The sequence below is a fragment of the Dermacentor silvarum genome, chromosome 11 (assembly GCF_013339745.2).
Source record: "Dermacentor silvarum isolate Dsil-2018 chromosome 11, BIME_Dsil_1.4, whole genome shotgun sequence".
Classification (NCBI taxonomy): domain Eukaryota; kingdom Metazoa; phylum Arthropoda; class Arachnida; order Ixodida; family Ixodidae; genus Dermacentor; species Dermacentor silvarum.
The window spans coordinates 113,477,737-113,534,470 of NC_051164.1; the positions used below are offsets into that span (position 1 = coordinate 113,477,737).

Consider the following 56,734-nt stretch of genomic DNA (forward strand, 5'->3'; position numbering starts at 1 on the left):
AAAAAAAACTCCAGGCAGTAGGCTTTGCAGCGACCATGAACTACACATGGCTATGACATAAATAAACGCACTGTTCTGTTGTGTCATTGTTGTCCGGTTTCATACGAATGTGTAGTGATTCTTCGGTGGTTTAACACGTGCCACCTCATTATCAGCAGAAACTATTATACAGCACTGAAGGGGCTTGTACTGAGCTATATATAGGCAAACATAGTGCTCATGTTCCAACTTAGCCGTTGTTGTACATCACCAATTCAACAGCTTGCGGTGCCGATTCCGGTTTGGTCAAGGCTGTTGTGATAAGTGGATATGTCATAATCGATCGCCATAAAATAGACCTCAATGTCGTTGTGTTTCCTAAATGACTTTCTTTACCATGTATTCTTCTCGGTAAGCCCACTATAGCTTAATGTGGTACGCTCCATTTTTTTAACGCATAGTGACTAGAGCACTGCACGGGCTCGGGCTTTCGGGTAAAGCCCGAGCCCGGCCCAGCCCGTGGGCCGGACCGGGCCGGGTAGAACAGTTTTTTCACGGGCTCGGGCTGGGCTCGGGCACGGCGTGTGCTTTTTGACCCGCGCTCGGGCCGGGCTCGGGTTTTTTGACGCGGGCCCGGGCCGGGCTCGGGCTTTCTAGTGGTGTGCATGTAACGTGCAGCGAATTATTCTCGGGCGTCTCAACTCTGAAAAACATTATTTTTCGGTCTCGGGTCGGGTTCGGGCCGGTTTCGACTCTTGCTCGGGCCGGGCTCGGGCCTAAGGTAAAGGGTGGCGGGCCGGGCCGGGCGGGTAACGTAGATTATTTCCGGGCCCGGGCCGGGCCCGGGTCTTGCCATAAAGGTTTGATCGGGCTCGGGCGGCCCGCCCAACGTAAAAACGGGCCCGGGACGTGCTCTAATCTAATGAAAAAATCGGCCCGTGCAGTGCTCTAATAGTGACAGTGCCATTTATCTCAACTGAGATCAGTGAGCAATGTGCACTGATCGTTCGTTCGTTTAAGAGTATCTCTTTACATTGTTCGCTTTAAATAAATGGAGTGTTTGCAGTTTGCTCCATTGCGTTAAAGATTGCTGCTTATTAAATATTCAATGCGTTGTAATTCTAAAAGGCCCCGACAATGCAGACGTTTTTACTCTGCAAGACTGCGCGACGACTTTCCGATGTTTGCCTTAGATTTCCATGTGCATTTTAGTATAGAGAGGGCGGCGTTTCTGAAACCTTTCAATGGTACGCAAATATGAAACGGCATACACTGTTGCGCGAGTGTACGTCATCGTAAACATGGCATGACTACCCATTTTGTAAAGAAAAAAATATCGCATTGCAAAACCATGTTAACAAGCGTGAAAGTCGCTGGCAGAAAAGCACAATTCGAAAATATGTCACTCTCTAGTTTGGGAATCTTTTTGTCTTAAAACGCGCATTCAGCCAAACTTTCTTTGTGTTTGCGGCTGCTGCATGCTATGTTGTCCTACTCTAAGGTCAGTGAGCATGTGATATCTAAAAAAAATGTCGCAATTTCGCCCAAAAGGCGAAGCATCAATTGCGATAGCAAATTAGTAGAGAGTTATTCAGAGTAGGGATAGTAGTTTTATCGGCTGCATAAACTTGGACACATTCGCTTACTAACTGAATTAACAAGCGTGGTGTCAGCGCGCACAAGCAAACATGAATAGATCACACTGAATAACCGCAGACAACGACTGTAATAACGCTGGCAGCAAGCGCAGCCATCGCAGCGAGCGAATGCACAGCGCATACAAAGGTCAGAGCCGTGTGGAAATAAGAGACGGTGCGGGCGACCGCCACAAGCGGGCAAAGTACAAGCCCAGTTGTTGGCAGAGTAGAAGCTGCCCCTCCCTCCCTCCCTCCCTCCCTTTCGCGCTGCCTTCCCGCTTTCTTGCTTTCACGTTGGAAATTGAGTGGCCAGTTCCCCTTGCGCCCGGTTGCAAGATACGCACTTGGTGCCTGAGCACAGCGTCGGCCCCACCTCCCACCCATACCCCCATGGACTTTCATTCACGTCGTAAAGACGTCATAACCGAGCTTTAGTGCTGCAGTCTCCTGAATTACCTTAAATTTGCAGGCGTAGAAGTCTATAAAGAGCAGTGCGGCTTACGTACACAAGCTAACTTTTGGATTTACTGTTGAGGCATTTGTATCGCTTGTTTAGCTAGCGAGCAACACACAGACACACGCGCCGCCCATTTCGGCCCAAATCAGGCCTTACTATTTGTTCGACACCGTTACGACCAAACAAAAGTTGTTAACTTAGCTTTTGCTATTGCATTGACGTTGTCATGCTATGTCATTTCATTGACGTTGTCATTGGGATCTGCCGTCTCTTTTGACGCTACCAGTCCTAAATAAAATGTTTGCCAATCTGAGCAACTGATACATAAAAGACAGTGAAGCTGTGTAGGCGAGTTCTCACAGCAACGGTGACCACTAAAGGGCGAGTATTTCGATGGATCCGAAGCTACTTGACACGAACTTACTTGTTTGTACGTATTGAAGATGGTCCGACAACCGATCTACACGGGCCTTGGAATCCTACAAAACGCTCTTTTAAGCGCTATTCTTTTCAACCTCGCGCTTCTTGCGCTGGCCGATTCCCTACTGAAAACAGCGAGTGTCCCAATCTACGCAGACATCTGCATATGGGCATCAGCAGTGACTCGCCTTGAGGTTCCTGCGAGGCTACAGTAGGCAGCAACAGGCATCTGGCATTGTTTGCACACAAGGCCTAACCATGGTAAATGGTAGAACGATGTGCATTATTCGCTTTTACGCGAAGAGCGATAACTGGTTATCCAGTATGCATCAATGGCCAGCCTATCTTCTACAAGAGAAATCATCTGTTTTTGGGTGTCATTGTTAACCGGGACGTCTCCTGGAGCGCTCAGGTTGCCCATTTAATGAATACGCTAATATCTGTTGTCCGCGTCTTCAAGTTCATCGCTGGCAAAACATGGGGTTCATCAGTGGGGTTTATGCCAGGGTTGTACCGAGCACTTTTTATCGGATGCCTGTACTATAGCTCTTCCGTGCTTTCTAAACCTTGTAAGTCAAATCTTCGAGCACTTCCGAGCGTGCAAACACAGGCACTACGCGTTTGCCTCGGTCTCCGCCGAGTGTCTCAACAGCAGGAACAGTTATAATGGCTCGAGACCATCCAATCACGACATACGTTACCACCGACACGCTTACAACTCAGATCACGGTTGTCACGGATCACGATTTCACGGTTGCCATCAAGCTATCTTGCTTGTCTGCCAGAATGACGACCACAGGCGTCATTTTCCAACGTACTTAGCACTCACCGTCGGCTTTCACCAACACCGCCTAGATAGCACAAGCCTACGCACTCCTATATATGACGCCATGCTCACTGGCCCGAAATTTCCATTGCCAGGGCTGGCGGTGACGTCAAAATCACTGTTGCTTACGCGGGAGCATCCCCATTAGATTCTATCGCAGTCGGGTCAGGTAGCATGACGTCATGATCGGAGTGCGTAGGCCTTGTGCCTGCGCACAAGGTGGTGGTGCTGGTGGTGTTGCCTTCACACCCTCGGCACGTTCACCGTCAGCCTTGTGGTGTTTACATGAACCAGATGTGCGTATTTCCGTTCCAGGAATAAGAAATAAGTTTGACTTGTCTACCTTCACTTTGAAGCAAGCAACTCTGCATTGTTTGCATACTTTCTACTTTGACCGAGTAGACATGTATACGGATGGCTCTTCCAGTCAGACCAGCTCCACCGGCGCAGTGATTATCCCATCACGATCAATAGGCACCAGATACAAGATTTCTCCGTCACAACATCGACCGGTTCGAAGCCTGTTGCCCTCCGAGGCGCCATTTATTAGTAACAACCAACCGGCTAATCAGTCAGTAATATTCTGCGGCTGAAAAGCGGCCCTACAATTTCTTCTGTCAGCCCTTCGTCGCGGGTCCTGTGAACTCATGTCGGAGATGGGAGAAACGCACCGTCATTCGATCGCGAAAGTACACGACGTCGTGTTTCAGTGGCTGCCGGGTCATTGCGGCATGTCTGGTTACGACCTCGCCGACGAAGCTGCTAGCACACGAATGAAGAAATTCTGTTTCTGTACCTATATCGAAGACTCACGCAGCCTATAACTTAAGCAAGCTAGTGCACCGTATTATATTGGAGAAGTGGCATGCACCTGAATTTACCCAGCATGCTTGGCATTCTCTCGGCATTACCTAGGCTTCGGCGGCGTGAGGAAGCAATATTGGGCCCTACGCTTGGGCATTGCATTCTCCAATGCATATACATGTTTGAATGGAATGACCGATAGCAACCAGTGCAATGTCTGCGGTGTAGAGGAGAACATATAACGCCTCCTTTGCTACTGCCCATCTTATAAAATTGAAAGACATGACCTGTGCACAGCTCTATATAAGCTGGATAGAAAACCATTCCCCTTGAACAAGATCTTGGGACCATGACCTCGCATATCGCAGCTACAAAAAGGCCATAAAAGCGCTGCTGCGATTTTACAAAGCTACCGGATTGAGTGACCGTCTGTGATATAGAGCAGAAAAATTATTAAGTTGGCGATATCCACATCGGACTTTTTCTTCTCCTCTTAATCTTTCCCTCCCCTTATTCCTTCCCCCAGTGCAAGGTCCTGGTTAACCTCCCTGCCTTTCATTTATCATTTGCTCTCTCTCTCTCTCTCTTATCTGCTGGCTGATCTGAGTGGTGATAACGGTTTAAGACAGTATTACAGCAAAGCTGTTAATGCGACTGGTAGCGTTCGAAAACGCTATATGACAGTTTTTGGCCATTAAATCCTTTAAAAAAACTAAATCACTCAAAAGTGTATATAAGGAAGTGAGAATTGTTAGGGGCGAGTTCTTAATAGTCTGTGTTATTTAGGAGTAAAACTGAAATTGTCTAGCACTCGTTTTGGGTTCTTTATATCGAACGCCTAAAAAGTGTTCCTCTTCAGTGGGAGATTCATAAAAGACAGAAAGTTCATATTTAAATGAAATGGCGGTCACTCCATGGGTGGCGAACTTGAAGTGCTTAGGCTATGTATGGGCTTCGAAAATAATTACTGCATAATCATTTATTTTCTGATCTTTTCTGAGATAACCGCTAGGCCAATTTTATACTCTAAATACCCTCTGGGCTTATGGGCCTAAATAGTTTTTCGGATATTTGCCAGACATTGGTAAGTCTCAAAACAATAAAAGCACCCAGTTTACAAATCCTTAACTCTGCACCAAGAATAGATATCACATTTCTGTAAACTACATCCATTAGAACGTCCAGAGCGAATAAATTCCATGCATTCATTTATATTTTACGTGAATTTGATAGAATGTTTTACACGAGTTTTGCAAAAGTTCTTTTAACATTCGACAGCCTGATGTATTCAACAGATTAGTACAATAATCAGTTTTGTCCGCTTTGGATGTACTATTAGATGCAATTTACAAATTTGTGATACCTGCTTTCATTGCTGAGTTAGAGTTCTTAGCTTAAGTTACGTTTTCTGAAAATTTGCAATTATTTGTGAATACATCCATGTCCTGAATAAAAATCCGCTTGCAACAGTCAATAAATTATACCCTTTTCTTTAATACAGAACAAAACTCATTAAAGGTGATGCGCTGGTTGCCGAGGGAGACGATTTCTCCTTTGCCATGTATTTAGATAGGAACCCCCGAACTCAAGCTTCCTCTTGAGTGTGAAGTGTTATACGACGTTCTGGTGCCCTCGCTGTACTAAACGAGGCACCTTGCTTCGGTGAAACTAAGGGCCAGGTAATGGGTGATTTGTAGGTAATGTTGAGAGGGGTCTGGTTAATTGACGGTTTTGTAATAAATTACGTAGACATAAATTCTGGAACGTTCAGAGTGTTTCATATGTACACAGAATGGACCCGTTTTTCTGGAAAAAAAAAAATGTTACCCAGAACATGTGGGGAATATGGGTGGAAGCCTATGGCAGATATGTGCGTGAGGGCAATGGAAGAAATACGTGGGCATGTGCAATAAATACTGCGCCTGCAATAAAAATTAAGCTAGTTTTCGAAAGTGCCATAATGCCGTTAGCAGCTAGGCTACCCAATAATCCGAGATAACCCTATGTGACACCAACTTCATGATTGTTTGCATATGCCTATCTATCGGGGGGGGGGGGGGGGCAAGGTATGCCATGTGCCCCCCCCCCCCCTCCCTCCATCTTCGGAAAGCGAGTACTTTCGGCTGCACGCCGGAAAGTCTAACAGAACTACAGCTGAAGCTAAATTTTCTGAATCGAGTTGCCACGTAAGTAAGGCTTTTCTTTGCCACGTAAGTAATGCCACGTAAGTAATGCTTTCAGGGGATACTGCCCAAGCAGTATCCCCTGCTTGGGCAGCAAGGATTGTCTTTTGTGCCGCCTCGTGACGCGCTGTAGCGGGCGACGCGCGGGATTCGCCATACAAGTTCTCACATTGCGGAGAAAGCCTTGCACTGGACAGTTCCCACCCTATCAAATCGCTACTTGCACCATGCCCAGCTTTTCCGGACCGCATATCGGTCCGGAATAGCATATTTGAAAACGCATATTTGAAAACGCAATCGGCTTGCTATATTTAAACTGTAGGCGAGGAAATGCATAGGCCCGGATAGAATGTTATAATCAGCCTCCCCCAACGATTGGTGCGCCTTTTACGGCATGAAATCATTGGATTATGAAATGATGGAACTGTTGAATCTCCGCCCAGAGATAGTCTACATAGCGTTGCAGTCTCAGTATCTTATCACCATCAGAAATCTAATTAAACCACTTAGAAGTCTGACGAATTCAATTTTGTAATCACGACTTATCGTAGATAGTTTCCTTAAAAGGGACCTTGGTTGAATGTGTAGAGCCCTTTCAATTCCACAAGAACACTCAACTGAAGCTTTTCTAAATGCATTTGTCACTTATGATCTTTCGATTTCGTGCTCAGGCCGTTTCTAAATAAGAGCTACACTATTACTCGTTTCCCGACAGGAGCAAGAGCAGCGGATATTTTACATTTTGAAGAAATGAAAGCCAATTTTAGGTGACATGTACCGAAAATTTGAACTGTGTAAGTTGCTTAATTGTTCGAAAAAACCCTTGCTAAATACTCGCTTTCTCCAAATTGTTATGCTTTATACACAGAATTTAGTTGTTTCCCCCTGGTATCCTCGGTAAACTATGTAAGCCACGGTGTTTATACTTATTCGAAGTATGAAGCAATGGTCCGAGTGACGAGCGATCTATGTTTATTCTGTGTATAGGTCATTACAACCTTTGTAGAAAGTTACTCACTGAAGTGTTCCAGGGTGTCATACTGCAGCTAGTCGAAATGTTTCCCAGACTCCTAAACGCTTCAAGTCCGCATCTCGTGCGGACTTGAAATTCCGTGACAATAGGGAGAACTTTAAGCGCAATGTGTTGCGAAACTTTCACTTTCCTGTTTAAACTCAAGTGTTCAGATTCAAGTTGTCATATTCAGATTCAAGTTTATTGCTTCATTAGTAGTACACATATGCAGTAAGAAATATACTGAAAGAAGACCCACAGTTAGAAACTGCAGCGGGACCTCTTGTTCTTAGTTAAATAATATTATATAAATAAAAAGGTGTCGATTGCGGTTATGAACAAAGAACGAATTACACAATTTCTACAGTGTTAAAGCAATACAAGCTATGGCAACACATCACAACTTTAAAAAAATGTACATAATAAGCAGCATAAAAATACATCAAAGAAGAGATGCAGCTTACAAGGTACTAATATAAGCTCTGAGTGAACGTTGGTATGACGATAATGTAAGTGAGAATTTCACGTGAGCAGGTAAGTTATTCCACATTTTCACACTAGCAAAACCAACATTTAGTTGGCCATAGTTGCTGCGTGATTTTGGAAGTAAAAGGTTATTTTGTAAAGAGAACCAGGTAGTGTTAGGATTAGCAAGACTATTCCTGCCAAGGATATAATGTAATTGTGGTTTTTAAGTAGGCGGTAAATAACGATGCTGTGGTTGTACCAGATAATTTTATTTATTGTGAGGAGATCTAACTCAGTGAAAATGGGGGTTACATGAGCATTACATGGAGCCGAAGCAATGATGCGGACAGCGTTATTTTGGATGTGCTGCAAGGGAGCCATATGACAGCGATATGCGAGGCCCCAAGAACTGATACAGTAATTTAAATGGCTATGAATAAAGGCATAATGCAATGTCAGGAGAGTGTGCTTTTTAAAGTAGTGTCTGGCCTTTAAAAGCCCCCTGATACCATAAGCGGCTTTCTTTTTTTATGAAGCTGACATGCAAATTAAACTTTAGAAAGTAGTCTAATTGAACACCTAAAAATGAGCACTCATTAGATGGTAATATTGGGTGAGAAGCTATGTACGGTGGTGGAAGGTTAGGGCGAGGTTTATTGTGTGAACTAAAAACCATAAACTTCGTTTTCTGAGGGTTAATTAGCAATTTATTTTTTTGCACCAACTACTGATATTTTTTGGTTCAACACTTAAATGCTCAGTTAGCGTACAGATGTCGTTATGGGAAACGTTACTGTCCGCGTACAAAAGACGTTCTGTAGAAGTTAGGCAGTTTGGGAAATCATTAATGAAGATTAGAAATAAGAGGGGGCCGAGTATGGACCCCTGTGGAACGCCAGTGTTAATTATGTTTGTGTCAGACAGTACTCCTGAAATGCAAACCTGTTGCTGTCTGTCTTGTAAATAACTGCGCAGTAGCTCTAAAGATGGACCTGTTATGCCATATGCGCTGAGTTTACTAAAGAGAATGTTGTGATGAATGGAATCGAATGCTTTCGAGTAATCGATAAAGACAGATCCTACGAATCTGCTCCCAGCAATTTCCGCTTTGATCTTGTCAGTGAGGGTGATTAAAGCTAGGTTAGTAGAATATCCAGCGCGAAACCAAACTGTCTTGGTGTTAATAGTTGAAACTTGTCCAAGTACTTAGATAGGCGCTGTGCTATTAGTTTTTCTACTGCTACTGAAACACGGCAAGATAGATATAGGCCTGTAATTTGTAATTACAGGCCTACAATACAATTCTTTGTTTAATTAGCAACGTCATTAGTAGCAAATGTGCATTTTCTGACGCGCGCTGCGCTGCTGCTACTGGGCGGGATCAGGAACCTCTAGGCACTCATTGCCTGTTGTCCCTGTATCATATGTAGATTTTATACAGTGTCAAGAAATAAATGCAAATTCAAATAATTTTTGGGCCCCAATGGTTCACCTTTGGTGATTGATAAATAGGTTTATGTCTTTTAAATATAAAAGTTACTGACAGATGCATTGCCCTGCTGCTTTGTGACTTATTGTAAAAGTAATTCTATATATATATATATATATATATATATATATATATATATATATAGAGAGAGAGAGAGAGAGAGAGAGAGAGAGACGGAGAGAGAGAGAACGAGATAGATTGTTTGCGGTTCCCCCCTTACCGAGAAGTAGTTGCTACGCCACTGTTTGTTTGAAAAGAGGGTCATGTTCCGTGCAATGTATAACGAAACTGTGACGTAAAATGCCCAATTAGAAGCGCTGTAAGCAAATAATAAACCATGTTTTTCCCAATGTTGCGTTATACGAGGTTCGTAGTTCATTTACCCGGTGTTCTTGATCAACCAAAAAAGGCATCTTGCTTATATTTTCTATACTTAGAGGATTGTTTTAAATAGCGTGTAAACGAAATTCAAAGTGTGTGGACAAAAAATCGGCTTAGGAGAAAATTACGTGTACAGGAAATCCGTATATTTGTAACTGCGTTTAAGGACCAGCGCAAAATTTATATCCTGCTGCCCCGGGGGAAATCTGAACGCCAACAAGATCAGATCATGTATGGGGAAAATGGAGCAACATTATGGTTAATGTTCTCGCAAAGTAAAGCGGGTTTGGATGAAATACCTCATTTGTAACCTTCATTTACCAAGTTCCCTAAAACTATATATGCTGTCAAGATTAGAGATGATCTGTCATATAGGGGCAAGGTTCTAAATTTTGTGATTTTATAACAGGCAACTGAATTTTTTATAGCAACTGCTTGAAAGAAACAGCTTGGCTGGTAAATGAGTTGTGGTTCTACAAGGCCACCCAAGTCTGCAGCATTTTTTTTTTCAAAGGGGAATGCATGTAGCAAGTGCCGACTTACTTGCTTCGCAGCCAGGTCGCTTTCGGAGGTTCACACCCGCTTTCTGATGCCCGTTGCGAAATTTGTGCTTGGACGTCGTGTAGCAGGCGCGGCTCGCCGGAAGGTTCTCGTCTGTGCGAAGACGGGACAGATGTTGAACCATGGAAGATCGTCTACACGGCGTTATGCAAATGCTCTTTCATTGTGATCACGTGCCCCGAATGACGCTGTACCCAAGCATTATTGTCTAGCTAAAGAGTCATATCATACGCGCAGATCAACTGCATGCGGTAAGCAGTTTGTCGACAATGCTGATTGACTTGTGTCCATCCTTCAAAACAAAAGCCGCTTAATTACTGTTACGTCAAGAATGATAATTGACTAGCGTCCTGATAAAATTTGTACACATTTGTTTACAAAGTCTATAGGCTAGCAAACGTCTATGAATTTATGACCTTATACTTCTTATCAATTCTATATACTACCAATTAGTATATGGAACGTTCACAGAAAATGCCTATTGTCTATAGACACACCATAGAGTGGGAATACACATGAAAATATACTTTGTAACAAATTTTGTTTATAGATAATCTATGGGTTGCTATTAAACAATATAGACACCCTACCAATTTTCCCTATATACAGTCTACTGATTTTTTATAAAGGACAATAAATTTATAAAGAGACAAAGCAATCTATATAAATTCTATAGACTGTCTAAATCATTTTGAGTTGGCAGCTTCCCGACATAGTAAGAGTGGCTCTACAGAAGCCAATAGCCAACCTCAAGTTCCCGCACGTGACATCAGTGCCAATTGCTCGCCTAGCGGAAAAATTAAAAGTCACCGGTCGCTTCCATTCCCGTCGTAGCAACCATGCGCCCGTTTACGTTGCAGTCCGTCTTACCGGTGTTTGTGTTTACACTTTGGCAAGTGCGGTCTCGTCATCCCGTAAGCTTGGTAAACAGTATTTCTGTGTCGCTCAGTGCCCCAACAGCTTCGCAAACACGGAACAGTGCGCATTTCACGGAGCCCGTGCAATTGCTTATTTCAGAGAAGTTCACCGATGAAACAAGCACCGCGCTGTACACAGAGTCAAATCATGCATTTTTCTGTCCGCGTGTCTTCACTTTATACACGCCTTGTAATAAACCCTGTGTCCCTTACGGAAAAAGCGACAAAGCTTAGTAAGCTACGTACATGCGGGCGCGTTTACTCAATGCTCTCGCCTTTCGGGAGGAACCGTGGTGTGGGACCGGCTGATGAGAAACATCGTCGCGATTAAATGTACACTGAGGAAATGCAGTAAATGGAATAGCACGTATTGGCAGCAATTTAAAGGGCAAAAATCATGGGATGATATGGGAATTCGACTAGTGGTCTGCGAACCTGTGAGGCGACTACGTGACAAAACAACTGTAGTAGTTTACACAATTGGCAATCGCGCGCTGTTTGTCATAAAGCGCTTAGTTTAACCCTTACAAGCCTTTGCGAGCCATTGGACTAGAAATTTCGCGTATTCCTCGCCAAAACGAAGATCATTTATAATTTTTTTTTAATATGCCGTTCGCCTCCTAAGTTACGAGAGAGAGAGAGCACGCGACAGACAGTGGCGCGTTGACGTGATCGCAGAGACACTTCTACAGCGAAGCTGTTATAGGCTAGGTTCCAGGAGATCGTGTCCGGCAACGCAAGTAGATAGATAGACCGGAAGTTAATGAACAATTTTCGGCTCTATGCGCGTGGTGGTTTGGCTCCATGTGCGTGGCGGTTTCACGCCAGCTGTGCCTTAGCACAGGTGTCAAAACGGGATATGGATGGCCCATTTGTATACCCCTTCGCCACCGCCGACGCCTTTTTCACAAGTGTCGCGATACTCAGCGGCGGCACGTCCCACCAATCGTGCCCCTTTGCCTCGTGACGTAGAGATCGCGCCAGCGCTGTAATCAGCAGTTGCCCTTTGGACTCGCTATGGGACGGACGCTCATTTAATCACGTCTTCCAGGATCCTGACGTCAGGATTCTGACGATGCCGTGCAGTGTGCCGCGGCTATGAACACTGTGGCTCATACGCTAGTCTGTGACGACGGGGCGGACTTGGCGCAGCAAACGCACCACTTGGCCATTGCGCTGGGCGAAAAGAAGACGTCTGTCTCCTTGCTTTTTGACAAACATGCCGAATACGCTCAATAACGTCAATAAAAATATATAAATTCACTATGGCAATATTCACTGTAGCAGATCCACCATAGTCACAGCTTCTCTGGTTCCATCTTTACAGTAGTGGAAGGGCCCTAAATTTTTAAAATTCGGGGCGCTTCTCAAGGGGCGCAGCAGCGCAGCCTAGCCGAAGTTCTGAGGTGCATACCTGCTTAGCTTAATTTAATTTTAGTGTCTCTTTAAAATTCTTTGTGGGGCACGCGAAAGTGTTTTGGTGAAATCGGGCACCTGGCGTCTGGATAGCGGCAGCGCTCGCGATGTTCGTTAAACATGCCTGTCCCTTCATATCAGTATCACGTGGCACCCGGGAAGCGACGTGCCTAAAAGAAACGCCAAATGGGGAAGTTTCTTCGAAACAGGCTCAGACGAATATCCGAGAGCGTTGATGCACAGCCCTGCATGTTATATCATAATGCGCATAAACGTATATTATAATTGCGAAATAAAGAAAATGCAATAAATGTTTTGAAGCGAAGCTTTATATCCGTCGCCTGTCCACGGATAACTATCATCGTCAGCATTGGCTCGAGCGTCGTCTTCTTCCACAGCTGCCTGCGTTGCCGCTCATCATTCTGGCGTAGAATTTCATTTCTCTTCTGCCGTGTTTACAGGGGTATATGCCATTCATTGTCTTAAGTGACGGACAGGTTTAATTTTAAGCAATTTAATTTCGAAGAATCGCAAGCGGCAATGGTGGGCGAATTCTGCTAACCACGCCACCGAGCAAACTCGAGGCATCGAACGCAAGCGATAATGGCCGATTTCGGGCATACCATCAGTGACGTCGTTTTCTCCGTCGCAGCCGAACGTGTGCGTAACTTCATAATTAAGAGTACTTTAATGCACCGTAGGGATTCACCCAGTGATAAACACCGGGACCACATGTTTCACCTTCGCTGGTTAATCATCTGTACGGAGATTTCCTTTTGTTAGTTATCCTTTTGCTCAGTCTACTTGACCACCCAAATTATGACCACCAGGAAATGCAGAAAACACCCGTGTACTTATATTTAAGTGCTGACCACCAGGAAATGCAGAAAACACCCGTGAACTTATATTTAGGTGCACGTTCAGAACCCCACGTGGTACAAATTAATCCGGAGCCACCCACTACGGCGTGCCTCATAATCAGATGGTGGTTTTGCCACGCAAAACCCCATAATTTTTTTAATTATGACTACCAGAGAGCATAAACCACCTGTGCAAGCAATATCTGCATATCTAGCATATCCTCACCGTAAAATACTGATAGTTTAACTTCAGACGGCTGAAAATATGTAGAAGACAAATTGAGAGCTGTCACCGACAAATAAGTTTATCAAGCGGGAGCACGAAAACGCCTTTCTTCTGCATCTATCACAGCGTCATCTTTTGCTTCTGGTACTAGCGGTGAAAGGCGATCCGGCGTTTCTGGTCTCGTTTCCAGCCGCTGTGAAACGGTGCTTCCTATATATTTGCGCGATAAAAGCAGGCGATTACGATCGTAAGCTGCAAAGCACACTTCTGGCGCCAGATAAACTGCAGCAGCTTTATCCGCCAATATCATCGTGAAGAAACACCGCATCTATAATCTGACGTCTCCGTTAGCGACGGACGGTATTACCAGTATTGCGCACTGGCTTTGCATTGTCGAGCATAACTAGATGCTTAATCAAAGCACAAAATCGCGTCCTGGAGTGTCATGTGTGGTTTTTAATTATTCTTGTACTGAGTGGATGGTTCCGTGGGATAAATCTGCCTTTAGCTACAATACACCACCAGAACGTGGCCCCGTGGCATTACGTTTAGTCGTTTTAGATTTATTAGACAGTTGTGACTTCTGCTGAATCTGTAAGACAGGGTTGAGATTAATGCTACCCGCGAACAACAACAAAGCACATTACAGATGTATGCAGAAGAAATCGGGCTTTTCGCATCTACTGTTACCAGTACTGCACCGAAAGCGAAGCATTTCTTGGCGAACATTTTGCCACTGTGATAGTATCTATCTAGACGCCTACATCTTGGTGCTCTCATGGTCGTTTCGTTAACTTGGTAGGTACCAAAACTGGTATAGTATGACATAGTATAGTATAGTATGACATGGTATGGTATAGTATGACATGACGAACATAAATGTCATGACATGCGTGTCATTTATGTCATGATGAAGTCGCCTAAAATGACAATGACTCAGCGAAATAGGATTAACACTCAAAAACCACTGAAATGGGTTCGGACGTGGGCACTAAGGGAAGGAAAAGGCTAAACGTTGATGGTCATAGTCATGAGTACGACTAAGGCTTTCACCTGAAGGTCTCTTAGGTCTAGCTAAAGGGACTCCTGAGGAACTCGTGACATGAATGTCATGGCATGCGTGTCATGTAGGTCAGCTGCCTACGTCTTGGTGCTCTCATGGTCATTTCGTTAACTTATGCTCTCATTATCATTTGGGTAGGCTCCTCGCCCAACATCGATTCCCAGAGGGCGTGAATCTGCCGGCTTTTTTTTTTTTAACATTGGGGTAGCGCTCGAGGTGTTCGTTCCATGCTTGTCCCTTCATACCAGTGTCACGTGGCGCCCGTGTAGTGACGTGCCTAAAAGAAACGCCCAATGGTGAAACTGCTTCAAACAGGCTCAGACGAATAACCGAGCACACATATGCACAGCCCCACATGTTATACCACTGTGCGCATAAACGTATATTATTATCGCAAAATAATGAAAACGCAATTATTTTTTTCTCATTTGTCGGCTTGCTTACTCTACTTGACCGCGCAAATTATGACCACCAGAAGGCATAAACAACCTGTGCAAGCAACATTTGCATATCTAGCATATCCTCTCCATAAAACATTACTGATAGTTTAACTTTAGGAGGCAGAAAATTTGTAGAAGACAAGTAAGACAACACGTGTCCGTTCGAGTGCCTTCAGCAAATTATGATAAACAGTTCCACACAAGCTGACAAGCCGCGGCCCGTTCATTTTGCTCATGGCTATCTTTTCCCGCTGTGCGCGGTTGCAAGACATAAGATTAACAGCTATCACCGACAAAAAAGTTTATCAAGCGGGAGCACGAAAAGACCCTTCTGCGGCATCTATCACTGCTTCATTCTGGGCTTCTGGTACTAGCGGTCCAAGGCGATCCGGCGTTTCTGGTGTCGCGTTCAGCCGCTTTCAAACGGTCCTTCTTAAATATTTGCGCGATAAAAGCAGGCCATTACGAGCATAATCTACAAAGCACACTTCTGGTGGCAGATAAACTGCAGCAGCTTTATCCGTCAATATCACCGTGAAGCAACACCGCGTCTATAATCTGACGTCTCCGTTAGCGACGGACGGTATTAACAGTATTACGCACTGGCTTTGCATTGTCGAGCATGACGATGTTTAATCAATGCACACAATCGCGTCCTGAAGTGTCATGTGCGGTTTTCAATTATTCCTGTCCTGAGCGGATGGTTCCGTGGGCTAAATATGCTTTTGGCTACAACACCAGAACATTGCCCCGTGCCATAACTTTTAGTCGTTTTAGATTTATTAGACACTTGTTCTGGTGAATCTAGTGCAGGGTTGAGATTAACGCTACCCGAGAACAACAGCAAAGCATGCAACAAATGAATGCAGAAGCAATCAGACTTTTCGCATCTACTGTTACCAGTACCGAACCGAAAGCGTTGCTGATACGCTTACGAAAGTGTTCCATAGTAGGTGAAGCATCCATCTTTTCTGCACGCATCGACAGGCAGGTTGATAGGTTCGGAAAAGGCTTCCCTAATTAACGTCACTGTAAAAACCATCCTGCCCACCATACCACAGTCGCCACCAACCACATATAACCAGTTTTGAACTAATTTGCAATCTTGACTGTTTGAACAATCACAGCAGTCATCATTTACGGTGGATCGGATGGTTCGGACGCGTGGCACATATGTGCGTGTAAACAATCCAGTCTATCGTACGACAATCTTACTAACATGGCAATCAGCCAATTACCAATGTACAGGTTCCTAGTCCGACCTTGACGAGGTGTCGTCGGAAATATCGGATGGTTTTGACGCACATGTAACTCGTAAAATGCGATAGATCATTTCAAGATCTACCGCATTCCTGTTGATTCCAACGGCGTCGCGCCATCTCGGGCTGTAAGTGCATAATATCGCGGTACAGAAGCAGTTTCCGTTACTATATTCACAAGAATAGTCAACGTAACTAACCTGGATAGTCGGGAAAGTCATGAACATTGCGCGAAGACTGCGGCGACGCGCTCCGAGAACCTGCTGCACGGCGGCGAGGGAAGAGACTGAGTTATCAGATCACGTGAATGATGGCGTCATCGACTGATGTTGCCAGACGAAAGGTTAAATTCAAGCTGAAACTCAACTCGAACTCAACGGGCTGGATTTTTAAGGCCACGGAGCGGGAACACTGTGTCGTATGGTCCAGCAAGGGAACGAGATGGCTTGAAGCCAGCACGAAGGCTGAATTGATTGCGCAAGTCTCCCTACAATTCAGATTGATTCTTTTTTCTTTTTTTTTTTTTTTGGGGGGGGGGGGGGGGGCATTTCAGTGTTTTCTTCAATTCATTGTTTTCGCTTCCTGAACACTTATGTTCACGTCGTACAAAATGTCGTATCACTACATCGAGCACGCGCGCTGAAGCAAAGCACTCATCGTTGTGTGCGTGTGTTGTTATTTGCTCATCTCTTCGCGTCATTTATTTATACTCATTATACAATACAATTTTGCTAAAAATGTGGCCACCAATGTTGCTGGCGTTTACGATATCATCAAATAAATGAAATCAAATCATTTTACTGCTTTCAAGTTTCGCAGAACTCGATCGCTTTAGCCTGGGTCAGTATTTTGTGTTGACCTCGTACCCCATCTTTGTTTCTCGCTGCCTGTCACGGAAAGAGGCCGACAGCGGCAATAAGTAGGCGTTCGAAGCAAATGACGAAGTACATAAGCAAGAAAATGACAAGAGTGAATGGCAGCTGCAAGCACGGTGCTTCACTCAACATGGGAATGGTGGTTTGCAGATGGATTTGCCTAAAATTCGCCCTTGTGCCTTCAAACAGCTTGGTGACTTTGCAAATTCATCACTTTCAACAAATCGCTGTGTTATTCAGTCAAGAATTTGGATTCAATGTTTAGAAATGTCGGATTGCTTCATAATTGAGGCAGAGAAAGCGTATCCGACTTTTAGTATCTACACATTCTACGCTTCTGAAGACCCCGGAATCTCCCTGCTTCACAATGTTCTAATATATTTAAAGACAGCTGCATTTAGTTTCAAGAATTATTCGAAGTAGCAAGACCATGCTTCATCTACGAACCAGGGCTGCAGTCCAAAAACTACGTCGCAAACGGTAGCACCTCGTGCCAGTCCACGAGGATTTGCAACGAGTGTCATATTTTTCCGCACACTGTAGAATATTTCCATAACGCGCTATAACAGGTGAGGAGAGGTAGGCGTTGGAAAAAAAAGATGGCGCCCGTAATTATGCTTGTAAAGGTGAAACCAAAAGTTTGTCCTGCTGGGTATATAAATGCGCTTCATTTTTTAGGGCGAAGCAATCTTTGCCTCACTATTGGCACTTTGCAGTAGGTAGGCGGATAACAAGGTAGGTAGGCTCCTGCTTCACCTCGCTTGCCTCGCTTTAATAAAATATTGTGTGACCGATGGTAGAATTGAACCTCTGTCGTCGAGCACAGCAGCCTGCTGCTCCAACCATTAGGCCACGATCTCTTTTTCTTCTTTATAACCATTAAACCGCGTTTAAAAAAATAAGTTAGCCCCAATCGCTCGCATAATTATCTCGTTTCAAAGCCAGCGAGCTTTGGTCTGGCTTCGTGCCTATACTCGAATGTAGGGTACAACCCACTACGGGGGATCACCCATGAATCGGGCGGCAGTTTGTATAAGAGGGAAGGATGCTTAAAGGAACTGACAACAGATTTTTAAGGACCTTGTGTTTTAAGGCGCAACGAAAACCTCACCCTCGGCAATGTTTTCACCTGCAGCGGTTACTTCGAAAAGCACGTTTTATAAGCAGAATTTTCAATCTCAGCAGCCAAGAGTCCCTCCTCCAGCAACGCTGAGAAGTGAGAGCGCAGCCGATAGCCCGCCTCGCAATTTGTGAAAGCCGCCCATCGTTCCGCTTTCACAGGAGCGAGTTCAACTTCAGTTAACAACTTGCATTTCGTCCTTTTCACACCACTTTTGAAAATAAAAAGCTGGAGAATAAGTTTGCGTTTCTTTTGTACCGCTTTTTCTGCAATTACACGGCTAGGCCATGACTGGCTGGCACCCGTCGTGGCTATTCTGTCGATGACCTGGCGCCGGGTCTAGCTGGAGTCCACTCTTGCGGGGCGTTCTTGAAGAGACATGTCGAAGCCAAGAAGGTGTTGTTGCGGTAACCTTGGCGACTTCCCGTAGAGCAGCTGAAACGGCGTAGCGCGAGTGACTTCATGTTGTGACGTTTTTAGAGCGAAAACTGCAGCAGCGACGTAGTCATCCCAGTCGTCGTGTGTGGGACAAACGTAGGAAGAAATGGTGTCTTATGGTGCGATTGGTGCGCTCGATCTGTTCAGCTGTTTGTGAATGTTGAATGGACGCTGCAGCGTGTCATATTCCATGTTTAGACAAGAAAGTTTTGGAGGCACGCGACATAAATGCTGTGACACGGTCGGAAATCAGCACCTTCGGATTACCATGCCGGAATACGAGGCACATGAGTGGTTGCAGAATCAGGGACGGCTCGAACTTCTGACCATTTAGTCAGGTTGTCCGTGACCACAATGAGAAATTTGTTTCCGTGCTTACTGCGAGGAAACGGGCCCATGCGGTCTATGCCCGAGATATCAAACGGTTAGTTAGGAGGGGCGATTGGTTGCAAGAGCATAGGTTGTGGGTTTGTGACAAGCTTACGAGCTTGACGACTGGTGCAGGATGGCACTTCCAGGTAGACATCGGCGTGCATGCCAGACCACCAAAATCTTTTCTTAACACGAGCCAGATTACTCTGCTGACCCAGGTGGCCAGCTGAGGGCGCGTCGGGACAGATGATAAGTACGGATGGTCGCATGGCCACAGGCCCCACAGTTAGGTACGATTCACTTTCTGTACGTTGATGATAAAGGATGCCATCTGCGGCTGTAAAAGCCGATGAAAGTCCCTCGAGGCGGTGAATAATTATACTGATATCCCCAGAGAGGCGGCGGACGATGTCGAATATTTCGGTACCCGTCAGTTGTGCAGCTCGGAAATCGAGTACTGCAAATGCCGGCGCCGAGTTCTATACCTCGGGTTGGCGATTTTAGCGTGAAAAGCCTAACGCAAAACTAAAGTAACGTTTTTTTTTGTTTTTTGTTTTTTTGACATGCTGGGGAGTAAAGCCTAAGTTATTGGATAGCTCAGCAATAAAATTACTAAAAAAATGCTTCTACATTGCTTCTCTTTTTACCTCAAATGGCATGTACTTATTCTTAGTAGGAATGCACTCACCACTGCTAAAATTAAAGGTGATCAAGTTGTTCTAATTTTTCTTGGTGTGGAATGGTGACTAGGCCTTCTTTGATTAAGAAAGCTTTCCAGCACACCAAGCGTCCCAAATACGAGAAATTCCTTTATATTCTATTCAGTTATGGTGTCATTATGGTACTACATTTTCCGCGCGGAGTTCAACAAAATGAACCCAGCAGTCAAATTAAGGAAACCAGTCATGACAAAATAACACAGTGTAAACAGATGATGCACTCTTTAGTGGTCGCTGTGAATATTCCATAATGTCTTTGCGTTTTGTCATCCGAAAAGAGCTATTCGACGCAGGTTTTATAGCCACGGAAATAAATCCCACGGCTGTAATGTAGACAACGCGCTACGATGGCAATGAGGCCATGAAATCAAGAGCTTCGCGCTACGGTGAGAAAGCCTGCAGATAGCAGAGGAGAATGTCAGCCATCTGTTCAATAAGCCCATAACGTGTGATCAGCGTAAGATTACAGCGCTTGGACAAGCTTGCTGAATCTGGTCGGCCCTATCTGTAATCTGTGCCCAATCTGCGCCCCTTATCACGTCAGTGCGTCGTTATCGCCGATGTTTTTGTCTACAGTGTTTATCGCCCACTAGGAGAGATTAACCAAGTGTTTTATCCACGCGAGAATACTTTCACACTGACTACGTAGAGATGAAACAAAAACGGATGAAACAAAAAAGTTCGCCCATCATATTGTAAATCAAAGTCTTACCTGTGCAGCAATGTGCTATTGGTGTTTCGGGAAAGTTAATTAAACACCAAGATATGTTGTGCAGAATTTGTTCTCTGCATATCTTCCTTGCATTTGTTTGTTGCACCACCTCGCAGTGGCGATATCTTTGCGTGCATTTAGTGAAGCACATCAAGCAATACCGTAAAGAAAGATGTGCGCATCCAAAAGTAGTGCAACCTGAACACATGGCGGCGTATGTTACGTTTGAAATATTCTACATCCGCAAACGTTGCTAACAGTTGCGACAGCCTGCTGTTGTCACGGTAAATATGTACAGAACGGGGAGGACCGCTGAAGTGCGCCGATAACAAAGTTAGCCGGCAGGATGAAACTTTATTGTAGAAGGTGTTATACAAGAACGAAGCATAGAATGCTGTCATGCAGGTGGTGAAAACTTCATCGCACAAACACACACACACAAGAAGCACGAACACTGTCAGCGTATTGTCGCCATTGTCCACTTCTCAGAGCAACCAAAAACAACTTGACAAGATGTCAATTGACATGCAACGTCTCCATCACCACCCTTTCGACGCATGCGTTCTTGTAGTCGTCGCCATTGGAGGGCTCATTCCGCTGGAGTATCCGGACGCAGTGTTGATAGACAGTTTGCCCAGGTCCTTCCCCTGCGAAGGCAGCCGTCAAGGTGTTTGTGGAGCAATTCACACAGATCCCATGATATAGTTCTGGTTATTGCTGATTTCAAACATGATGAGTATACCTCCTGCATTTGTGAACCAACTTTTACAATGCTAGAATGAATGGAAACTGATCGAAAACGTACACCATACAAGGTGATAATTTTTACGTTCTATTGAGTTTAAAAATCGCCTGTGGAAGAGAGCATAATTGTTATCCTTGAGCTGGATTACTCGAAGAGGCGCATTACTAGCGCGAGAAATCGAAGCATAAATTCAACTAATTAGTAAAAATTCACTATATAACCAATTGATTAAATAATCAGTGACAAATAAATTAATAAATAATATAATCATCATTGTATCACGGTAAATTAATCAACATGGTAATTTATTTTTCGTTTCAATATTTCAATTAATAAGCACCGGTAATTTCCACTATGTTGTCCTTGGTGACTGGTTATTGGCTTCTAATGATATGTTTAATAAAAATCGGGCCCCTCGGCTCCCTTTCTTCTCGTTCATTACATAACGAGGGTCTCGAATCCGACAATTAACATCGATGCTTTCAGGTAGCATGTGTGGGTTTATTGACCAGTTGCCTTCACCCAATAAGATCATGTACTCGTGACGCCTGCGGCGGTAAGGATGTTCCACATCCGCCGCCAGGGATCGCGCGTGGTGGCGCTGGTTGACTTTAGCCAGGGTTAGTTCTAGTAGTACAACAAATACCCCAGAAAGTGGATGGGAATACGGCGCCGCGGTAGCTCAATGGAAAGAGCATTGCACGCGTAATGCGAAGACGTGGGACCGTTCCCCACCGGCGGCACTTTTTTTTTCATAAATTTTCATTTTCAATTAATTTATCATTTCTTTAATTCAATTAGTAAGTACAAGTAATTCCCCTATGTTGTCCTTGGTATCTTTGTTGGCTTCTTAAGGTATGATCCTATGGTATATGGACCTTATGGTACAGCCTATCGCACGCGGCTGTGCGCACGTGTGTTAGAAATCCTCAAACGAAAAGCCGGCAGACGCCAGTGACCCTTCGATTTTATCAACTCAATTGCTGCGAACAGCAGTTGTGCGAAGGCAAACGCCTCCGGCTCTCCAACGGTGGCATACAGCAGTGATAGCGCGAGCTGACGTTAAGCTTCTCTCTCGCTCTCTTTCTTTATGCTCACCTCAAGTCTTATAGTCACCGTGCCTAAGCCCTTCCTTTCGTTCTGCGCATCTTTCTGCGCAACCCGGTAAATCTGCCCATCCGAGAATGACGTTGAGTTTATCTCGCGACTTGCAACGGCTGATTAGGGGCGCGATCTTGTACGCGTTCCAAAATAGAACGGAGGCGTTCCGTTCCATCGAGCCGCACACGATTGGCCAATTTCAACCACGACGTTCAAATTGACCAATCGTGTGCGGCTCGATGGAAGGGAACGCCTCCGTTCCATTTTGGAACGCGTACAAGATCGCGCCCTAGATGTGCGTGTATTAGGGGTTATGATGCTTGGCTTCGAGTCACGTGAGCGCTGATTTAATTCCTCATGCCAGCGCACATTCTTCAGTAATTTGTTATTGAATAAAAATCTTTCAAAATATCTGCACACGGGCGTACACATTCAGCGCATTCAAAAGCTCATGAAACTGTTGCTCGCCGTAAAACTTGTAGGTTCTTAGTGCGAACGACTGTCACGTGCTCGAAATTGGGCTGGTCTTGTTTGCCTGTTTCTTATAGTCATGATTTGAGCCTAGCGTGGCACAACCGTTACCTGAAAAAAAAAGTAGGTACGCGTAGTAACATCAAATATGCACCCATATCTACGAGATATACGTGACGGGTGCCTTCACTTTATCAGCTAGATTGATCAACGTTGGTCGAAAACACGCGGCTACTGCCAGAACAATTCCTTCGGCCCACCAACAGCCACCATGCGTCTGGTCTAGTGACCACGTTCTTTTATTGCGATAGCAATTATATGGACACTCAAAAGCAGATTTCTGCCGTCGCCGTCGCCGTCGCCGTGAGCTTCCGTATGACGTCATTTGGAGATGAAATCGTCGCCGCGCGCCGAACGCTGCATGTGCGAGTGAAAGGGCGCGAGGGGCGCGTCTTTCACGGGGAGTGAACGCACGGCGAATAAAAACGCGCGTTCTGCGCCGTGCTCCCTTAAGGGCTGCAGAAGTAGGCGTCTCTTTCCTCCTTTACAATCACCATACATGTAGAACAAACGCGCCTTCTTCCGACGCGCGAAAGGCCGTGGCGGGGAGGGGGGGGGGGGGGAGGGAAGGGAGGCGACGTTTAGCTGCGGCACCAAGTGCCTATTTATATCAGAGGCTCCGGCAACAGTCACCAACGCCGCACGCATTTTGAGCTAACGCGGGCAAAACGCCGATGGCGTCGACAACAGTTCTGCGTGTTGCCGATGCTGCTGCATGTCCAAGTTTATACAGCTGATAAAGCTAATATCATTACTCCGTATAGCTCTCTACAAGTTTGCTATCGCAATTGATGCTTCGCCTTTCAGGTGAAACTGCGACAACTTTTTATACCTTGTAGACTTAAGCTTATTGTCATGTTTTGTTTTTTGCCATTTTATTATATTTATCGGTTGAAGAGCCCCACCTCAACGTCTGTAATCTGTCTTTTTTAAAATTTTTCTTTTATTTTACTTATCCGCAGTTGTTACTGTGTGACATGTTTTTGTATCTCCTCGTAATTAACTCCTATTTCTGTATTCGCTGTATTATTGTATTGACAGATCTTCAAATGTATTTTTTGTATATGGTCTCCGTACTACCTTTTGGCTATGGCACCACATAGATCGTGCGTACATTCTGAAATAAAATGATGGGCAATAAAGAACTCAGAAATTAATTGTGGATTGACTCAGGAGTCCCTTAGTCCCTGAAATTCGCAAAATTCCTATAACATTTCTATCGACAAGTAGTTGGTTCAATAGTCGGCTTTATAACATTTATTTTTTAATACTGCCGGCAAAACTCTTTGCCCGAAAGGCCTCTAAATATTGCTTCAAAATGCGTTTAAAAATGTCCGCCGACGGCGGGACTTCGTCTAGTGTCGATATCATTTCTTCCGCAATAAAAGGAAAAAAATTAAAAAAAAAGAAAAGCAGAAAAATTCAGAGCCCTTGCACTTCTGTGAATATGGAAGACAGCGAAGCTGTGACTATGGTGGATTTATATATTATCATTATTGATTGTACTGAGCGTCTTCGGCATGTTCGTCAAAGAACAAGAACATCGGCGTCTTGTTTTCGCCTGGCGCGATGACCAAGTAGTGCGTTTGCGGCGCCAAGTCCGCCCCATCGTCATATAGACTAGCGTATGAGCCACAACGTTCATAGCAGGCCTCGGAAACTCCGCTGGTTTTTTGTCCACGCGAATTGCAGCGCCATCCATGAGATGGATGCGAAACCAAAATCGCTTTTCCTTTTTTGTTTCTTGTCAACCCTCTCTCAACTTTGTCGTTTCTCTCTCGCCTTCAACTATCGGCGGCGCGGCTGGCGCGGCCCACGCTCGTCGTCGGCCGTGCTGATAACGGCCAAAACGGCAGCAATTTTTTTCTGGCATTATGCGGTCAGTTAGGCGGTTTTCGCCTTCCGCGCTAGCAGTGTGGGCCATGTGGTACCGTACCGTTGCACTTTTGTCATCTTTTCCCCGCAATGTCTCGCAGCTGTCAGTGCTCGCGTGTGTTTCAATGGTGTGCGAACACATCAAGACGAATTGAGCCATGCGACGTGAAATTCTACCGCATCCCTAAAGACAACAGGTGAGCACTGTGCTTCCCGGTTTTTATTTGTGATAGCAATTTTGCGCAGTCGTACAAGGCTGTCAGGTGGTGAGGCAGCAGCTAGCTGATTTGAAAAGACCACAACGATGCAGTAAATCGTTATGTCAACAAGCAGCGAACATAAAGCTCCTTATATATACATAGTACCAACTGTGCATATCGCAAGGAACAGGTGTGTAGGTGTGCCCTTTGCACTTATTTCTAGCTAATTGGTCGCTATCGTTTAAAAAAGCGTTTGAGAATTAAGGTTGACATATCACAACTAGTACTCTGCCGCGACGCGAAACGAGCTCAGTTTTGTATGTTCCAACTGCGATGTTATAATCTATGATCTTCACTGTTCTTCAGGATGGAAGTGTTTTTAACCTACGCTGGAAGGATGGACCTAATGGGTTTGCACAGACACAAGGTCATCAACCACAGAATATTCTCGGCGCACTTCACGGAGGTGGATTTTATGGACCGAGCGAGAAGCAGGCCATGAGAATCGATTCTGCGCATTGGCCATTAGAGCAATTACAATAAATGTTTTTTTACATGTGCGTACATGAAACACTATCCGCGTTTTGTTGCATTCTATAGTGTGTTGCACTGTCTGCTCTAATTCTGGTTTTCGCAAACGCACACAATAAAGTGAGTCCAAAGAACTGTTGGGTTGTAAGTGGAATTATTTTTTAAATAGAATTTGGGCACATGCTTGCTTGATTGTTATAATGAACGCGACTGCGTGCATGAAAACGCAAAAAGAATCCACTGCGCACAAGCACGCAGCACGAATGGCACGGCCGGACCGGAGAGGAGCGCGCGCTTCGGTCTGGCGGTGCGTCTGATAACGCCCGCGACAAAAAAGAAAAAAGAGCGCGTCGCGGACAGCTAAAGAAATAAACAAAAGAGCATTGCGCGAGGCATGAGGGGAGGGTGAGGCGAGGCATGGGAGAGGGATAGTAAAGTCAAGAGGGAAAGGAGAAACGAGCGGAACAACGTTATCATAAAAAAGGACGAAAAAAATTGCTATTCCAAAAGGGAGAGGGTAAAAAAATCGCGCCGCTTTTACTTTTTTTTTCTTTTTTTCGCCACCGTAGTACCGTCATCCATCCGCTAGGGCCTAACTGAAGTGCGTCTTGGCGCTAGCGTCGACTGAGAGTCTGCTATAGGAGAACCAATAGCCGTGGCACACTGCGCGGCTACGTCAGAATCCTGACGTCAGGATCCTGGAAGATGTTAAATGAGCGTCCATCCCATAGCGAGTCTGGGCAACTGCTGATAACAGCGCTAGCGCGATCTCTACGTCACGAGACAAAGGGGCACAACGATTGGTGGGACGTGCCCCCACCGAGTATTGCGGCACTTGTGAAAGAGGCATCGGTGGTGGCGAGGGGTATAACAGTGAGCCATCCATCATCCGTTTTGACACCTGTGCTAAGGCACAGCTGGCGACAAACCACCACGCACATGGAGCCAGAACACCACGCAAAAGAGGCCGAAGTTATTGTTCTACGCGTAGTTTTGTTGTGCTACGTTGGTACGAGCCAGCTGCGGAAGAAGACGACGACGCTCCAGCTAATGCTGATGATGATAGTTCTTTCTACACACGGACACGATTCCGGGGAACCTAGCCCCTTAATAGCTTAGCTCTAAAAAGTTGTCGCAGTTTCACCTGAAAGGCGAAGCATCAATTGCGATAGCAAATTTGTAGAGAGCTATACGGAGTAATGATATTAGCTTTATCAGCTGTATAAACTTGGACATGCAGCAGCACCGGCAACACGTAGAGCTGTTGTCGACGCCGTCGGCCTTTTGCCCGCGTTCGCTCAAAATGCGTGCGGCGTTGGTGACTGTTGCCGGAGCCTCTGATATAAATAGGCACTTGGTGTCGCAGCTAAACGTCGCCTCCCTTCCCTCCCCCCCCTCCCCCACGGCCTCTCGCGCGTCGGAAGAAGGCGCGTTTGCTCTACATATATGGTGAATGTAAAGGAGGAAAGAGACGCCTACTTCTGCAGACCTTAAGCGAGCACGGCGCAGAACGCGCGTTAATTTGTTCTCCGCCGTGCGGTCACTCCCCATGAAAGCGCGCGCCCCTCGCGCGCGGTGACGATTTCATCTCCATTGACGTCATACGGAACCTCACGGCGATGGCGACGCCGACGACAGAAATCTGCTTTTGAGTGTCCATATAATTGCTATAGCAAAAAAAGGAAAGGCAATTATTCGGTATGCGTGACAGCACATGCCTGAGAAGCACCAAGGCGACGAGCAGAGTACTGCTGCCCATCGGGGCCACCGCAGTACTCTACGTGAACTAACAGTGCCGGTTACAAACTCTCTTGAGGAAGCCACTCAACAAGCGAATTACAGATAAACTGTTACTTATCGCTCTGTTGTACGTATGTATATGTAAATAATTGCCTTAATTATCTTACTATATACCCCGTCTGCTATGCTCTCTCTACTCATCTTTTTCCTCCCCTCCCCCCTTCGCCCACTATGGTGACCGAACCTACGGTAGATAGTTACATCGCGGTCAGCAGTAATTTTCCTCCCTTTTATTATTCTTATTTTAATAAACTACAGAAGTACGTACTTTACATACTACCCGTTGGCTTAACTGCAAGACAAGAGACTGCAAGTAGCCGGCTTCACCATAAGACAGACTGCAGGAAAAAAAATTGCCCGCCAATCCACCCTGTGAAGGTGGTTGGAAAGCGAAGCTTTTTACGCCACCATCACGGTGATTGCGGCGCACTTGATATTTCACACACTACAACGTAACTTTAATCACGGCATTTATTATTATTTATTTCACAACAATGTTCACTACTGCTTTATGATCGGTGTGATATACACTCAAATTTTCAGTTTTCACTGTAGTTACATTCTTTGCCATGATTAAATCAATGCACGTTCCGCGAATGCACGTTCTGCCGTCTTTACTTTCCGTGGTCTACCCATAGTGGGGTAGTCTAGAAAATGAACCGAAGCAGTTACTAGGCTGGAAGGGTTTCGAATGACGTCAACCCTCTTTCAAGCAGCTGCATAAGCTTTGCAACAGCTGCAATCTAATCTTACGGACAGCGCCGAGCCTGTTTCCGTTGTTTGCCCGCAGCCCTTATCATCCATCATGTTGGCTCATCACATTGAAGCTTGTTTTGTGGTTTTTCTTGCGAAAACGAGTGCTTAGTTGTACGCTGAATGCCTGAATTCAAGTAAGCTATACTGCTATACCTGCAATTGTTAGCGGTTCGTCGGGATCGTTTTTTGATTACAACGACGGACACGACAGAACCCTTGGCTGGTAGAGGTACAAAGCTTCGCTTTAAAATTTGGCTGGTTTGGTCGAAATCTAAGCCTCGCAAGGAAAAAATTAAAGCCCCTTCCTTAAATCAAGATGGTTTGACGCGAACCTTTCTCCCATGCAAACTGAATCAAAGTCAAAATCCAAAGCCAGCGTCCACGCAACAAACCCAAGAAATGCTGAGCTATCCGATGCGATGCATATGTGATTTGACTGCTTGTTTGGTATTCTATATTTTGAACGATGAAATTGAATGAAGGTAGATTTTGTTAAGTTTCATAGTCTATTTTAGATCACGTAGCCGTTCATTACACGCACACACGGACGACTCTACACTTGGGCAGGATTGCCTTGTTATCGCTGTGGTAGATGGTCAGAGGCTCTGCCATTGCCGATACACGGCAACGGCATTGTTTTTCGCAGCCTTCGTGATATATATATATATATATATATATATATATATATATATATATATATATATATATATATATAGCGGTGAAGCTAACGCATCCTCTCACATGTCGCTAGCATTTCTGTGACAATTCATTTTTACCTTCCCTTCAATCTTCGATTCTATGCCCCTGCCTGGTGCTCTGTGTATGTACCTTTTCGCTGCGCTTGTATTAACATCTGCCACCTTGCGTTCTACAGGGTCCATTTTGTTGAATACAGCAATGACAGTTAGGGCAATGACAGATGGTTTATTATGAAGACAATAGTATTCTGCACGTATTACCCGTCTGCGTGTGCTTACACGCGCACAGGCAAATATATTGTTTTAAAGGTGAAACCGATCCGAATGTTTAAGCACACACACGCGGGCTAATATAACACGAAGTAGACGATGGTTTACAAAACAATAACGTCATCGGAACAGATTAAAATGTAAAGAGTGCAGCGTTACGTACAGGTATTGATGATTAATGATGATGATTATTGGGGTTTATTGGCGCAAGGGCCAGATGTGGCCAAAGAGCGCCAATACAGTATAATTGGAACATGGGAGCTGTAGCCGAAATGCATCCCAATTCCATCCAGCAGCCTCGAGGCTACGAAAGGGCATTGTGAATGAACTGCTATGAACGCCGGCGTACGTATTAACATGTTTTGCTTCTCCGAAGAGCATTGGAATGCATCGCGGTCACAGCTTCCGTATTGCAATTAGCGTTTTCCGAGCGTGTACGTTACCTCTGAGTACGATGTTCACATTCGGTGTCGCAGTGTCGGTGGGGCTGCCGCGCACGATTGCCTGCGCTTGAGCTTGCGTGAGCTTGCGGCTGAAACGTGTGCGAGCAGCCTTCCTCGGCTCTTCGCTGTGGCGGTATACGCGCATTCACATTAACGTCACCCGCTCCCCCATTTCTGGTTGTCAACAAGCTGCAATAAATTGCTATCAAGCACTTACCTTCAAGTTAAGAAAATCATGCCTTGCCTGCATGCGCGCTCAGCAGCACTGACGTCACGAAGGTGAAGTAATTCGCAGGCTCTTGATGCTGACGTGAGAACGTAAACGGGTGCGAAGATAAGGCCAATACGGTGGCGTACGCGAAAGCGCATGCGCGAGGACATCCGCCGCGACTAACAGAGCAGTGCTGCTCAACGGAAACAGTCATCGGCTTCACTGCAAAACAAGACGCTCCAAGGCGTTGACTTCACCGCAGCACAGACCATTGAAAAAATATATGTATTCAGGCTTTCGTTAACTAAGCCGGGTAACAAAATCCTAAACGAAGCAGGCATATCATCCATACAACCGCCGCTCGACAGATACCCCCTGTCCAAAGAAGCCAAGGAAGCTATAACGGTCGATCCCGTACCGAGAAACATTCATCCGATATATAACGAGGGCCGAAGAATCGCACGGGCTAAAGCCATCCTTCAAAGAGTTAATCCGTACGGGGCAGATGCACTCTTCGTTGACGCGGCCAAATACGGCAGCGAAAATAAGTTTGCAATCTCGGTCGTAGACGCGCGCGGAACGCTGATTAGCGCTGCATCCGTTTGCACTAAGCACGCAAACGAGGCGGAGGAAACCGCGATAGCCTTGGCGCTTAACGCTGCCAAAGGCCCAACAACTGTTTTCTCCGACTCACGCACTGCCGTCAGGGCCTTCTCGTCAGCCCTAGTGTCTAAGCACACGGCTAGCCTAGTCAACAAATCTCTTGAAAACACTGCGGATAACGAGACAGGAGGTCACCACATCGTCTGGTTCCCGGCCCACGTTAAAGGCGTAGTTAATCAAGCGGGATGCAATCCCAACGAGCAGGCCCACTGCCTAGCGCGTGAATTCACGAACCGCGCCCGGGCTAGCGGTCCAGCTCTCTCACAGGATTGCTCCCCTAAAGACCCTCTTATCACCTTTAACGAGATCACATCCCACTACAGACTGAGCAGAAGGAAATTCCCTCCCCCTCACCCAAAATTAAACAGGGCTCAGTGTGTCACGTTCAGGCTCTTACAGACGAGATCGTACCTCACCCCCAGAGCCCTCAATCGGATAGATTCTAACTTCCCGCAATCGTGTTCCAAATGTGGGCACGACTTCTGCTCTTTCGATCATATGCTCTGGCTGTGCCCGTCCAACGCGGGCTCTGATCTTCACGACAAGTCCAAGTGGGACGCCCTACTGCAAAGCGCGGACTTTACGCATCAACGACAGGCCGTCCAGAGGGCCCGCGACGTCGCCGAGAGTCACCAGCTCCCGGTTCCGTCATGGGCGGAGCCACCAACTTGATTGGGGTGCCTTCGGCTCCCCCAATCTTTTTCCTCAGGACCTTTTAATAAAGTTCTTGTCAACTGTCAACTGTCAGGCTGCGTTGACTGAATGTTAAGCCTCGGAATGAATAAGTAACGCCTACGTTTCAAGATTGGCGCCATTACACTTGCTCCTCACCTTTCCCCCTTTCCTATGCTTCGCGCTCTCTTCCTATTGGACTACGCTTCACACGTGACGCCCCTCCTCTTTCGTATTTCATCTCTCATCTACATCATGTGCGGGCGCTGCGCTAATGGATGAACATGGTTCATTGGGCCACTTTTTCTCTTACAAATCGGCGTAAAAGAACGCGTGAAATGTTGCTACGTCACGTGATGGCTGCAGTCCATTGGGAAGAAGCAGAATAGCCGCAACAAAGGGACCATTTGTAATGGCGCCTTTGTTCTAAGAAGGAAACTGCGTATGCACTGATGGTCTTCAGAAGTGCCTGTAATGGCGTAAAAAATTTTCTCTCCCCGACCTGTGCAGTGGTGAAACCACCTTCTCGCCGCGTTTTGTATTGAGGTGCAGCCGACACTCCGTCCCGGGAAATCGGTAAATACTTAAATATAATAAAGAACGGAAAATGAAAGGATGGAATTTTCTGATGACCGTACTGTAACCCTATGCCGACACCTGAACAATGGTCAGCAATGGGGAGGTTTGGGTAGGGGAGCAAAAGGACAGAACGAGAGAGTATAGTATAGAGGAGAGAGTAAAAATAAAAGCTTATTTTCCCGTGCTTTTACTATTGCCAATTTTATATTTTGTTGGCTTCCGGAGTGAATTCCCAAAGAGAGTATGTCAGCCGGCCCCGCATACCCACACTGTTCACATAAAGCTGCCGGCTGTCGAGGTCCGACTGCTCGAGGAAGTTGGAGTGTTTTGGCAGCTGCCTCCCGCGCGCGAGTGTGACTGCGTGGTCACGTGAGCGCCTCGACGTGGTCGTGCCGCCATCCATGCGCGCGATAGCAGCACCAGAATTCCTCCCGCGGTGGCAAAGCATTCGTGACGCAATCCACTCTGTCAAGGTGGATGACCAGCGATGCTGTTTAGCGCACGACACAGATGTGACACAGAATTTTGAACAAAAGTACGAACATATTTATTGTCCTGATCGGTAGTCATCGTAACGATAGGTACGCACACACTATTCGCGTATCTCCTCTGTTGTTAAATCTGCCCTTCACGTAAGGCAATAAATGGCTCATACCCACTTATAAGCAATGGCTCATACCCCTGTAAACACGGCCTCCCCATTACGACGACAGAAGTGAAATAATACGCTGGAATGATAAGCGGCAACGGAGCCAGCTGTGGAATAAGACGACCACGCTCGAGCAATTGCTGGTGATGATAATTCTCCAGCGCGGACGCCACAAAACCCAATCTTCTATCCATAGACAGCGAAGCTATAAAAAATGCACTGCACCACAGGACGATGGTCTCCATTTCACTACAGTTGTGCAACTTGTCCATAACGGCGAGACCGAGGAGTTGCCTGCGTACTTACATCCACACGCACCCTAGACGCAACGGTAGCAACCCCGCCCGTTGTCTCCGCGAATTATTAATGCGAAAGCATTATATGGCTCAGGAGGCGGGAAATCCGGCGTTGGTGTGGCTACACGATGGTACAAAAAAGGCTACGAACCTTCGACCTTTGGTGGGAGTCAAACCCTCGGCCTTTGGAGTTATTTTGATTTGAAAACATATACATTTTGCAGGAAAGGGAAAGCGAGAAATTATTAGGGCACAGTTAATTAAGATATAGTTATTTAGGCACTCGAACCCGCGACCTTTGGTGGGAGTCGAACCCAGGAGTTTGCGTTGTTCGCAGCTTGTGACGAACACCGTCGGTCAGATGACGTCGCGGCGCTTAAACGGACCTGGCCACAATGCTTTTGGCCACGCAGTTTTTTTAATAGTGCGCAGTCCATTCGAGTACGGTCCCCATCCCCCCCTGCTTAGATTTCTCGCAAAATACATCGCGCTTGCTCCGCTCTAGGTGCCTGCAGATTTCTAATGATGCACACCGCGCTCCACACCCAGTTCCTTCTCAGTATAGCCTAGTGGGTATATATATATATATATATATATATATATATATATATATATAAAGGTTTCTTTTGATGGTTTATAGTGCTTGAACATTCATTTAAAGCACAAAAAACCATTCTAGAACTTCATCCTTCTAGCTTGAAAAGGGTTTGCAACCTTGCAAATTATTTATTGTTAACAAAGTGATCTGTTCGAAATGTATCAATTCGCAATAAATAATTATCTTGCTGTGATTAGCAAAGTATTGGGTGTTCGGAAATTTAGAACAATAAAGTGCAAAAAACAAAGCCACAAGAACGTTTAAGCCACACGGACGAAGATAAGACGAATTCATGTACCACCCATAATTTCTGTGGCAGCAACAATCGCAGCACAGGAGCTTTTTATATTAATTTTTGAAGACAATATCTTCTTAGCTGACTTCCCACGGGCTTGGCGTTCTAGGTATCTTGTAACCACTTCCAGGAAAAAAAAAAAGCTTTCCGCGCCTCCAGACCGTTGTATCAAGAGTCGCAAGGGTTATCAAAATGTAGGTCTAAATGAGTCAAGAGACGAGAATTAGTTGAATAGTCGGTAAAATTAACGATATGTGCGTAATAAGCGCCAATACAGACCAAAATTAGCCACATTTCACTATACCCCTGGAAAGGGGTGCACTGCCGTGAATACAAACATCTCGAGGAAACGTCGTCGTACAGCACACGTTTGGGAAATGGAGCGAGTTCGCTTATACTAAGCAGGGCTCGCGTGAGGCAATCGTGTATGGAAGGTGGCTTCGTTGGTTCCCACAAGAAGTCATAATTAGTCGCAGAGTATGTAATGTTAACCATACGTGCACTATTAGTGCCAATATAGTCGAACATTAACCACATTGCCCTATATCCCTGTAAAGGGTGCACTGCCGTGAATACAGACATGCTGAGGCAAAGCCGACATACGGCACACTTTTGGGAAATCAAAACTAAGCAGGGCTGGCGAGAGGCAACCGTGACTGGGAGGCGGCTTCAGCGGTGCCTACAAGAATTCAGAACTATTCGCAAAGTAGGTAAAGTAAAAGTAATGTCTGCGTAATTAGCGCCAATAATGTCAAAAATTTAGCATAGACCATAGGCGCACAATATCCGGGATCGGGCTACCTGGCTTCTTGGTGAAGCAAAGATAGGGTTAACCAGGTGTCGACGCTAAAGAAGACCAAGTTTGTCGTAATTGTGTGCGAAATACGTTATCATATCGCTACGAAATGAGTGGATAATGAACATGAAAACAGCAGACAGAAGGAGACAGAATAGAGAGATATACTCGACCTTTAATGCATAAGCACTCTTTGGCGAGTATCAGCAAAATTTGTCCCAGCAAAAAGTGTAATGTCTTCTATCTGCACAAAAATCCGTAAGTTGCGATGACATTTAAACGTTATAGTGTAAATGTAGATGATTGGTAGCTTTGTAAGTGATAAGGAACAACTGAAACAACAAAAAACATTGTTTAGATAGAACACCCGTATGATAAGATTTATGCATACCCATAGGTACACATAGGGTTCCATAAAAAATGCATAGAGAAGCCAATAGTAGGAGTGGGCCAAATAAAATTTTGGGTAGCGCTAACTTGAAATTTGGGGATGGGTGAACTTGAAATTTGTGGTATGCTTACGCATATTTGGGCAGTTGAGTTTCTGCATAATTGTTTATTCATTCAATCATTTAAACCACCATTAGATTAAATTATGGGGTTTTACGTGCCAAAACCACGATTTGATTGAGGCACCCGTAGTGGGGGACTCCGGAAATTTGGACCACCTGGGGTTCTTTAACGTGCACCTAAATCTAAGCACACGGGTGTTTTCGCATTTCGCCCCCATCGAAATACGGCCGCCGTGGCCGGGATTCGATCCCGCGACCTCGTGTTCAGCAGCCCAACACCATAGCCACTGAGCAACCACGGCGGGTTTTAAACCACCATGTACGTCGACCTTGTTTTCTTTAGCGTCGACACTTGGTTGACCCTTTCTTTTTGTAAGAAACGACGGTTTATGCCATAATCGACGTAATCGACGACACTTGGAGCCGTATTCACGATCGATTATCTTCGGAGATACGTTCCAATGTGAGCGACGTAAATTACGCGTAATATACAATGCATCACTGGAGCGAAGGCAATAATGTCAATGATCTCGATAATCGCGAGACATGAAAATATATTTGCAATTCAATGCAATTCGTTTCATCAAATCTGCTTCAGTCGGCTTAGCCAATCAGCGCACATTTAGTAATATCGACGAATGTAATCAATCGAGAATACTGCTTTTTTTTAATTAAACTCTTTTCTATACTACATGAACACATCCCCTGGCATGATGCTGGCGCCCACGGCGGCGGTTCAATCACTGTGGCGTTCTGCTGCTCAGCATAACCTCGCGGGTCCTACTGCCAGCAGTGTACGAAGGGAGGAAAAGAATCACTCGTGTATAGAACTTTCGATGCACGGCGGTCAAATCAATGCCGAACCCTCTACTACAGTGTCCACCGTTGCCCCAGTGATGCTTTGGCATGTTCATGGGACACTAAATATCTATTTAATCTGTGTCAGTAGGTTACCTTTCTAGAATACCAACAAAATCACTATACCGTAAGAAGCAGCTTGGTAAGGTGCGAAAACGAACGACGGGTGGCCTTAATGATCCGGCAAACACCATGGTTGTTTAGGGGCTATGGTGTTGGGCTGCTAAACACGAAGACGCGAGATCAAATTCCGGCCACGGCGGCCGCATTTCGACGGGGATGAAATGCGAAAACACCAGTGTACTTAGATTTAGGTGCACGTTAAAGAACCCCAGGTGGTCCAATTATTCAGGAGTCCCCCACTACGGTGTGCCTCATAATCAGATTGTAGTTTTGGCACGTAAAACCCCATAATTTTATTTTAATTTTGATGACCCGGCATCGGATCGCCGTGACGTCACAAATCTTGATGACGTCGGCTCAGGCCGACTTTTACTGAGCCACCAACACGCCAAATACGAAAAGATAATTTGCAATTCGTGACGTCCCACTGACGTACCGGGCGCTGGGTTTTCGGCACAAAATTCTATACACTGAACTCTGACCTTCACTTTCTCTCCTAATAAACAACGTATTCCCTCGAAATAAAAGAAAAAATGAAGTCCTGAAGGAAAGGTTTATTAGTCACATTGATTCAGTGTGCCCTTAAACCCCATCACTCGAATTAAATCGCGCTGCAGGCTGGACACAGACGGTTAATGTCCACGAAGAGGGGTCTTGTGACTACCCCCTCTAAAGGCTCACAAGCCTTTGTTGATTTGTTGTGATTGTTGTTTTAACGCGACAGCGTAAAGGGCCCCGTGTCGCAGAAAATCCGGCGTCGGCGCGCCGGCGCCCGTGGCTGAGAAAATCATCCCGAACCACCCCGACCACGCAGGCCCTCCGCGTGGCGCCGAGGCGTTAGTAAACAAAACTGAATTTCTCAAAGTAAAATCCGTCAGAAAAATGGTAAAGTACGACTTACCCACAACCTACAGACATGATGACGCCGGACTGCAATTTGAATGTACGAGAAAACATGATTCTGTCAAGAGGAAACTCAAACACAAACCCCTTTCCCAGCATTTCTACCATACCAACAGCGGCGCACCCGGGTAGGTCACTTGCAAAAACACCATCCAGATGGTGCATCGCCTCCTCGGCAGCGTAAAACGGCAGCAGGGCGCAGAAGCGAAGGCGGAGAAAAAAGAAGGCTGAAGTTGCCGGGAAGCCTGACAAGCATTGGGGGATCTTTGAATGCTATCGCGTTCCACTCTTAAAGGCGAAGCTTAAGCGTCCTCCAATTTTTTTCACAACGGGTCAAGTGGCCTTAGTTGCGGCATACCGTCGACAGCTTCGTATAGGGGCCGCACGAACTTGTTGGAGGTGAGCAGGATGGCGCAGTCGGCCGCCTCGCGGATGATGCTCAGGCTGCGCCGGATTTGCGCCCGGGCTGCGACGTCGACACCCGTGCTCGGCTCGTCGAGCAGGATTGCGCTCGGCAGTCCCGCCAGGGCGATCGCGATGCTCAGCTTCCGCTTGTCGCCGGGACTGCGTCGACACGACGTCGTGCGAGTTATTTAAGACATCGTTGCAGTCTCTACAACTCTACCACTGCGCCACGCCAGCGGTTGCTCACTGCTGCGGAAACATGTCCTGTACAGGCGTCCAAGCGCGCGACCAGTCGCGCGATGTGAGATGCGCGCCGCGTAACATCGATACGTGCACACTTTGCAGTGCAGTTGCGTTGTATTCCATCAGGTGTCAGGACATGTAGCAGCTGCATTGTATCGTGCCTGGTGTCAAGGAATATGTGCACGGCGTAGTTCCTGCCTAGAGGACTTTTCAGGAATGTTGTAATAGAGTAATGGCGATGGATTTTTTGAACACCCGAATTATTCGTCTGGAAGTCCATCGCCATTATCTGTGTGCTGCTGCTCCTTAAACTGAATCCCCCGCGCCAAAGCGTACGAGTACAGACGTAATCTCCTCATGACCTTCTCTGCCACACTCTGTGAATCAGCCAGTGCTGACGTCGCGTGAGACATTCCACAGTCCAAAATAAGCAGCGCCATTCTGATTTTTCATTTTCATCGTTTTCTCGTTTACAAATGCTATGTCCTCGCTAAGAATGACAATTTCTTTATTATAGAAACCTAATCTTTCAATCTTGCTCTACTTAATATCTTCTTTTATTATCCCTTCAAAGTAGTTATTGACATGCGTTTATTTTTTTATTTTTTTAGCAATTTGCCAAATCTTAGAAGAAATCCTGGGAAGAATGAGAATTCCCTAATTTACTATCGCAAGTGGCCGTGAATGCCGCCTCTACAAGCTTTACTACAAAACAGTTTCGGTTTGCTTACTCGGAAGTTTTATGTATCATGTCATCAAAGCGGGCAAAAAGGTCACGTGGGAGTACACCATTGATGCTTTGGCATTCGTTCCAGCTTCCTCGGTCGTCTGCTATGCTGCTACTTGTTGTGCGGCTCAATCTAGCAACATCGAGCGAGCCGGGCCGAGTGCCAGAACTTCAAAATGTTGTTTTCTCACGTGACCGCCACCTGAGTCATGGTTTCATGACAGGTACGCCTCATGGGAGAGGAAATGGAAACTGGTTTGCAAAGTACTATAACAGTAAATTATAGTAAAAGCGCATAAGAACAAACTTCTGCTAGCGACGATACTCTGAAATTCCTGCATCAGAACTCCATTACATCATAAATTTTGACAGCGGCTTCTCGGCATTGGTTGTCCGTCAGTAAATAAATAAATAAATAAATAAATAAATAAATAAATAAATAAATAAATAAATAAATAAATAAATAAATAAATAAATAAATAAATAAATAAATAAATAAATAAATAAATAAATCTTATGCTGTGAGCGAAAGTAAGCACTATCAGAGACTTTACAACGATGTCAAAACCATGGTTAGTGCGCGAAAAGAAAAAAAAAACATCGGTCCTCATTTTCTCCGTTGATAATAAGCAGGGTAAGTAAAGTCTAACCAAAATCTGCTGGTTTTAACCGAGTGTTCCATTACCGGGCGTCTGAATCTAATCACACGAGAATTTTTGCGTCCCGCCACTTTCAGAACACCGCCACGGCGTCAGCTATTTGAACTCGCGACCTCGTGCCCAAAGGGTTTCTTAATTGGACTAGAGCGGTATGGAGCACTCTTAGCAAATATTTCACTGCAGTGTCAGCTGAACGGTAAGACGAAGCGCTCTGCAGAGTAAAAAATGCCGGGAACTGTTACTATGGCGAGACCTGCATCAAGCCATGTTCCGTGCACTATCCAGCTAAGCTTGAAGCAACGAAAAACTATACCCCGCATCACTAACTATGTGCAATGAGGTGAAATATTGTACGGGTTGCGAGAGCCAACCTGAAGGGCTACATGGAAGGATCTGTAGTGCACCATAGGTGTGCCCTTCTCCCGCCTCTGGAATAACGCAGCCAGTTCTACAGTTACTAGAGACGCGTCAAAGATCGAATCGATCAAATAATAGAGAAGCGTCAAATATCGAATCGCATATCGAATAGTCAAATGCAGATGCCTATAATTACAGCTGGAATACTTATGTTTGGCCTAATTACGTACCTGGCTTGTACTGACTGTCATATGTAAGTGCCGCGAGGTGCCGCTGGAGGATCGGAGCCCCAGGAGCTCGGCACTGCTGCCCACCTGGCTCGAACACTGCGAGCTCGTCTCGTGCCGCCGTGCTCGTGCACCCGTTCACTTCTTCCCAGAGCTTGGGTGGCCGCTCCGATCCTCCAGCGGCACCTCGCGGCACTTACATATGACACTGACAGATGAAATATTGACGGCTAACTATCAGGGACCGTCAATATCAGTTTTATACACATTATCACGAATTCTCATTTCAAAATGTCACAGGACTACGCAGAACACGCATCACAGTCGCAGCGTAAGCTGGAGGAGCCATCACGAGAAGGAAAACTGAACTGTCCGCCCGCAGTCGACGGCGAGCTGCGGCTTGTGCTGTATGCTGCACAGCGGTATGCTGAGCTTCCCGTTAGCTTGGTTGCAGCCGCGCGCGCAGCTCTACGATAAGCTTCATCAGCAGCGCTTCTTGTCTTGCGAGGAGGCGCAATAACGTGTACCGAGGAGTAAACACAGGTATCGAGACTACGCGGTGCACATATGTCACATCCCTAGACACCTGGCCCGATAGGATGCAACTTTTGCATGTCGTGAAACATTGTGCAATACAACGCAACTGCAATGCAAAGTTTGAACGTATCGACGCTACGCGGCGCGCATCTCGCATCGCGCGTAATCGCGCGACTCCTCGCGTGCTAGGACGCCTGTATAGGGCATGTTTCCGCAGCAGCTTGGCGCAGTGGTACTCAATTCCGCGCAGAGGGCCCGGGTTTGATCCGGGCGTGAACTCGTTTTTTTTTTTTTTTTTTTTCATTTCTAGCCATATCTGTGACGGACACCGGCGGTGGTGGCGCACAACATCGCCAACCGAAACGGCTATTGGATTGAGTCCATAACAGCTTACGCTGTAAAAAATGCACGAATAAGCTCTCGACATATTTAGAGCCTGGTTGCAAACAAGCTTTCTAAGAATCGCATGGCTGCTGTATGATTAGCTTTCCAAAAAACAACAAATAAATGGTTGCCGAATCAAAATCAAATTGTGGAAGAAAAAAAATGCTGAAGGGCTTGTGTCCCGTAATAAAAGGCTTCTACTTATTACTACTACTACTATAGTCGGATACAACTTACGTCTACAGTGAAGCCCCGCCCACGGCCTCATAACCGCCAGCCACTGTTCCTCCGCGAGGCTGCAAATAGTTCGTACTTCAAACCTTCCCTGTTACTTAAATAAGGCGGTAACCACAAACACAAAATTATAAGCGCGTCATTTTATACGTTTTCACTCGTGTATTATAGTGGAATGTACAACTACGACAAGTACAGTCGTATCAAGTATGACGCCATTTTGAAAAGGTCGCATGACGACGATTATGTTTGATTCTGTGATTGGCTGGTGGAGTAACACATCTCCGCGCGGTCCGTGTGCCCTTTGTTGCCAACTGCTTTTTTTTTAAGTTTTATCCTACTATAGACTGCTAAATGCATTAAATATGACATGCTAAAAGCCAATAGTGTAGATTGTCCTGTGGCTTCCGTCGGGAAACCGAAACGCTTGCACAACCCATTGTTTCTGCATTGCTTCGAAAACGTTTGCCATTGTTTCACATCTGATAACTCGCGATAACTTTGTTTAGTAAACGGAGAACAGTAAAAATACCTTGACAGTCGGTTGTTGCGAAATGTCTGGCTAGCTTTCAGCATTCGAAAATATCGAACAGTTCGTTTTCGAATACGAGTACTTAGTCTAATATTAGATTCGTATTCAATACTTCAAATATTCGCCCACCCCTAATAGTTACCAATTCGCTGAAACAAGCCCTATAGTATTGGCTGCATTGCACGGAATTTACGAGTACATATGTGTCACGTAGGAAGTACGTACGTGTAATTCTTCGCGATCACGTTGGCCACCTTGGAGAGCTCCATGACTTGCAGAAGGTTCTTGGCCATCGTCGCCGTGTCATCCAGCCGGTAGCCGCGCAGCACGCAGATGAGCTCGATTATCTGAGAGCAGAACAAGTGCGCCTAGTCTGCCACGTGTTATTTGAAATATTACACAGGCAGGCGGAGCACGACGTGCCTGTGGATTCGTACTACAAGTATGTGCCTACTTAGGACATTGTAAATTAGCGTGAATAGGTGTTAGCGTGAAGCGTGAAATTAGCGCAAAGGGTGTCTGAATAACAAAATTTACGGATCGAATTGAATGCTAAATATTTTCCAGCTTCTAAACAAACGAAATTTACAAAGGCTCATTGGATTCCAATGGAGAAAAAAGAAAAAGATTGAAGTCTTACATTATTTTATATATGTAATGCTGTTAACTGCACTTCCCTTCAACTGAGGAGCCTGTAATAAAAAAATGGAAGATGATTGTCAAAATAATCAATCGAGAATAATAAAGTACATCAAGAAAACTTGTGTAGCATGACACAAGGCGAGGCGTCCTTATTTAAATAACCAGAAATTATTGCGTGTATATAAGTTAGCTATCCAAGCATTAACTCCGAAACTGGTACCTCTCTCATCAGCCGCGGCTTCATTGAAGCAGAATAATTCAGAACACGAACTGAACAGCAAATGATATTTCCACATCCGTAGTATTATGTACTATTATTGAAGACCTACGAAGCCACTGGGGAGTTCACAGCTACCCGTAAAGGCATATTTGATAGTAAATGCAACAGCGCTGATGTGTTGGCGCTGCGTTAAAGGTGTACGTTTCGAGCAAGTCATTGTAAGTTTGTTCAAATGACGTGCATCATGCAGCTTGAAAAGGCTCTCTTGTCACTTAGCTTTATCGTCAAAAACCTGCAGCCATGTCCAGGAATTCTGGACACTGGCCCTTCGGTCTTTGTCGAACTCTTAAGAATGCAGCAATATACTCGATCGTATCTCAATGAGCAGCGTTTCTTCAAAAGATAACCCGAATTTGCCTAACTTTCAGTTAGCGACATTGAAATGGTACTCTTTAATTAACGTAAGCATTTACGGCACGTATTCATGGCTTCTCTGCAACGGGGAAGTTTCTACTAAGTGCCGTAGGGGCGTATGTTATACGCCTATACGCCTAACACAATGGCAACTCGCCCAGCAGCCTGTACTCTTGAAACTTCGTGGAGCCACAACATTCATAACGGCACGGATTACCAGCGAAGCTGTTTAGGCTGCATACAAGGGCTGCACACATTATGAAATCATGCTTTTTTCTTTTTCATACGGCACCACACTACGCCGACACAAGCGCCGCCACGGTCACCGTACCTCCCATGCATCTGCCGCAACTAAAGCCCAGGGGGGCTTCAGCAACCACTGCTGCAGCTGCGTCGACACAGAAGCGCAGGCAACGTGCCACACTCATTCCCCCTCTCCCCCTACCCATCTCCATTGCTGTGGCGTCGTCGCCAAACCGTGCCCCTTCTCCCCTATCCGTCTCTACTCCTGTCCCCCCTCCGCTCGGAACGCACGCGAAGGTGCATACAGGGGCTAGAGGTAAACAGCTCCGCTGAAATGAATTGGCGCGTGTCACCAGAGTGCTTTTAAGGGAACGTACGATACAGATTTCATTGAAACATTAGGCCTCAACGCCTCTCCAGAGTAAGCAAAATAAGAGAAGCGCACGCACCTCACGGCCGGTGAGGTGTTCGGGCAGGCCGAGCGCTTCGGGGCAGTAGCCGATGTTGGAGGCGTACTCCGTGGGCGTGCGCAGCAGCGACCAGGAGCCGATGTAGGCGTAGCCCGACGAGCACTTGGACGTGGCGGTCAGCAGCTGCATCAGCTTCGTCTTGCCAGACCCGGTCACGCCGATTATTCCCAGGCACTGCGAAGCCAGGAGGTGAGGGGAACTTAAACAAAAACTAGCCGATTGATTGATAATGGCTGACAGATTGATATATCGTTTGATCGATCAATGCTACGAGAGATGCCATAGCGAGGGGGAGGGCTTTGACTCTGGGGCTTTACCACCTGGCGGGGAAGAGATTAAGTGCTCGCAGGTGTTCAATCTGGAACAAAAATATATTTCGCCACAGATGTTGATGAAGTGGTTGTCTGAACGCATGCTATGCGCTGAAATTCTGTAAACCAGATATGACTTCATTACTTCTTGACTACAATAGCATCGCTGCAATTCAGTTTTTGTTGTATCGATTTAGTTTATTTTTTGCTTTCTTGTGTATGTTAAGAAGTTGCTCTGCTCTGTTCTATTCATGATTGAGTCCCGCCTATGAAATGGCTTTCGGGCTTTTAGGGTACTTGAATAAATTATTAAGTTCAAACATACCCCTAATACGAATAATTACAAGATTAGCCAAATCTTCGTGTAGTTGGCTATCACGCTGCGAACTGTCGTCAAACTGACGTCCGCCTCTTCAAGCATTCAAGCTGGTGCAAGAGAATTGCGCTATCTGCAGCAGAAGATTTTATCGCGATAGCAGTTATATGGACACTCCAGGCGTATTTCTGCCGTCGGCGTCGCCGTCTCCGTGAGGTTCCGTATAGAGTCCAAGGGCAATAAAATTGTGGCAGCGCACCGCATGCTGCATGTACGAGTGAAAGCGTGCAATGGTGAGCCGGCCATCGCGGCTCAATCTAGCGCACTCAATGGAGGAAAGCGGGGAGGCAGCGCGCAAGGCTGCGGGGCGAGGGAAAGGAGAAGAGAAGGGGGGGGGGGGGGTAGGGGGGCGCCTGTCCGAGCCGCGCTATCTTGAAACCCATCTGCGACGGGGAGGACATAGTCCGCCGTGCGTTGTGTTTTCGCCGCTTAGTTCGCGTTGATACGAGAGGCGTGCACAAAGGTCAATTCACTCGCTGCTGTCGCCGCGCTTCCTCCCTCCAGCGTTCTGACAGCGAGTTTCCGTGGTCATCGAGTGAGAGGTGTGCATGTTTGCTTGTGCGCGCTACTGACACCATTCTTGTTAATTCAGTTAGTAAGCGAATGTGTTTATACGGCCGATAAAACTATTATCCTTACTCCGTATCTCTACTAGTAAATTTGCTATCGCAATTGGTGCTTCGCCTTTCGGGCGAAACTGCGACTTTTTTTTAACACGTCTTGAACCGCTAAGATCGCCCCGATGGACAATTCTCAGCGACTGAAACGCCATACTCGTAACGCGTGGCTGCTGGCTATTTTTGCACCAGCGCTGGGCGATCGCTGAGCGATCGAATGCAGTCAAAATTGACTGCAACGTTTTGCACGCGATGCACGAAGGCATCGGCTCGGCATCGACACCGGTTGCACAAAAAGTGCCGGCACCTAAGCGATCCGAGCGTCGCGTTCCAATAGCTGAGCGCTGTACAGATGCAGCACAGGTACAGTTTCGAAAGCGATAGGTCTGGCGTACGTACCTGGCGACGCTTGAGCGCAAAGCTGACGTTGTTGACGCCACGGCATGGCCCGAACGACTTGGTGAGCTGGCGCACCACGAGAGCGTACTCGTGCGGCTTAGGCTCCGATACGAGCTTCTCGACCATCGCAGACTCGTGGGTGACGTCGGAGTCGAGCGGTGACGTGGCCAGGCGCGGGCCTTCGTCATGTTCCAGCGACAAAACGGTGTCTTCGCGCCTATTGAACTGCGCGCGACGAGCCGACGAAATTGAATAGCAATTAAATCGTAAATCGGTGAGGTGGAGAGTGTTTCGAGAAAGCATAGAGTTTACTACAAGTATTACTAGAGGTCACTCAGGGAGCACGATGGTTCCGCCAAGGATGCTATTCTGGACCTTGTCAAATTCGACGGAATTGTCAAATTATAGAATGGTGGTATTTTGAGCCAATCATAGAGGTCGCAGCAGCCCACTGGGCCTCTCTGATTGGCTCGAAATGCTACCATTACCAAATTTGACAATATAGCGGAATTTAACAATGATCACTGCATAGGAGTGATTATCAGTACGCGGATGTGCCAAACTTGATCTTGCTGACTTCAAATGAATTTGTGACTTCACCAATAGATTATTTTAAACGAAATGTTGCGTTATGAATGCAGCAATTCGCAACGATAACGTATGTGCACAGGAAAACGCTTCTGCGTTTGAGAAAATATTGTTGCTTCGAAATTTAGGCCAATAAAGACAGATAGAGCGTAGAAAAAGAAATGTCACCAGGATGTCTGAATCCACAAGCACGAAAATCAGACAAATCAATGCATTAATCAACATTCCCATGGTAATTGAACGAGTGTTTCATCTAGAAATTTTAGTAGGCCTCAAACCGGAATATAGGTCGGCCTGGACCACAGGTCGGCCCCTGAACTTGATTTTTCCAGACCGCGACGACTCACAATGTACTAAAGACCGCTCAAGACGAAGGGCCACTTTAGCTGTTCTTCATCGGGAAAAAAAATTCTGCCTATATTCCCTTTATACGGTGTATACATGAAAGGGAAAGATTGTCATCCAGCTGAGAGTAGCACGCGAACTACAAAGGAAATTCGTAAGAGTTACTCAGGTTCCCACAGAACTGGATTGCCAAATTCGGTGCCCTTCGATTTGAGTTATCGATTAATTCGGCTTCGCTCTGCGACCTGCTAGTCCCCCGGTTACATCTGATAGTATAGAGCGACCACCCCGGAAACGTGTAGGTCCCGGGTTCGCTTCCCGGACCAGGACCATTTTAAAGAGCAGCTTTTTTTTTCTGCTTGCAGGTTTGGGGTGCCTGCTGTCTGCTACAGGGTCGGCCAGTACCTCGGCGGATATGTCTGAGGATATACCCGAAGGTTATAGGAAGGTACGCCGAATACAAACACAAATACTAAATTATACCCCAATACCAGCGAACGGGTTCACACGATCATCGTATGCTGACCGACGAAGTATTATCAGTTAGCGCACCTCTGTTCTGCGTAACAAAATATATCATCATCATCATCATCATCATCATCATCATCATCATCATCATCATCATCATCATCATCATCAGCCTATATTTATGTCCACTGCAGGACGAAGGCGATCTGCGATCTCCAATTTCCCCTGTCTTGCGCTAGCGTATTCCAACTTGCGCCTGCGAATTTCCGAACTTCATCATCCCACCTGGTTTTCGGCCGTCCTCGACTGCGCTTCCCTTCTCTTGGTATCCATTCTGTAACCCTAATGGTCCACCGGTTATCCATCCTACGCATTACATGGCCTGCCCAGCTCCATTTCTTCCGCTTAATGTCAACTAGAATATCGTTTATCCCCGTTTGTTCTCTGACCCACACCGCTCTCTCCCTGTCTCCTAAAGTTACTATTGAGATTTAAGTAAGTAAAGTTACTCCTAAGTAAAAGCAGCCGAAGAATTCTATACTGACCTGTACAGTTCCCAAAACAGCCAAGCTACCTTCATTCAAAATAGTGATGAATCGGATACAGAAGCTTCTTCTATAACTAGCGATGAAGTTAGAAGGGCCTTGAAAGACATGACCAGAGGAAAAGCGGCTGGAGAAGATGGAATAACAGTAGATTTATTCAAAGATGGAGGAGATGTCATGCTTGAAAAGCTTGCGGCCCTTTATACGCAATGCCTCACAACTTGTATTATTATTGTATTATTGTATGTATTATTTTTTGAACGAAGTTGTGTGCAGAAGTTGTGTACCGCAGAAGAGTGTACACGGTAAGTTCTTGGAGACATTGAGCAACCAGACCGCCCAGTCAAGCCGGTCAGGTGCAGCGAACGATCGCATGCCTGCTGTACAGGTAGCATCACGTCATGATCGGAGTGTGTAGGCGTTGTGCTTTCTAGGTGGTGTTGCCTTCACACCCTCGACACGTTCACCGTCAGCCTTGTGGTGTTTACATGAACCAGATGTGCGTATTTCCGTTCCAGGAATAAGAAATAAGTTTGACTTGTCTACCTTGACTTTGAAGCAAGCAACTCTGGATTGTTTGCATACTTTCTACTTTGACCGAGTCGACATGTATACGGATGGCTCTTCCACTCAGACCAGCTCCACCGGCGCAGTGGTTATCCCGTCACGATCAATAGGTACCAGATACAAGATTTCTCACGTCACAACATCGACCGGTTCGAAGCCTATTGCCCTCCGAGGCGCCAATTATTATAATGTAACAAACAAGCGGCTAATCGGTGAGTAATATTCTGCGGCTGAAAAACGGCACTACAATTTCTTTTGTCAGATATTCGTCGCGGATCCTGTGAACAACTCGTGTCGCAGATAAGCGAAACGCATTTGATCGCGAAAGTACACGACTTCGTGTTTCAGTGGCTGCCGGGTCATTGCGGTATGTCTGGTAACGACCTCGCCGACGAAGCTGCCAGGAAAGCACACGAAGGAAGAAATCTTGTTTCTATACCGATATCGAAGACTCACGCAGCCTCTAACTTAAGCAAGCTGTCACACCGTATGGCATTGGAAAAATGGCACACACCTGAATGTACCCAGCATCCATTGCATTCTATCGGCATTACCTAGGCTTCCGCGGAGTGAGGAAGCAATACTGCGCCATTACGCTGGGCCATTGCATTCGCCAATGCATATGTATGTTTGAATGGAATGACTAATAGCAACGAATGGAATGTCTGCGGTGTCGAGGGGAATCTAGAACGCCTCCTATGCTACTGCCCATCTCTAGAAAAGGAAATACATGACCTGTGCACAGCACTAAATCAGTTCGGCAGAAAGCCATTCCCCTTCAACGAGATCTTGGGACCATGAGCTCGCATATCGCAGCTACAAAAAGCCATAAGAGTGCTGCTGCGATTTTCGAAATTACCGGATTGAATGACCGTCTGTGATGTGGACTGAGTGACCATCTGTGATAAAGAGCAGAAAACGTATCATGCTGGCCATATCCACATCGTATTTTCTTCTCTTAATCTTTCCCTCCCCTTTTTCCTTCCCCCACAGCAAGGTAGCCAACCGGGCTGAGTCCTGGTCAACCTCCCCCCTGCCTTGTATTTATAATTTTCTCTCTCTCTTATCTGCTGGCTGATCTGAGTGATGATAACGGTGTAAAACACTATTACAGCAAAGTTGATAATGCGACTGGTAGCGTTCTAAAACGCTATATATCTGTGTTATTTAGGAGTAAAACTAAAATTCTCTAGCACTTGTTTTGGGTTATTTATAACTAACGCTTAAAACGTGTTCTTCTTCAGTTGGAGATCCATAAAAGACAGAAATTTCATATTTAAATGAAATGGTGGTCACTCTATGGATGGCGTGTACCGACAGCTTGAAGTGCTTAGGCTAATTGTGGGCTTTCAAAATAATCACTGAATAATCATTTTCTCCCGAACTTTACACTTTATCCACGGCAGTTGTCGTTCTTTAGTCTCCTTGATTAACTACACTAGACGCGATGTTCTTGTTTCGTTGGAGTTGGAAGCATGCCGCGTGTGACGAACGATAACTGTTTCATCTCTGTATACTAAAACAGCCTTTGTAGAAAGGTACTTATTAGAGCATTGACGAATGTCACACAGCCTTCATTCGCTGTATTTGCCAAAGTCCTAAACAGCGGCGCAATACGCCACCTTCAAAAATGGTGAAAATAATTGTAATGTTGAGAGTAAGTGGTGGTGAACCATGTTTAAATAGAATCTTTGCACATAAATACCAAAGACTGGTTTCCCTCCGTACGTGCATGCCTCAAGCCAGGTTTGTAGTTGGTTTCACCGGTGAATTAGGCAAGGTACCTTGTTAATATTTCGTGAAAATAAGGCGCAAGTTATGGCTAATGCGTACGCAATGTTCGAAATATGTTGGTTAATGTGGAAATTTCTAAGAAATATCGCTTTCAAATGGAGCATTGAAAGAGTGCTTTGCGTGCGGCGTAAAATTTAGCCCTCTGCAATGTCTGAAATACATGTGCGATCAAGAGCACAGTTAACACAAATGGGGATACCGCTTTGAAATATTTGTGCGCTACGTTAAATTCGTGTGGATGGAATACAGATTTTGCAAACAAAAAACAATTTCAAGCAAGCGTTCACAAGTGTTAGGCTGCCGTAATCCGCAACGTTTCCCAACGTCACGATCAAACTTTACGTTTCATAAACTTTACATTTAGTAGAAATGCCACTATAGAGGAAGCTTTAGCTCGCCACCAACTCCGTTCTACTTATTCAAATGCATGTAAAATGCGGAAATGCTTTTCTGAGATAACCTCTAGGCCGATTTTAGACTCTAAATAGCCTTTGGGCTTATGGGCCTAAATTATTTTACGGATATGTGCCAGATATTGGTAAGTCTCAAAACAATAAAAGCACCCAGTTTACAAATCCTGAACTCTGCACCAAGAATAGATATCGCAGTTCCGTAAACTGCCTCCGTTAGAATATCCAAGTAAATAAATTTCACGTATTCATTTATATTTTACGTGAATTTGATCTAATGTTTTACAAGGGTTTTGCAAAAGTCTTTTTCACATTTACGTTATCTATTCAACAGCCATGTACAATACATCAATTTGTTTGCGTAGATGTTCTATTAGATGTAGTTTACAAATTTGTGATACTGGCTTTCATTGCTGGGTTACAGACTTCTTAACTTATCAGTTTCGTTTCCTGAAAATTTGCAATTATTAAAAAAAAATTCATGTCCTGAATAAGAATCACGATTTCTCCTTTCCCGTGTATTTAGATAGGAGCCCCCGAATCCAAGCTACTTCTTAAGTGTGAAGTGTTATACGACGTTCTGGTGTCCTTGGTGTACTCAACGAGGCATCTTGCTTCGCTGAAACTAAGGGCCATTGTAATGGGTGATGTGCACGTAAAGTTGAGGGTGGTTGGGTTGATTGAGGATTTTGTAATAAATTACATAGGCAAAAACTCTGGAACGTTAGGAGTGTTTCACGAACGCGCAGCATGGAGCCCGTTTTTCTGGCAGAAAAAAAAATGTTACCCAGAACATTTGGCGAAAATGGGTGGAATGCTATGAGAGATATGTTCCTGAAGGCCTTTGTAATAAATACTGCCCCTGTTTTCGAAAGTGCCATACTAAGCGTTAGCAGCTAATTTACTCAATGATCCGAGATAACTCTATTTGACACCAACTTTATGTTTGTTTGAAAAGGGGGTCATGTTCAGTGCAATGTATAACGAAACTTTAACGCCAAATGCTTGATTACACGCGTTGTAAGCAAATATTAAACCATGTTTTTTTTTCTCAATATTGCGTATACAAGGTTCGCAGTTCATTTACCCGGTGTTCTTGATCAACTAAAAACGGCACCTTGCTTATATTTTCTATATTTAGAGGATTGTTTTAAATAGCGTGTAAACGAAATTCAAAGTGTGTGGACAAAAAATCGGCTTAGGAGAAATTTACGTGTACAGGCAATCCGGATATTTGTAACTGTTTTTAAGGAACAGCGCAAAATTTATGTCCTGCTGCCCCGGGTGAAATGTGAACGCCAAGGAGACCACATATGGATAAATGGAGGAACATTATGGCCAGTGTTCCCGCAAAGTAAGACGGGTTTGGATCAATTACTGCATTTGTAATTTGTAACATCAGCGGTGGTCATAGCGCTGGAAGACAAGGACAAGAACGAGAGAACAGGACTAGCGCTCGTCCTGTTCTCTCGTTCTTGTCCGTGTCTTCTAGCGCTATGACCACCTCTGATGTATCTAACCAACTAGCCCAAAAAGCCATGCTTGCAGACTGCATTTGTAAGCTTTCTCTACCAAGTTCCCGAAAACGTTATATGCTGTCAAGATTAGAAATGATCTGTCATATAGGGGCAAGGTTCTAAATTTTGTGATTTTATAACAGGCAACTGAATCTTTTATAGCAACTGCTTGAAAGAAACAGCTTGGCTGGTAAATGGGTTGTGGTTCTACAAGGCTACCCAAGTCTGCAGCTTTTTTTTTTTTTCAAAGGCGAATGCGTGTAGCAAGTGCCGACTTACCTGCTTCGCAGCCAGGTCGCTTTCGGAGGTTCACACCCGCTTTCTGATGTCCGTTCCGAACCTGGTCCGGAACTTGGCTTTGTGCTTGGACGTCGTGTAGCAGGCGCGGCTCGCCGGAATGTTCTCGTCTCTGCAAAGACCGGACAGATGTTGAACCATGGAAGATCGCCTACACAGCGTTCAGGAAATGCTCTTTCATTCTGATCACGTACCCCGAATGACGCTGTACCCAAGAATTATTGTCTAGCTAAAAAGCCACATCATACGCACAGATCTGCTGCCTGCGGTAAGCAGTTTGCCGACAATGCTGATTGACTTGTGTCCATCCTTCAAAACAAAAGCCGCTTAATTACTGTTACGTCGAGAATGATAATTGACTTGCGTCCTTATAAAATTTGTACACATTTGTTTATAAAGTCTATAGACTTTCTACAGACTAATCATCGTAGGCTAGCAGACGGCTATGAATTTATGACGTTACACTTCTTATCAATTCTGTATACTATATACTATCCATTAGTATATGAAATGTTAACAGAAAATAGACACACCATAGAGTGGGAATACACATGAAAATATACCTTGTATCGACATTTCTTTATAGATAATCTATGCACTGCGATTAAACAAAAATAGACACTACCAATTTTCCCTATAGACAGTCTACTGATTTTGTATAAACGCCAATAAATTTATAAAGAAACAAAGCAATCTATATAAATTCTATAGACTGTCAAAATCATATTGAGTTGGAAGCTTCCTGACTTGGTTACAGTGGCTCTACAGAAGCGCATTTTTCCAATAGCCAACCTCAAGTTCCCGCACGTGACATCAGCGGCATTTGCTCCCCTAGTGGAAAATTTTCAAAGTCAATTGGCAATATCGCACTGGTTGTCATAAAACACTTAGTTTAACCCTTATAAGCCTTTGCGAGCCATTGCACTAATCATTTCTCGTATCCATCGCCAAAACGAAGAGTGGAGCGCGATAGCATTCAAAGATACGTGACTGCTTTTCACGTTTCCGGGCAACTGCACCTTATGTAACCGTAACGTTTACCGGGAAATGCTGGATGTGAACGCTACGCACGAATGCGACTCTCTGGTAGAAACGCGACCTCTTGCGTGGGCCCATCTCGGAGGTAAAGCCACAACAACAAAATTACATAATTTCCACGTTTCTGTGAATGTTTCGCACTTTGAATATTTCAGTCTGACAAGATTTAACATGTAAAAGGCATGTCCTGTCGGCGTTTTGTTTCATGACATTTGTTTGTGGTCTGTCATTCTCAAAATTCCGAGGAATAGCTTTGTCAAGAATGTAAGACAAGGTATGAGCAACTTTAGTGATATAATGGCATGGCAGTATGACCCACATATACCGCCTGTCATACAGCAAGGTTTGGTATATACATATACCTATACTCAATCTCATAAGCTGTTGTCAGCACTGTGGCAGCTACACGTATTCTTAGTCAAAAGGAAGGTCGTATGCGCCTCCAGATGTGCTCATCCGCACCGCGTCGTCTGCTCAGCGTCTGCTTGTCATCCTGTTACATGCTGCATGGTTGGTGGATTGCCGCAAAAAAATGATTTGACGCCGTAACCATAAGCTGCGTTTGTATGCATGCGACAGCAGGGCTTCGCCTTTTACCTTGCTGACAACAGCTTGTGAGATGGAGTATAGATATGGACCGTGATTTACGCCCACGGGCTGCGGCGCCGGGACGCCGACATCGCGTTACAATGGGCCGTTCACCTACCAAGTTACGAGAGAGAGCGCGCAGAGTGTCGCGAACGGGAGAACATGCCGCACAGACAACAAACAGTGGTGCGGTGACGCGACCGCAGAGAGACACTTTTAAATGCGAAGCATTTCTTGGCGAACATTTTGACACTGTGATAGTATCTATCTATCTAGAATGTCATGACATGCGTGTCATTTATGTCATGATGCAGTCGCCTGAAATGACTGACTCAGCGAAATAGGATTAACACTCAAAAACCACTGAAATAGGTTCGGACGTGGGTAGTATAAGTGAAGGAAACACTGAAGAGGCTATAGTCATGATCATGACTCACCAAAATTGGCAATGACTCATCAAGAAAAGATTAACACTCAGAACCCACTGAAATGGGTTCGGACGTGGGCACTAAGGGAAGGAAAAGGCTAAACGTTGATGGTCATAGTCATAAGTACGACTAAGGCTTTCACCTGAAGGTCTCTTAGGTCTAGCTAAAGGGACTCCTGAGGAACTCGTGACATGTCATGGCATGCGTGTCATTTAGGTCATGAAACAGCTGCCTACGTCTTGGTGCTCTCATGGTCATTTCGTTAACTTATGCTCTCATTATCATTTGGGTAGGCTCCTCGCCCAACATCGATTCCCAGAGTGCGTGAATCTGCCGGCTTTTTTTTATATTTGGGTAGCGCTCGCGGTGTTCGTTGCATGATTGTCCCTTCATACCAGTGTCACGTGGCACCCGTGTAGCGACGTGCCTAAAAGAAACGCCCAATGGTGAAACTGCTTCGAAACAGGCTCAGACCAATAGCCGAGCACATTGATGCACAGCCCTACATGTTATACCACTGTGCGCATAAACGTATATTATTATCGCAAAATAATGAAAACGCAATTATTCTTTTCTTATTTGTCGACTTGCTTACTCTACTGGACCGCGCAAATTATGACCACCAGAAGGCATAAACAACCTGTGCAAGCAACATTTGCATATCTAGCATATCCTCTCCATAAAACATTACTGATAGTTTAACTTTAGGAGGCAGAAAATTTGTAGAAGACAAGTAAGACAACACGTGTCCGTTCGAGTGCCTTCAGCAAATTATGATAAACAGTTCCAGACAAGTTCACAAGCAGCGGCCCGTTCATTTTGCTCACGGCTATCTTTTCCCGCTGTGCGCGGTTGCAAGACATAAGATTTAGAGCTGTCAGCGACAAATAAGCTTATCAAGCGGGAGCAAGATAACGCCCTTCTGGTGGCATCTATCAATGCGTCATCCCGTGCTTCTGGTACTAGCAGTCCAAGGCGATCGGGCGTTTCTGGTCTCGTTTCCAGCCGCTTTGAAACGGTCCTTCCTAAATATTTGCGCGAATAAAAACAGGCGATTACGAGCGTAAGCTACAAAGCACACTTCTGGCGCCAGATAAACTGCAGCAGCTTTATCCGCCAATATCATCGTGATGCAACACCGCGTCTATAATGGTTAATCCAGATGGTTAATCAATGCGCAGAGTCGCGTCCTGGAGCGTCATATGTGGTTCTTAATTATTCTTGTGCTGAGCGGATGGTTCCGTTGGCTAAATCTGCCTTTTAGCTACAATAAATCAGCAGAACATTGCCCCGTGGCATTACCTTTAGTCCATTTAGATTTATTACAGTTGTGACTTCTGGTGAATATGGAATATGTCAGACAGGGTTGAGATCAACGCTACCCCAGAACAGCAACAAAGCACATTACAGATGCATGCAGAAGTAATCGGACTTTTCTCGTCTACTATTGCCATCACGGTGCTAATAAGTTTACAACAGCTTTCCATAGTAGGTGAAGCATCCATCTTTTCTGCACGCATCGACAGGCACGTTGATAGGTTCGGAAAAGTGTTCCCTAATTAGCGTCACCGTAAAAACTATCCTGCCCACCATACCACAGTCGCCACCTACCAAATATAATAAATTTTGAACTAATTTGCAATCTTGACTGTTTTAACAATCACAGCAGTCATCATTTACGGTGGATTGGATGGTTCGAACGCGTAGCACATATGTGCGTGTAAACAATCCAGTGTATCATACGACAATCTTACGAACATGGCATTCAACCAATTATCAACGAGCTCCAAACGGCTTTCCAACTGGTTCCTAATCCGAGCTTGACGAGGCGTCGTCGGAAACATCGGGTGGTTTTGACGCACACGTAACCCGTAAAATGCGATAGATCATTCAAGATCTACCGCGTTTCTGTTGATTCCAACGGCGTCGCGCCATCTCGGGCCGTAAGTGCATAATATCCAGGTACAGAAGCAGTTTCCGTTACTATATTTACAAGAATAGTCAGCGTAACTAACCTGGATAGTCGGGAAAGTCATGAACATTGCGCGAAGACTGCGGCGTCGCGCTCCGAGAACCAGCTGCATGGCGGCGTGGGAAGAGACTGAGTTATCAGATCACGTGAATGATGGCGTCTTCGACTGATGTTGCCAGAGGACAGGTTAAATTCAAGCTGAAACTCAACGGGCAGGATTTAGAGGCCACAGAGCGGGAACACTGCGTCGCGTGGTCCAGCAAGGGAACGAGGTGGCTTGAAGCCAGCACGAAGGCTGCAGGGTGATTCCACGAGAGATCAACACGGGTCCAAAAATTCATATTTTAAATTCATTCAATATTTTATATTTTGTGCGCATATCACTCGATAGTACGAAAGTGAACTTGCCTTCTTTGACAAATGGATACTTTAGGAGAAAAAAAATATCGAAATTCTTCAGGTTGCAGGCGCCATTTTCATGCATCGGGCATTCTCGCAAATTCACAACAATGTGAAATACAAAATATTACGGCTACAAAGAATGCATTTTCTTGTGCAAAACGTATACGTAAAGAAGAGTCAGCAAGTGTTGTTTGAGGCTTCTGTGCAAAACGGAAGTGTTTTAGAAAAAATCGTTAATTTGCTACACTTTTTCGAAATTTGCTATATTTACGAATTTTTATCTACTAAACTAATGAATGTAGCCTTTTGAAATTTCGTTGGCTATGAGACCTTAACCTGTTTAACGATCGTGCTGAATATTGTTGCAGTAGCACAAATTTCCATTTTTAAAGTTTGCCTCAAATGTGAAGTTTTTACGAAAAGGAACACTATTTAAAAATCAAAATAAAAAAAACCCCATCGTTAATTTTCTCAAAGTTTCGTAAACAGCCGTCCACAGACACTGGAAAAAGAACATTGAAAAACATCTTGCATTATTTTGTTTTTAATGACAATATATGTGGTAGAAATGAGAGCTTCGCCGGGATGCAGCAAGGTGCTAAGAAATAGGGACATCGGGGTAAAAAGAACGTCCATTAGCCTCTGACTTGCCTAAACTTAGCTATGATTGCGACACAAGGGTAATTTTACCCTTATGGTTAATACTTATGCATAAATTACCGTTTAGTACAATACTCATTCTCTTGAATGTGAGTAAAGATACGGCAACAGAGCAACCTTTACATGGCGCATTTTATTTAACAAGTGTGCGTAGCTTGCAACGCAGATAATTGCAGATTTAACAGTGAACTACCTATCCTTGCACACAAGTAACAAAATTTACGGCAGGTAAAAGTCGCTAAAAATGTCGTACTCGCCATGGCTCCGTCGGAAACGTCATTATACGGTATAACCTAAGACACGGTGGTGGTGGTGGTGGTGGTGGGGAGCGGGGGGGGGGGGGGGGGGGGGGGGGGGATGGTGTTGGTTAGGGCTGATT

At 45.4% G+C, this 56,734-nt stretch overlaps 1 protein-coding gene across 1 annotated transcript; it reads right to left on the reverse strand.

Moving 5' to 3' along the window:
- Window positions 1–20,979: 20,979 nt before the first annotated feature.
- On the reverse strand, window positions 20,980–44,862 carry LOC119434014 (ABC transporter ced-7). Its single transcript, XM_037701309.2, has 5 exons — window positions 44,737–44,862; window positions 43,013–43,207; window positions 41,270–41,391; window positions 37,098–37,303; window positions 20,980–21,281 (listed from the first exon to the last, which is right to left on the reverse strand). The coding sequence occupies exons 1-5, from the start codon at window positions 44,860–44,862 to the stop codon at window positions 21,151–21,153; spliced, it is 780 nt and encodes a 259-aa protein (XP_037557237.1). The 3' UTR covers window positions 20,980–21,150.
- Window positions 44,863–56,734: the final 11,872 nt, after the last annotated feature.

What these genes read in the sequence shown, in the direction of transcription:
- LOC119434014 (XM_037701309.2), bottom strand. Translation starts at nt 44,862, where the DNA reads ATGGTCGAGAAGCTCGTATCGGAGCCTAAGCCGCACGAGTACGCTCTC. An exon ending in TTGCGCTCAAGCGTCGCCAG is followed by an intron (nt 43,208 to 44,736) that starts GTACGTACGCCA and finishes CTGGCTTCGCAG; the next exon opens with TGCCTGGGAATAATCGGCGT. An exon ending in CCTATACGAAGCTGTCGACG is followed by an intron (nt 21,282 to 37,097) that starts GTATGCCGCAAC and finishes CTGCCTTCGCAG; the next exon opens with GGGAAGGACCTGGGCAAACT.